We start from the raw sequence: 72,089 nt of genomic DNA on the forward strand, positions 1-72,089 counted from the left end.
GCTTCCGCTAGCGGCGTAACCGCCTTAACAGCGTGGTTGCACCATTTCACTTGTAAATTCTCCTGCTTTTGATAAATCAATGAAGAGCTCAATTTCTGCGTACATGATTTTTGTCAAAGAGTCTCTAAAAGATCCTAATGTTTCATCAAATGTAAATGGTAGGAATCAAGAAGAGTTAGAATTGTCTAATTTTCTAAAAGGATTCCAAGATTTTTTCATCGATGATATCCCTATGGACTTACCTCCAAAACGAGGGGATGATGACCATCGCATTGAGCTCCTTCCAAGAATCTCACCGCTTAACAAGCCTCCTTATCGAGTCTCACAAGCTCAACAAGAGGAGATCATGAGGCAAGTACAAAAATTGGTAGACAAAGGGATGGTGAGGCCTAGTTCCTCTCCCTTTTGTTCTCCAATCCTTTTAGTGCAAAAGAAAGATGGTACATACCGTATGTGTGTGGACTATCAAGCACTAAACCATATCACTATCAAATTTTTTTTTCCCGTGCCTCGGGTAGAAGATCTATTTGATAAGCTACAAGGCTCTACCTACTTCAGTAGAATTGACCTTAAAAGTGGCTATCATCAAATAAGGATAGTGGATGAAGATATCTTAAAGACCGCGTTTCGCACAATGTTTGGTCTTTATGAATATCTAGTCATGCCTTTTGGCTTGAATAAAGCACCAACTACATTCAATTGTCTAATGGAGAATTTTTTTAGATCTTATTGCAAAATCACTGGAGTGTTCTTTGATGATATCATCATCTACTCCAAGTCTTTGGAGGAACATAAGCAACATCTCCAAGTGATTTTTCAAGCCTTGAGGGAGAATAAGCTTTTTCTGAACCAAAAGAAAAGTGAATTTTTCCTTCAAGAGATTCAATACCTAGGTCATATTATCTCTCAAGATGGTATCCGTATGGATCCATCAAAGTTAGAGGTAATAAAAGCATGGCCTAACCCAAGGAATCTATATGATCTAAGAAGCTTTATTGGTATGTGTGTATACTATAGACGCTTCATAGCAAAATTCTCTCAAGTAGTAGGACCACTACATGACTTAACTAAGAAGAACGTTAAGTATGTATGGACTGCTAAGGAGCAAAATGCTTTTGACAAGCTCAAGGAGAAGCTTACTTCTCAACCAGTCCTCACGCTTCCCGATCTCGCAAAACCATTTGAGGTCCAATGTGATGCTTGTGGTGATTGCCTTGGAGCAGTTTTGCTTCAAGAAAGACATGCCATACATATGAGAGCCGAAGGCTCAATACTGATGAACAAGTCTTGGGCATTTATGAGAAAGAGATTTTAGTTGTTCTACATGCCTAAGACACACGGAAGCACTACTTATTGGGGACTCCATTCATTCTAAAAACCGATCACCAAAGTCTCAAGTATTTCATGATGATGCAAACCAAGCTCTTCGACAAACAAATGAGGTGGAAAATTTTCTTTGGAAATTTAATTTCCATATTGCTCATATTGCTGGTAAGCACAATCGAGTGGCCAATGTACTTTCACGATGACCAAAAGTTAATGCGGTGTCTATAGCCACTCACAATGATCTATCCTCTGTGATAGATGAGTATGCTACTGACCCTGGAGACATAATGTCAGCCCTTGCTTTGGGGAAGAAAGAGGAACCGTTCACCTTGCAGGATGGTTATCTTCTCCACGAAAATAGGCTATGTGTTACCCATTCCCTTCTTGAGAAAGTTATGTATGAATCCCATGCTCCTCCCTATGTGGGGTATAGAGGTATTCAACCTACTCTCCGCGGAGTAGAGATGTACTATCCTCACAATGATCTATCCTCTATGATAGATGAGTATGCTACTGACCCTGATTATAGCCACTCATAATGATCTATCCTCTATGATAGATGAGTATGCTACTGGCCCTGATTATAGAGACATAATGTCAGCCCTTGCTTTGGGAAAGAAAGAGGAACCGTTCACCTTGCAGGATGGTTATCTTCTCGATGAAAATAGGCTATGTGTTACCCATTCCCTTCTTGAGAAAGTTATGTATGAATCCCATGCTCCTCCCTATGTGGGGAGTAGAGGTATTCAACCTAATCTCCGCGGAGTAGAGACGTACTTCTATTGGCCTACCATGAAAGTGGACATACAAGAATATGTTTCAAAATGTGTAGTATGCCAAAAGACCAAATATGATAGAGGGAAGCAACTTGGATTACTCCATCCATTGCCTATCCCAAATTCACCATGGAAGAGTATATCCATGGATTGCATCTTTAGAATACCCAAGTCTATCCATGGGAATATGGGAATATGGAAAATAGTCGACAGGTTTAGAAAGCAAGCACACTTTATTCCTGTCAAAAAGACCATTAAGGCACACCAAATGGCAACTCTCTTCATATCTTAGTTTTCAAACACCATGGATTACCAACATCCATCGTGTCAGATAGAGATCCTAGAATGACCAGCAATTTTTGGAAAGGTCTCTTTGAAAATTAAAGAACAAGATTGAATTTCTCTCTGGCCTATCACCCACAAACGGATGGCCAAAATGAGATAGCCAATCTTGAGATACTCGATCTACTCAAAACTAATGTTACCAAAGTAGATCAACGCTCAAGATGGAAAAAGTACTTACCTCTTGTAGAGTATGCCTACAACAATACTGTGCATACTTCTATGAAAAAAACACCTTCTGAGATCATCGAGGGAAGACCTAAAGTCCCTTGCTACTCAAAGTACATGGGAAGATCTTTGCTGCCGATGAGTATAGCCGTGATCTACAAGAATATTTTCAAAAGATTAAGGAGGCTATATTCATATCTCAACAAAGTCAAAAAGCTCCTGCTAACAAGCACAAAAGTACCTTAACGTTCAAAGAAAATGATTGGGCCTTAATTAAGTTTCCTAAGGCTCGATTAAGGCAAACGACGGGCAAAAATCCTACGGGCCATCAAAAGTGTTGTGCTAAGTTAGCAAAAAGATACTATGGTCCTTTCCAAATCTTGAAGCCCATCAATGAGATGGCTTATCAACTCAAGTTGCCCAACCATTGGCTCATACACAATGCCTTTCATGTAAGCCTACTCAAGCCCTACAAAGGAGAGCCACCAAGTGAACACGACTCTCACCCATGCTCTCAATGCACCCAAAACCCGGGTTACAAGCAGCAAAATATATGCTTGAGGCTTGGCCTCTCACCATGAAAACTGCAAGAAAAGACTCCCATAACCAAGAAAATCCCCACACACACTCAAGAGATCAAGCTTTGGCTATAGGCACACAGAAAACCATCATCCCCATCATCCTCACTCTCTCCCTCACCTTCCATGGATATGGCAAGAAAGCACGCAGAGAAGAGAGAAGCAAGAGTTGTGCCAATGCAAGAGAGTTTGAAAGATCTGTGAGAGAGGTTGATAAAGGAAGAGAGAGGTTCCAACTTCCTCAACCACCCTTCACACGGCTCCTCTCGTTTCCCTTTTCTTTCTTGATATTCAAATTTTGAAATGAGTACAATATTGGCTAAGGTCTTTGACCTTTCATTTTGCACCTAAAAAAGAACTCCTAAAAGCCTTCAATTTTTGAGATACACATGTACATGTTGGACATGGCATTTTACACTTTGCGGACCCGCTAAATATGCCAAGCCAGTTTACATCACATTTTACAATGGAAAGATCAATTTTATGAATGGTTGTAGCCAAAATGCTAATCGTTTGTCGATGTAGTGTATAAAATTGTACCAAAGTGCACAAAATACTGGGCGTCATCATTTCTCCCACACTTGAATGCGAAGTGTCCTCACGAGCAAGCTTGATGAAGAATCCACTGTTCAGCTTCACTTTGTTGAACATCACTCAAACCCAAACTCACAGATCACTCATCTCCCACACTTAACTCAACGACACATCTCTTACTCACACTCTCACACAATAACTCACACTTCTTCTCTCACACCGTCTCTCACACTCACTTAAACTAACGCCCACAAAATGATAGGGTTCCCTCACCAACCCAACACACAAAAACACAGCACTCCCAAATGAGAAACGAATGAAACAACCCACATTGAAGCCCAAAAATTCCCAAAATAAAGATATTATAGTAAAGCTCACCCTCATAAATGATATTACTTAGAAGCACTCCACCCCAATATTTATAGTATATGTATCTCTCAAATAAAAGGATTATTATTGATTAAAGTGAAAATAAAACAAAAAGAACTTGGATTTTATTTAATTTTTTTACGTTTTCTGAAGGCAAAGCTTGACCTTGATTTTGTGTGTGGTAAGATACCTCAGCCATGGAAAATCTTGCTGTTGAAAATTTTGTCCTTGCTGTGGAAAAATATTAGGGCGTAAGGATTTGAAGCATCATCAAAACGCCAATGGGTGTGTGTAGTTGCTTCTGGTGGGAACAGCCAGCTGTGGGCCACTTATGAATTGTATAATTCGATAGAAAAAACTGAACCTTTCTGAAAAAGGGCTTTCAGTGCAGAGCCGATTTCTCTCTCTCTCTCTCTCTCTCATCTCTTTGTTTCGCACAGGTCTTCACGATCTCTGTGTAAGACTCCCTCAGTGCTATGCATCTATGCAGAAAACGGCCGCCTTAGTGAATCTTCAGCCTCCCTGCTTCACCCACCGCTCTACGACGTTGGGCTCATGAAACCCTTCTTCTTCTTCTTGCTCTTTCCCACTGTCTGCCCATCAAACCCTGCAGCGCTCGCGGCTCCAGCAGTCCTCGTTCACCATCTACTTGCCCCACAACAGCAACATGCCGCTCCTGTCAACCACTTCATCATGAAACTCCTGTATGCCTCCTTTCTCATCGACTCCAAGTCCTCTGCGTACTGCAGCGATACCTACGGCACAAGGCTTTCACAATCCCCCCATTATCGCCAAACTGGCCAAACCCTCAACCTTTCCCACTTTTGTGTCAATGCATGTTATTCGATCGAGACTGTAAAATCCCAGTTAGATTTTGAGCTTGCCTTTGAAGAAACGGGAAGTTTATACACGCTTTAGTCTAATTATCGGTAAAAGTTTCAATTTTGACTTACAGTTGCGAGATAAGGGGCTGCTCACTGTGGCTGAGAAGGAGTCAAGTAGAGAGAGAAATCCTTGCCAGGCGGTTTCGAGAGCAAGAGAGAGTGATAGTAAAGAGAGAATATGGGAGCACAAGAGAGGTGCATGTATGCTCCTGTAGTATGTGTGTGAGAATTAGTTAGAGAGATATAGAGAGAGAGGGTGCTATGGGAGCATGGTCTTAATTATTAAAAAAAACGTTTTTGTTTTGGTTGCATTTAGCTGGCACTCTGAACCGCCATGAGCCTCGAGGAGAGCGGGGTGGCGTGCTTGATCAGGAGGGCATGAGACGAAGGCGATGCTGCAGGCGAGCCCGAGAGGAAGCCGAGTGGGGGTGCTGAGAGGGCACTGTAGGCCGGGTCGTCGGAGAGAAGAGGCCAAGTGCAGGAGCCACTAGACGGGAGGAGTGCAAGAGAGAGCAGGAGTGGTCGCTAGAGTAAGTCGCCAGAGCATAGTTTGAAAGAGAGAGAGCCTGAGTCCGAGATGTAAACCGCAAGAAGTTGTGTGTGCAGGGTTGTGAGCATGAGAAGTTAGAGGAGAGAGAGGGTCGCAAGCAGTTCATGCAGAGAGAGCATGTGGGTGAGCAAACAGAGATAGAGAGAGAGATTCTCTCTGCAGCGTCGAAAAAAAGATGAGAGAGAGAGATTTTGTTCGCAGTTCTAGAGCAAGCTAGAGAGAGAGAACGGCCGTCAATGGTCTGCCAGCCAAGAGAGAGACAAAGAGAGAGACAATAGGGAGAGAGGGGGTTGCAGGGACGAGTGGAGAGTCGCGAGCAGAGGGGAGTTAGTTGGTTAGCATTTTCTTGCCAAGAAAAAGGGAGCCTGAAGGGGGCGCTCCAGAGAGGAGAAGGAGAGAGAGAGTATAGCGCTGGTTTTTCTTAGAGAGAGAAAGAAGGAGAGAGAGTGAGAGAGAGAGATTGCCGATTGCCTGCGTGTATTGAACAGCTTGAGAAGAGGCACCACAGGTTGCCAGAGAGGAGTGCTGAGTATGAGTGTGTAGGTTCTGTGTACTGAGAGAAGGAGAATAGCACTGGCCTATGTGCAGCGTTAGTGAGAGACCGAAAAGAGAGAGACTTTTGCTTTGAGGCGGTGAGCAAGCCAGGCTCTGTCGGGCAAGAATCAGAGAGATAGGGAATTACGCAGTTATCTGCAGCATAGAGGAGTAAGGAGGGCAAGTTGTTAGCACAGAGCCAAGAGAGACAGAGATCTGTGTGTGAGTGAAGAGAGAAGCCGAGAGGGCGCTACCCTCTAGCAAGGGAACTGAGAGCGAGGATGGAGACAAGCAGAGATTTTCTACTTGTGCAAAGATAGAGAGAGAATGAGGATGGTCGATTAGTAAAAAGAGCAGAGAGAGAAAGAGAGAATTGTTACCTGTGTGAACAATTGAGAGGAGAGAGAGTGATTACCTGCAAACCGAGGATTCTAGAGAGATAAAGAAGCAGAAAAGAGAGAGAAGAAGAATTGCTGTCAATTTCCATGCGATAGAGGAGAAAGGGAAACTAATTGAAGAATCCACACAATTGAAAAGGTATGCTATATTGCAATTTATTATTATTTTGCATGCTAGAGTGAATTATAAGCATAACTTAGAGAAAGAATCCTCATCTAAATGTCACCTATTGAAAGCATAAAAGATGGAAACTGATCACTGTTTGAGTAAAAAAGAATTGAGAATAGAGAGAATAGGATTGAAAATGAATGGTTTTGTCTGTGTGTATGGCAAATAAATCATATGTATGCTGAACTTTAGTGAATGTGTGAAAGAAAAATTGTCACAGAAGATTCTAGAGAGAGAAAGGATAGGAAATTTAAGCATAGAAGTTGGAAAGGATGACTGTATTCTTGAAAAGTGTATTCAAGTCATTTCATTGCATCATTGTGAGTGTCTGCTAGAAAGTCTTTCATATTAAAAGCATTTGGATGGGGAGAAGTGAACAGTTTGTCAAAAATAAACTAGTTTGAATGCAATTATTCCAATATTCATCTATTTGTGGTGTCAAAAAGTGAGTGCATAGGCAATTGAGAACCAGTTTGATTGTGCAAAATAACAAGATCTTATTATTTGTTAAGTTTATATGTCAATTTGAAAGTGAATCTGGGATCTGTAATTGTGATAAAGAAGTGTTTTTTGGAAATAAGTGAGTGTCAATAAGAAAGAAATGTTTGTAACAGTGAAATTTGAAATACATTATGGTGTATTGCACTGTTAGTTCTAGTAGATTCGAGAACGTAAAAGTGGGAAATTGATTTAAATCAGACATTGTTGGACTACGAAAATTTAATAGATTAACTAAAATACGAACGCATAATCAAGAATTAGCTAAAAGGAACTTGAGAGCCGCACAATTATGGCAAATTAGTGCAAGGCTAGGCTAGTTAGAGGACCGTTGGGTTACTTGAACGTTATTTAGAAGACTTGGAAGCCGGCGTTCATTTGGTGCGTCCGTCCTGGCAACGGAACCAAAATGAACACGACTCTCACCCATGCTCTCAATGCACCCAAAACCCGGGTTACAAGCAGCAAAATATATGCTTGAGGCTTGGCCTCTCACCATGAAAACTGCAAGAAAAGACTCCCATAACCAAGAAAATCCCCACACACACTCAAGAGATCAAGCTTTGGCTATAGGCACACAGAAAACCATCATCCCCATCATCCTCACTCTCTCCCTCACCTTCCATGGATATGGCAAGAAAGCACGCAGAGAAGAGAGAAGCAAGAGTTGTGCCAATGCAAGAGAGTTTGAAAGATCTGTGAGAGAGGTTGATAAAGGAAGAGAGAGGTTCCAACTTCCTCAACCACCCTTCACACGGCTCCTCTCGTTTCCCTTTTCTTTCTTGATATTCAAATTTTGAAATGAGTACAATATTGGCTAAGGTCTTTGACCTTTCATTTTGCACCTAAAAAAGAACTCCTAAAAGCCTTCAATTTTTGAGATACACATGTACATGTTGGACATGGCATTTTACACTTTGCGGAACCGCTAAATATGCCAAGCCAGTTTACATCACATTTTACAATGGAAAGATCAATTTTATGAATGGTTGTAGCCAAAATGCTAATCGTTTGTCGATGTAGTGTATAAAATTGTGCCAAAGTGCACAAAATACTGGGCGTCATCACCAAGTGAACCAATTATTGAAGACCCAAAGTTGACCCTCCCGAAGTTGAAGATCAAGAGGAGGTGCTACAATCCGAAGCTATCCTTCGGCATGAAGACAAGGTACTATGACATGGTAATATTATCCGACGGTATCTTATTAAGTTCAAAAATTATCCTTTTGAAGATGCTAGATGGATGCAAGGAATACAGCTTAAGGATAGTATGAACCTTGTCAATGCTTGCAATGCTACATTAGAATAAACAAATGTACAAATTTCTTTTAAATGACCAATGTTTTTGTTTTATAAGACTAGTTCTCTTTTTATTGTGCACAAATTTAAATAGTATGCATGCTTAGAATCATGTTTGTGATGACGGCGTCTCTCAAACACTAAGTAGAATTTGTCACTCTACTTTGGGAGAATGAAATGGACTAAAGAGTAGACATGCTTGCGGAAGCTATGTCTCCCAAGCACCAAATGGATTAGTCCTCCATCTTGGAAAGATGTCCTAGGGTAAAAAGGGATCCTCTACCCGCTAAGTAAGATTGACTAATGACTAAGGCTTTATCTCTTCTACCTCATAGTCGAAGACGATTATGATTTCAAGAAAGAGGTAATGTCATAAAATCTAATATCTAACTAACCTAGATGATTTTCCCATATTAAACTGATCACTTAATGTGGGAGAATAAACGGGAACAAGGGTTAAGATATAGACATGTGCTTATAGATCTATCTCAACATGAGGCCAATGGTAAAGGGGCCCCAATGAGAGATGGTCTATCAAAGAGCAAGGCTAACCAATGGAGCATTACGGTTAGCTTCATTGAAACCTCCAATAATGTGTGTTAAAGTCCTTTGACCTTAGGTAAGCTAGGGCTGTGCTTGAGGTGGGAACTTGACCCAAGCTCAAGGTGCTTGTCCTACTTGAGGTGCTTGTCATGCTTGAGGTACTTGTCATGCTTGATTAAGGTGCTTGTCTTGCTAGATGATTAAGGTGCTTGTCCTGCTGGATGACTAAGGTGTTTGAGGTGCTTTGTTGTGCTTTCTTGAGATCCTTGTGGGAACACCCCCAAGCTAGAAGTGCTTTGTCATGCTTGATGAGTAAGGTGCTTGAGCACCTAAAGTCAAAATGATCCCTACATAAGAGGGGGCAAGCCCATATTGTAGGAGCTAGTGAGAGAATACACATACACACTCAAAGGTAACCCCAAGCCTTAAGAGGCAGCAAGGACACATGTCAAGCTCCTACCCATGTTACCTTCATGAGGTGCTTGAATCCTATTGGCCAGGCTTAAAAGGGATCCAATGATAAATTACTTGAATTATCTAATTTTTTTTTGCATTTATCAAGTCCTCTCTCTCAAAGGGGAAAGGGGGACACTTGTCCCAAGACTACCCCTATTGCTAGAAGTAGCCCAAGCTTGTGAGTGGCTAGGCTTGGCATGAGCCAATGAGCTTCAAGCATGAACTAAAAGAAGGGGTCGACCAAAGCAAGAAGAGGCCTTGCTTAGGGGGTATACTCTCCCACACACACTCACACACACTCTCATTATGGATTGTGCAAAGTGCAAGAGCTCCCTCTCCTTCTCCAAGCAAGTAGAGGTTGAGAGCCTACACCAACACTCTTTGCTATGAAGTGCAAATCCAACGAAGAGCCATTCTTCAATGCTTAAGCTTTCCATCTTCTCCATCTTCATTACTATGCTATTATGTATGCTAGCAAGAAGAGTGATAAGTGAGGAACTAATTCTTTCTCCTATGAAATGTTTCTTCTTCCTCTTCCCTACCCTCATTCCCTGCTAGCTCTCTCCAACTTTGAAGGTATTTGAGGTCTTGGGACTGAGGCTTGGGATAGTTAAATATTTATGTTATGCTTGTGGTGCATGAAGCTTTCCATCTTCATTGCATCACCTATGTCACAAGGAACACAAAGATTGTATTGTAACAAGTCTCTCTTAATGGGAGAAATCATAATACAAATGCCTATTTGGAGGGGGGACCGGATTCACATAAATCCGGTCCTCAACTGATGTCATGTTCATTAAATTCTCTCTCTTGCGAAAGTATTGTTCATGCCAAGTTAACTAATTGTTATGATTATGTTGCTATCTTCAATTATGTTCACCCGCTATGCTCACAAAGTAATTTCTCAAAAGTACTCTCATTAATTTCCGCTACTCTCAAGTTAAATAGGCCAATTCCATTACAACATCTCTCACCTCATATCCACTAATAGGTTCTCTGGAGGGAGTACAATTAGTCACTCTCTCCCAGGTCTTATGTGTCTACACTCGGTTCTAGTGTCAAGAACCCTTGTGCTGAAGATCATGTCTAGAGCATCATTGCCCCGATGTGTGGTCATTGGAACCCTTGAACTCATGAATTCAAAGATCCCATCGATCTAGGTTTTGAAAAATGTGTTTGACTAAAAGAGTCCTCCACTCTTGTTCTCACAGGACTCACTCTAGTGGTTTTTGGCCATGTTTTAGAGACTTCTAGTCTATGAATGCTTGGGGTGACAGTACTGGTGGAATGGACCTCCAAAGTACGTATATCCCTCAATATCTTTATGATCCACTATTGAGTACTTCCGACCATACTTATCTAGTATGATCACCTGAGATATGTCTCCACTTTATACGTGAACACATACAAGAATTTTTGATTTGTTAGCTCTCTCACATTGGGTTCATCACATCTGTAATAGATCATTTGTTCTCCATTATCGTACTTATATAAACCCACATGCGTATTGTTGGTGTTAAGGCAAGTAGCCACATTCACCGCCTAAGCTTTGCATTGGGAATTTTCAGCTTTGGTGGTTTTTCCTCAGGCTCGACGTCAACTTTATCCTTGGTGCGTGTCAATTCTCACTTGTCCACAATATAAGGATTATGCACAACTAAATACATGTTTCCTTCCTCATCAAAGTATCAATCACCACGATAATCTATGAGCACTATGATCTTGAGCTCACTAGGTATCTCTTCTATTTTCACACAGTAACAATCCATACCATCTTTGTGAATTTGAGCAGTCTGTTCATTTTCAAATTGGCACTGCATGTTCAAAAGTTTCATGTTGTGTGTTGTTAGTGATGGTCCCACTCCTATTTTGGTTTTCTCCTTGAACCTCACACTCTTAAATCCCTCAGCCATATAGGTGTAAGACCTCTCTAATGAGGTGTTAGAAAGTGTTTCCTCTATAATGGGCTCTAAGGTTGGCAAAGTTCCTTGATTCTGTCGAGGCGTGACTTGATTGGTCTCAAACAACAACATTTCTATTCTAATATAGCTTGCCTAATCACAAATACATCAAGAAAATTACGCTTGCAAAACCTTGACTTGTTACCTTTTATGATGCATCCAATCTTTCAATGGAAGGCAACTAGAGCTGCAAACTTTGATTTCCACAACCTGTTCAAAAATCACTTGGTGGCTATAAGTCTACAACCGCTCTGTTAGTCAAAATTTTCTCTATTCAGAATCTTATCGCACTCAAAATCTTATTTTTCTTGCAATTTGCACAATTCAAATCCAAATTGAATTTTGAACAAACCATTATGCTTCTAGGGACTCAAGCTAGCTCTGGTATGAATCTCGGTTTAATCTGTGATGAGCAGGGGGACATGGATCATGATCCACGTACCCTTGTGTTAGATTGCACTGAAACTTGATACATAGGTTCTCTTAGTCCCATGATCCTTGCTTTATGGTTTTTATGTGATTTGGATCACTTTGGGTCCCCCAAAAGTTAAACCCTAAGTCTGTTTGGTGGTTTTTGGACTTGGAGTACTTTTGCTCTCTTTTGACTCACTTCTTGGAGGCTTTTTTGACTAATCTTCTTTTGGATATTTTGTTTGTCTAGGTCTCTGCCACAAGTCCATTTGGTCTCTATCCAAAAAATTAGAAAAGAGACATGGATCATGATCCATGTTCCATCAGATCTAGACCCAAAATTTGGCTTGATGATTACTTGCAGTATAAGTAGTCCACTCCACCACTTATTTTTGGATTTGGAGAACTTTTGTTGATCAAGAGAATTTTTTGTGTCTACCCTGCAAACTGGTCTTTTGATGATTTGGTCAACTTTTTGGAGTTTTTGGCTATGGTGCCCTTCGTAAAAGTTGTCCAAAATGTTGTCAGCTACTCACTACTCAAATCTCGGCTCGAGAAGATCAAAGGAGACATGGATCACGATCCATGTTTGACCACATCTGAACATGAAATTTGATCAGATGTATGCTTGCACTCTGTAGATGTTAGAGTTTCACTTATTTTTGGATTTGGATATGAAAAAGTAAAAAAGGTCCAAATTTTGGTCAATTTCCAAGGTTTTTGTTTCTTTTGCCCCAATTTCTTGATTTGAGTTAGTTTTTTTTTGTCAATTTCTCACTAAAAGTGTATATTCAATGATCTGGAACCACATTGGACCCGATGGTTTTAGTTTTTGGTCAAAAAATTACAAGAGAACATAAATCACGATCCATGTTCCTTCACCAAATTGCATGAAACTTTCTAGATTGACTCTTCCTGGTTTGTTTAACCCCATTTTGCACTTAATTTTGGATGTAGATCAGCTTTTGAGATTCGACCATCAAATTTCTAGAATTTGAGAGTTCATGGTCTGGCCTACCAAAATATGGTTTTGACAAATTTTCCCTTGAACTTTTCAATCCAATTTGATGGTTTTGGATGTTGCATAATCTACTCCAAAGTGCTAAAAAGAATTCTAGAACAAAAACAAACAAACGGTACAAAGTTGAAAGAAAAACAATGATGATGAAACAGTACTTTCAGAGCATCAGAAAAAATTCAGAATGAACAATTTTTTTGTAACAGTCTTGAGCTTGCTTAACATAGTTCTTATCAATTTGTAACATATCAAAATGTTCTTTTAAGAAACCAGAAGAGCAAGAAAGGACCCTAGAAGCTCCTGACATGGCAATTCATCAATTGGTGGGAGTTCAGACAATCCATCAATTTTTGAGGGCAAGTAGGAAGTTGAGGTTTAAACCACCCCAATTTCACTTACCCCCATTACCACAAGTCACTTTTCATTTATTAGGGGGGCAACCACCTCCTCAGCCACCAGTAATGGCTCAACCACCACCCAACCCTAAAGTAAGGGCAACATAATTTAGTGGGAAAGAATCTTAGGATGCTGAGAGTCATGTGGGGCAGTTTGAGACCAGGTGGTTTGCAAGTGGAAATGATGTGCTATACAATGATGCAATCAAGAAGGAGCATTTTGCAAGAACTTTGCATGGGAAGGCTATGACATGGTTCATGAAATATGGCAGTGCAACCTTGGCAGATTATGACAATTTGAAAAGAAGATTTCTAGCAAGATTCAAGGCAGAGAAGACACCTAAAAATGTCTTGAAGAAAATCAAGAAAATTAAAGGCAGAGAAAACACCTAAAGATGTCTTGAAGAAAATCAAGAAAATTAAACAAAAAGATTTATTGGTGAAAGACTATGCACAAGAGTTTAGGAACATGATGAATAGATTGCAGGCAAATCAAAGGCCATCCTGGGAGCAATTGGATGATTACTTCTATAGAGGGCTCAAGAAGCAACTTAAAAGTGTAGTTGCAAGGCATGCACCTCTCACCCAACCACATGAATTTGGGAATTTGGTAGATGTAGAAATGAGGGCTGAAAGAAGGTATGGGACAAGTGAACAAAAGAAGGGCAAGAAGAAGAAATCCAAGCAAGATTCAAATTCTGAAGAGGAAGATAAGATGAAGATGGTGATGAAGATTCAAAAACTGATTCAAAGGAAGAATCAAATATTGATGAGGATGAAGATGATACATGTACTGCAAAGAGGAAGAATAAGTCAAAGAAGAAGGAGGCCAAGTCAAAGAAGTAGAAGAACAAGGGAAAGAAGAAGAATGGGAAATCAGATCCTTAAAACTCTTCAAGCATTAATAGATTGATTTTGGTAAAGTTGAAAGACCTTCAACCTTTAGTATTACAAATCCTCCCAAGACACCATTTTGTCAGGTATGCCAAAGACATTGACATGATTATGATAACTGTTATTATAACCCGAATTTCAAGGGAAGCAGGTCAACACACATTCTTGCCAAGATGGAGTCAGGAGAAAATGTGGTGGCACCACAATCCTTGAGGCCTAAATTTCAAAATTCAGCCCAACCAAGGCCATTTCAGAAAGGAAAGTGGAAAAATATGCAAAGATACCAACAACCAAACAATCCAATGTAGCCATGTACTTATTGTGCCACCTTGAGACATAGGCAGGGACCTGCATGTGCACCAAATAGGGACCTGCATGTGAACTTTGGTGCAAACACATGAATGAGAGAGGAATTCCAATTGTGAATTACACCCCTACAAATGCAGGTGCAATGCTTTTGGAAGAAATATATTATTCAGTTGACCAGCAAGACAATTATGAAACATGCAAAAACTGGCATCAGTATACTGAACAGCCACAAGCAAAATTGACAAAAAAAAGGTGATCCTTTGCACTATTTTCATTGTTATTTGTTGGAATTAGGGTTGCAAGAAAACACACACAGCTTAGAGAAGACAAAGGAAGCTCAAGGCACACAACATAGAGTGTATTACTTAGTGTGCAATGGAAAGATAAGTTAGCTCTAGAGCGATGGGTTTATATTCAATGCATGGGGAAAAAACCTCCTAGTGAGGGAAAAAATGCCCCGGCGGTCCTAAGTGTGTTCACACACATCACTACCACATGTCTATGGTAACAAATCCCTCCTGGGAGTGATGCGGTGAACAAGAGCTAGCACATAGAGTATAGGGAAGTGGCATGCCATGAGGACATGATTAGTCCACAAAGGGGAGTAAAGCTTCAAACTTCTTACGAGACAATGCCTTTGTGAAAAGATCTACAAGGTTGTCCTATGTTGGCACATAAGCCAAGCCCATCTCTCCTGCTGAGAGCCTCTCGCTGACATAGTGGTAATGCATCTCAATGTGCTTTGTACAAGCATGGAAAACAATATCCACTTAAGCCTCATAGTGCTCTAAAGGCACTCAAGGATTGCCTGGCTGACTTGGTCAAAAATCTCCAACTCGAGTCATCAATTCACCAAGAATTGAGTGAGATCTTATCTTCCATTTTTACTACTCTTATCTCACAGCTTCCACACAAGTGGCTGCATGAAGAGGTCACATTGCTTACTCCTGACCTTGCTTCAGCATTTCATAGACTTAGAAGTAATTGGTTTATTGTCAGGTTAGACAAAGCCTCTAACACTGCATCTATAATTGCAAGAAATTGGCCTTTGATGCAGCAGAAGCCCGGCTAAATAGTAAGGAATTTCAGTACATAGGCAACCAACCTAATGTAATAATACAAAAAGTATGTGATGACTTGATTGAATTTGGATATCAAGTTATCAGTACAAAGCTACCTATTTTATTCCAACCTTTAAAAGTCATAAAGGAAGTTTCGATGGATCTTTAATGCCTTGAGATGCATATTTTCTGATATCACTAAAGATGTGACAGAAGAACTGTATCTAATTTGCGAAGAATTCAAACTTATTTGTGCATGAAAAAGAGAGGATTTGAAGCGGTTCTCTAACATTGACATTCAACCGTTTTGGCTAATTAACAACTCCACAGAAGTACTTTTGAATATCCCCCTTGCAGTATACTCTATCTTCATGGCTGACATAACACATTGTTATGAGAACATTCCACTGATAGGAGACTTTGGTCTCATAGATGTTTTAGAACGTTTAATCAACATGGCCTTCTCCAATAAAGCCAAAAGTGGCTTTTCTGCTCTTTCATTTGTCAAAAAAACCAAGTGGATTAAGAAAACCACCAAAGAAATCCCCCTTCACATCTCTTGTGTACAATTCCATAGTGCTGTCCACTGGGTACTTAGCCACTGCTATATACGTTTGGGAACAAAGTGCTTCCGCCAAAAGAGTGGAATCCCAATGGGTTTCTCTTGTTCACCTATTATGTGTAACCTTTACTTGTTGTATTTTGAATTCAAATGGATCACTAAGCATATAAGTCTGGTTGAGGACGTTCCTATGATCAAAAGATTCAACCATACATTCAGGTTTATGGATGATATTTTAAGCATCAATAACCCTGACTTTGTCAATCAAGTTGCTCAAATTTACCCACCTTGCTTAGATATTGAGTCAACTTTTTTAGAGCAAAACACCTTCAATGATATTATGTTCACTAGACGCACTAATTTCCTCTCTACTGAGATATCATTATCAAACCTCTCTAATGGACACTTCTCTGTGAGATTCTTTTGGAAATGAGATCACCTTAAACTCACAGTGGCTGAGTTTGTTTAAAAAAAGTGTAACATACCATTTAAGATGGCTATTAATACCAATCTAAGTATATGTGTTTGTTGACTTTGAAGAAGTAGAGGTTTTAATCAAGAAATTTCAGGCAAACGGTTTTAGTAAAAGAGCTTTACTTTCTACCATGATATCTCCCCTCGACAAGAGACAATGGCCGGGGGCTAGGTTTGACATACCTCTTCTCATTCTATTACTGAGGAAGTAGGCCCATATCTAATGGGCCTACTGACTTCGTTATGGTGCCTAGGAAAGGGTGGGCGCGCGCACACACACACACACACACACACACACACACACACACACACACACACACACACACACACACACACACACACACACACACACACACACACACACACACACACACACACACACACACACACACACACACACACACACACACACACACACACACACACACACACACTAAATTACTGGTCTATGCTCGCTTTAGTTCAAAGATCTCCCCCCACTTGGGTTTTTTTCATCCCCTATTGGGACTATAGAGCTTTTTTCGCTCTGCCATACTTTCCTTGTAATGGGGCTAGGCCCTTGCATAATCGAAGCGTGAAAAATTTGGTATGATTATAAGGGATAGGTGGCCTTGTCTACTCTCTTCCACTCTCTGAGTATGGACTTCCCAGGCAATGGCAATCGCGGGCCGAACGTGGGATTTGCACAGTATGGGGCGGCCTGGCGCATTCATCCCCACCTCTCTGGAAACGTGCACACCTACGTATTTAAACAGAGGTGAGGGCACACCTTGGACCTCACTTAACCTTGGATTAGGTTCTTTTCTCTCTCTGCTTTGTATTGTTACTGTCTGAACTTGTTGGAGCGATGGAGCTTGCTGCTCAAACATCTCAGGTGCCTTGTTTTACTTGCTTTACCTTTTTTTAGTTATGCATGGTTGGCTCCGAGTGAGAGCTGGTTGGTGTAAATACTGTTATGTGACCTCGAAATACTGTGCCGGACATGTTCAACTTGTACCTTGAGACCTCTTATGCATTAAAAAAAGGGGGAGGAGGATGAGTTGCTGTTGAAAACATGGGTGGATTGTTGGTTAAAACTAGTTTTTGTACTAGCTCTATTTCAAGCCATGGCAGGTTTATAGGTACTGGTTGTTATGGCTCTATTTTCAGCCACTGCAGGTTGAGCACTACTAGTTGTAAAATTGGCGCCTGTAAATAATCGGTTGTAATATTGGGGCTAATCATAAGTCTGTTGTGCATGTGGTCATACTTAAACCACTAAGGGTTGCTTGTTACATTTATTTAAAAATGATCTTCTTTAAAACAAACTACTGTGCATGACTGGCTGAGGTCTGACTGGGGTCTTGAGACCTCGTGTTGGTAACTGTTTCTGTTAAAAACACTGGCATGGACAGAGGTTCCTCTTACAAGTATGTATGGGCTCTGTGCTTGCAGCTAAGGGTTGTTGATTTCACTCATAACCACCTGGCAGTTTGCCGCTACAGGGGTTGCTCTGAACTGACTGATAAGGGCTGTGTGTTTTCAAAAAAACTGCGTTGAGCCATTGCATAGTTGGCTTGGGTCCTGACCTTGCTTTGCATATGGTAAAAGACCTCTGTCAAACACTGGCAAAGATTGAAAGTTTATAGCAGGATCTGTGCTAGCAGCTAAGGGTTATTTTTTTCAATAAAAGGTTATCTTACCTAGCTAATAAAATGTCGATACTAATGTGGTAGCTTATGGGTTGCCCTGGTCGTAACCTTTCTCTTGGATAGTCAATATTCAAGGGGGGAGGGAGCTTTTGACTGGCAGGATTCGAAAACTGTTGGTTTTTCTGGATAAAACTGGTTGCCACACTTGGGCTTATCACCGTTGGGATTTCATAGCAAATAAGGGGATGAAGTGGTTTTCTAAGTAACCATGACAGTTGAAACTTTAAGCATCATACTCTAATCGGGCTGGATACTATAGTCCGTGATAACTTAGCATTCTGAAGGTAAGTATACAGCTGATACTTTCGGCTTTGGGAAAAAAGCTATGGTTGGTAATCCATGAGTCTACTTAGTATAGATGGAGTTTTTTTGATACTTTGTTGATTGGTTATACTTGCATTTTTTGTTGCAAAAAGGGAGATGATACATTAACCTCTTTTTTGATACCATTGGGCATCTTAAACAGTTTAAGTTGTTCTTGACCTCTTGGTGCGTAAAAAGAACACCGATGACACCTTGAAATTGTTTCTAAGGAAGGTAAGTATATGGTTACTACTGCAAAGCATAGCTACCAAGCTATGGTGTAAAAAATAGATCTCACTATGATTAAATTGATATATGGATTCTTGGTGGGCTTCACAGCTCAATAAAAAAGGTAGAAGGTAACACTCATCTTTTGATGTAATAAGTAAAAGACTGCTATCATACAAGTTCTAACGAATAACCTAGCTTGTCTAAAGTAAATAAAATCAGTAAGATGGACATGTATAACAACTGATAGGGTCCATTGATACCTGTAAAACACATCCAAGGCTAACTGAATTGTTTTCTTGTTTGGATGGATGCAGGTAAGGACTCTATCCTATCTTGGAGTGTTTTCTTTTCTTTGGAAAGCAACCTTACTTAATGAAGCACTCACTGAAGAATGGGGAAGTTCTTTTACTACTGCTCTAACTGAAAGAGGATCTCTTTCCTATAATCATTGTACCTAAATAATTTAGATACTCAGTTATTTTTTTACTTATCTATCCATTATTCCTTGGCCAGTTGTCTTTTGAATGTAAAAATTCAATTATGTCTTTTTAGTTAAGATTTAAACAGCTACACACACACACACACACACACACACACACACACACACACACACACACACACACACACACACACACACACACACACACACACACACACACACACACACACACACACTCAACTCTCTCTCATACTTTGATTTCGGGACTCTAACTCACACCTCTGCTACTCCTACATTGGTTCCATATGGCAATGAACTTAGGGACCACACGTAGGACCCTAATTAGCTAAACTTGGTGGAAATACCTCATAAAAATTGGGTGTTTTTTCCAATTGCTTTCACATGGCATAAATATAACACATAATTGTGGGAATCTGGTCTTTGTAAGGATTTTTAGGACTATCAACCAGTCCTGCTTCTGGGAGTACTAATGCCCGTGGGAATTTGGCCTCTTATGCCTTAGACTAATATAACTAAGATTGGCCTTGCTGGCTTACCTACCGGAGTTATTCCTCTCAGGGACTGATGAGGGAGGCTCTGTGTGAGGTTTCATGGCTACCGCTGCCTACATACCTCCTCTCTTCCCTCTTCCCTCTTCTGGTCTTGACAATAGCTACAATAACCTGACCATGGCGGGCTCCAGGACATTCTCGCCTATCTGTGTTTGCTAGCTAAACTCTGACACTGGCGAGCCGCTGGACACTGTTGATGTGGGGCTCTCTCCATGTGCTACCCTCACCTAACCTCTACAGTCGGTGGATGGTTCTACCCCAACCTTCCTCCTATATAAAGGTGAGCAGTTTTGCTCACTTAGCATTGGTTCTTTTGTGGTTTGCTTGTGTCCTGCCAAGTGTGTATTGTACTCTTCCTGGTGTGTATTGTATTTGGTGTCATGGCAAAGGGGAAGGACAAGCAAATAGTCAAGCTAACTACACCGACTCATACTCAGGTGCTTGACCGAGATTTTATTCTAGGATGATTGTCTTTGGCATGTACTAGCATGTAGAGTCTGTACCTTGGGATGAGGATCCTTGTTTGGTACTAAAAGAAGAAGGCTAGGAGCCTATCTGTGCTTGGCATGAGTATTTGTATGAGAAACATATAAGAGGATGGGGTTTGAAAAAAATTCTGTTGCATCGTAGCATACTAGTATTCTTCTAGTAATAGCTAGTGAGTCCTACAACAATATGCTGACTTATGGCTTATAAAACTAATTGCTAGGAATGTATAGACCTAATTTAGCTGCCGAAAATGGCGGACTCTTTGTAGTAGATGACTGTCTATGTCTTGCCTCATGCTCTCTATATTGGTAATAATATACCATGGAATTATAAAGTATATTGGTTATGGCCGTACATCTGCAAGACATTGCACATCGATAGGGCTATATGTAAAATACATACACCCTTGCTGTTATTACTGGTTCTCTTGCAAGTTTTGAACATTTTTGTAAGGGTAGGTTTGTAAGCATCCGATTGTTGCATATAATCTCTGAATTGTTTATTTGGAATGATTTAACTGCCTCAGGTTTCAGCTCTCTGTATTTGGAATAATATACCATGAAATTATGTGATTATAGGGTTATTGGTTAAAGCCTTACTTCTACAATGGATGAACATTGATATGGCTATGATGATACTAACTCTCTTGCAGGTTTTTGATCATGTCTGTAAAGGTAGGGTAGTGAGCAGCAGATTATTGCTTAAAATCTCTGAACTGTTCATTTAACTTATGATTTTGGAATGAGTAAACTTCCTCGGTACGGGTTTCAGTGTTGTGGTATACTGATAGTTAGTTGAGTGACATCTATAACATGTGGGATACCCATGCATCACCTACATACAGAGCCAATGCTAACCAAATGTTGTGTTGTTTCTATGGGTGCAGGTGAGGGTTACCTTCTCAACTCTAGCTGCAAAATTTGAAAGTTTGGTGCCTTGAAGGATGCGGACGTGTATCTCTTCAGTCTTACTAAGAGGCTCTTAGACTCCTTGTACTCTGTATAAGCTCATTCTTATCTTTGAATGAATTTATATAAAACCTTCACTGACATAGTCTCTAGTGTCTTTTGTAATTTGTTTAAATTCATTGGTGTTTATGGTATATTGGTATAGAAACACACACACACACACACACACACACACACACACACACACACACACACACACACACACACACACACACACACACACACACACACACACACACACACACACACACACACACACACACACACACACACACACACACACACACACAATGGTGTATTTGTATCTCTCTCTATCATGTGTGTACGTGCTTGCACACCTTACATGTTGAGATTCTGGGCAGATGAACCTGAAGGCTCATATGGGAGTAGCTGTACAACCAAGAGGAAATTGGTTGTTTATTATCCGAGCCTATTACTGGCATCAGGTGTTCTTGAGATACACACAGAGCTACACACGAAGAATGAAACCTCTGGATATAATTTCAAACAAACTGGAGAATACGACACACAGGTAGGTGCATCGTCACCTCTTAGTAAATTTTGGTTTTGTAATAAACATTTATTACTGATATGTTATTTCCTTGAGCTGATCAGGCTCTTTACAATTGTATGTTGTAAACCTCTGAGCATGATATATTAGTGATTGAATGTATAACCTGGATAGATATTGACAAGCTCAGTAATATATTGGTAATGGTATTTTTGTCAATAAAACAAACATGATAGGAAAAATTATATTCCAGTCTCAACAGGAGGTATGCTTGCTTGTCCCTTTTGATATGTTGCCAACAATAAAACAAATGAGATGCTGAAGTCTTTATTCGAATCTAGCTCATCAGATGTTTTTTTGGAAAAAAAATTGCTTCTTTTTTGGAACCTGTATGTATGTGCATGAACATTATGTTTTATAATATAACCTACTGGCTGGATTTTGACTTCAAACCTTGGACATATCTTCACCAGCTCATGCTTGTGTAACAGCGGGATTTGCATACATGTAGGTGCTTGGGCACCTACTCTCAGGAGGTTTAGACTTTTTTACTTGAATATATATGAGAACTTTTTGGGCCACGGCTCCTAATCTATGAAGATTCTATGGATTATTTTGAATTACTATAGATTTGGAATTGTAGTTATGCACATGGAATAGGTTTGATGTGTTTACATTTGATAAAAGCAGTATATCAAACGTTCTTTAAGTTTCAAAAAGGATTCTATATCCTGTGAGTCCTTTTACACATAAAAATATGACATTACTGAGTGTCATCATTTAAAATGGTTTGGGGGTTGACACTCAGACGGTCATTTTGTGGTTGCTAATAAACATTATAGTTAATAATTGCTGAGAATAAACATACACACATCACAAAAATAAAAGGGTAATGGATGTCCTAATCTTATGTCGGAGACTGTGCTAGCTATGATATACTTTTGCATTGTCAATGTCTTGATTTGATACTGAAAACTTTGCTGGTTTTGTTATATTTTTGCATACCTATGAATAAGAGAACTGGCATGTTCACATTCGTAATACATACACCTTTTTATGGAATGGGGGATATATAGATACGAACTGTTCTTTACATTTGGCTAGGTATAAAATTTGGGTACATATATACATAGTCTCTATATATTACGAGCTATAGCAGTACATTGTCTCTTTTTCAATTTTTTTTGCAGGTAATATACTTCACATGGATTTCAAGTTGGGCTTTTATATGGTTTTGTTGGACGAATACGCCCTCCTTGCTCATGTCGTCCCCGACATGGCTGTTGAGCTGCTTCTTCATCTTATGGTTTCGCACATCTTGAGCAGTGACTCATATCTTGCATGTAAATCCAGTAGTGTTGGGCCGAATATATCAGCGTTTATGGTGAAGAAGCCGGTGTAGAACACTTCTTCAAAGGCTTGGAGGTGATAGGATGGCAGAAACATTATCCTTTGATACAATGCATGTATCACCTCCTTGGAAGGCTGACCAGATAGATCATACGCACACCTGTACGTATCTTGAAAGAAGAAGATACTGTCTGTCACCTGGCCCGCTTTGAACGTCTCAAAAACTGCCAAAAGGGATTTGCAGATCTTCCTCATCATTATGCAAGAAAGGTCAGATGATCCAGTGAACAATTTGATGGTGCCCGTTAGGGTTTTCACCATGTATTGAACACTTATTCTCTCGCCTGCCTTCAAGCCTGGCAGCTTCGGATAGTTCAGCCAAGTGGGTTGGCTTCTTTGTAGTATCTCCTGGGCCTTCCATGTCCGTATCCTTGGTAGAGGGCAGAAGCTTAGATTATCTCTGATGTGTTTGGGTCCCTCTACCAGATGGATTAGGTAATGTGGGTACTTTGTCAGCCATGCTTTTCTCCACCTAGGTTGGGAGTCGACTATTAACTTGGCCCCTTCAGGCTGGGAGATATCTGCTGTGTAGAGTGGCACTGTTGGCTCTTCTCTAATCCTCTTGTTGATGGCGGCGGCTTCATATTTTAGCAAAGGATATGGGAGAGAGGGCTGTAGCCATTCACGTCAGAGGTTGCTGGCATCGATCTTCTGAATGGTCATGGATTTAAAAACCCTCTGCTCCCATTCCAAGGCTTCCTTGGCCGTTTCTCTGATTTCTGCCTCTATGGCCTTGCGCAGCTTCTCTTCCTCTTCTTGTGTCAGATCTTGTGGCTCTTGAGAGGGTCCTACTAGGATTTCCTCTTGCATGGGTGTGTCCACAGGATCTGCCACATTCTCTAGGTCTATGCCTTCCATGGCTGCCGGCCCTGTGCTTGCCTGCTCTTCTGCCTGCTGTCCTCTCAGCTCTTCTATCTGTTTTAGGAGTGTTTATTTCTCTGCTTTAGCTTCTTCTCCCATGTTCATGAGGAGGTCATTCAATTTGGCGATTACCTTTTCCGCCTCCTCGAGCTTTATCTTCATAATTTCTAGCTCATCTTGCATTGCTTTTTGCTCTTCTTCCATGCGTGTTTGCATAACCATGGACCCTTCCGCCATCATCAACCTTTGCTTTTTCTCTAAAGTTAACTCTTTCTGAAGCTCTTTCATTTGTTCTTCATAGATCTAGCTTTCTTTAGTGGTGTGAGTCGAGCTAGTATCTCTGACTCTGGCAGGAGATGCCCATAGCCGCTGGATGGTTTGATCTTTAACTTTAAGCTAGTCCTTGAGATCAAGGACCTTATCCTGGATAGCCTCCTGGTCTATTTCTGCCTTTTCCTTGGCATTTCTCATGGCATCTACTTCCTTGGACTCCTCAACAAGTTATAGGGTTAGGTTATCCCTTTCCCTCTTTGCATCTGTCAATGACTTGCTGAGTTGTCTATACTCCGCTTCGGCTCCTTGCAGTCTTTGGGCTGCTGCCTGATTTTCTCTTTCCATTTCTTGGCATCTTTGCAATGCCCTTGCCAGACTGGCTTGCAGCTCTGCTTCTCTCTCTATCTGCCTTTGGCTTTGCTTTTGTAAAGTGTCAACCAACTTCCAGCTTTATCTGCACCTTAGTGGCTTTGAGAGTTGCCATTTCACTTTCTGAGGCCATTGAATGGGCTCTTATCTCGGTTAGCTTTGTCATCACCACATCCCAATCATTGGTGGGCGGGTGCAGGTCCACTGTATGAGTGGCCATCTCCTTTAGCTCTACTAGCCGTATGCTTTGCATTTGCTCTTTGTTCCCCGTGCTTGCCAAGTCGAATGCGACTGTGGCAGCCTCTTCTTTTGTGTATCCGGCCGCTAGCAGGTCTAGAAATGCGTTATATGACTCATTTGGCTCTGGTTGCCCACTTTTAGGCTTAGCCTTTTCCTTTGGTTCCTGCTCCTGGCTTTGATCTTGCTTGGCCTCTTCTTGTTCTTCTGGTCGGCTTTTTCTTGAAATCTCTGTCCGCCTTGGTCTTCCTTTCTCTCTCTTGGCCCTCCTGCTCTTCTAGCAATTTCTGGCGGACTTGCTCCACTTCCTCTTCTGTAAAGGGCACATATGGGATATTCTCTGCTGTGGCATCAAGAATCTCAAAATTCTTGATGTAATCATCAAATTTGTCTCTGTGCACCCTTCGGGATGATCTCGACATTGCTTCTTGAGACGGCTTCCATAGCTCGTCTAAATCTCCTTTGAGGGCTCTTTCTGCCCTGAAGCTTTCCATCAGCTGCTCTAGTCGTGCAGCTTTCTGTGATTTTGTCTCTTTTGCTGGCACTTGGGCAGATTCTTTCTTTCCTTTGTTCTGCTCTGGCTGCTCTTCTTGCACGGTTTCTAACCGACGTTTCAAACGGGTTGCCACCCTTGGTGCTTTTGGTTGCTTGTCTTCTTTATCTTCTTTGAGCCTCAGCCAGTCGTTTTGTGATGGAGGGTCGGGCCATCTTCCCTTGGCGTGCAATGCCCCATAAATCACTTTCGTGATTAGCTCACCCGGCACGATGTATGTGGGGTTCTTGTTGCCCATCTTCACCAAATTATCATGTACATAAGCTGCATAATTGATGATCTTCGGCTTGCTTTTTTGCATTTCCCAGGTGAATGTTGTGGCAATTGCTGCAGGTGGCATCCTGTACTTTTGTGGCCGCTTTGTACACATATGGAAATATTGATTGTACATCTGGCTCATGATTGCCACTTTGGGGTTGGCAATATCTTCAAAGGTATAGTTGGCTTTCTTTTCAGTGTACACCTTTACTTCGTCTCTTCTTTTAGTTACACTATCCCCCTTATTGGAGAGGTCTAGTGCCACTGCCACCACTCTTTCTATGATTAGAATCTCGCTACCTGCCTTGCCCTGCAGATCTGTTACTCTAGCCACTCCATCTTCTTTTATTGTTGTCACAAATTCCCAGACTCTTTTTATGTCAATACCTGTTAGCACCGCTTCAAAGTAATTGTGGAGATCAATCTTCTCCAGATACTCTGTCATCTTGCTTCTGACGAACTCATTGAGTTCCCTCTGTAACATTGGTAGCTCTATTGCGTTTCCTTTGGTGTCTTTGAACACGCCTTGGTAAATCTTTAGATCATTGGACTCCAAAAGATCTTCTTGGATCCATGTGCTTGTTGGGTTTAGAGTTCCTTTTGGTATGACGAAGGGCTCTACCTCTTCTAGATAATCTTTTACGGTCATTCTTTTCTTCTTTGCCGATGACTTTGCGGCTGCCATAGATCCTGTTGCACTCAGTAGTCCGAAGTTAGCGTTTTTTCCATATTAGCTGAGAAACTAAGTTTTATCTAATGACTTGAAAATTGAAAATAAAGCTTAAAAGGAACTTGTGAAACTATGCATGTGCTCACAGTGCAATTCTGGCCAAAAATTTCCATTTAGACATCCTATGCGTAGGATGTCTTTTTCATCAGAATTGGGTGATACTTGACATGCTGGTAGTCCTTGGCCTGTGGAACGTGGCTATGTGCTTGGATTTGGATTTGGGCATAAAAAACTTGATTTTTGGGCTGATTAAGGCTTTAGGTCACAAATTGGGTAGAAAGTCCATAACAGGTAGCAAGTGATGTCCAAATGGGTTGAAAATTGATATATGGGCTCATTGCACCATGGTATTGGCTCCCATGATGTCACTCTTTGCATAGAAGGTCTAAATTATGCTGGAGACATCCTACGTGTAGGATGTCTTTTTCATCAAAATGGCATGGGATTTGTTCTGTGGGTAGTCCTTGGCATATGGAACATGTCCATGCTCTTGGATTTTGATTTGGACAAGAATTGATGCTGGTAAGAACTTGTGTAGTGTTTTTGGGCTCAAAAAGTGTATCTTGAAGGTGTTGGGGGTAAAAAATGATTAGAATGGCTTCAAACTTGGTATATGAGCTCTTCAAGATGATGTGATTAGATCTGGAATGGACAAACACCCTATGTAGGCCAAAAATGTCAAATAGACATCCTACGCATAGGATGTCTACTTCATCAATTTTTGCTTCTGACCACACAGATTGGTTGGTTATGTGCTTGTGAATGTGTTGTGCAAGTTTCATGTGATTTGGACAAGTTTTGGTAGGTCTATGGCCCATTATTGCCTCTATACCCTAACTTTGCGTTTTTCATGCATATGAGGTCAATTTTGGTCCAAATGTGATGAAACTTGGTGGCTAGCATGTCAAGGTCATTCAGAAAATGTGTGTGATGAGAAATGTTGGGATCTATGCCCAGAAATGCCCTTGAGACATCCTATGCGTAGGATGTCTTCTAATGATTTTTTCATGGAATTTGTCACTAGTTCCTGCCCTTAGTCCCCCTGAGTCCCTTTTAAGCCTAATTTCAACAAAAAAGTCAAATGGATAGAAAGTAGCTCCCTCTGTGGATTTCAGACCCTCCGAGTCATTTTCTGACTTTTGGAGTGCTTTTTGGCGGGATGAAATTTCTTGATGTTGGTCTCCATAGCTTCCCGATCCCTTGGGGATCCTTGCTGTATGGTTTTTGTCGACTTTGGCTTCACCGGAGCTTTATTTGGCAATTTGTCGCTCTAGAGCCACCCGTGGTTGCGTTTACATGTCTTCAATGATTTGTGGTGGTCTATAGGACTTGGTTGTCGGTGGTCTAGGAAAGCCGCTCGTGAAGTTTGGTGGAAAACGGACATGCGGTTTGGCCGCGAGAGCTATTTGACGCTTTGTGTGTCTGATGCCGTTTCTGAAGTTTAGTGCCGCTTTGGGTCACCTTTTGGTCATGTGGGCTACATAGACTTGTCGAGCATGTCGAGACGCTCCTACCCATGAATTTTGGTAGCATTTGGGCGCCTTTTCGTCGATTTCCCATTTGGTGGCCTCTTGCGGGATTCTAGGAATTAGGGTTTTTCCCGATGGTTTTCTACTGCCTTAGGACATCCAAGATTGGTCTCCTATGCTAGGGTAAGCTGCTGATGAAGTCTCGTTGCTTTTGGGTTAGCCGTTAGGTGGCCGCTTCTACTTGGAGGTCTCTACTGCCCGCTTTGTGTGTGAACCCTACGCTAGTTTTCGTGACAAAACGACAAACATGCGCGAAAATATCAAGGTGGTGAGCCTACCTCTCATGTTTGAAGCCCGTCGGGTAGTCGTGCGCATCGTAGAAGCTGCTGGAAGTTCCGCTCGCTCTAGGTGACAGAAGCTCTCTCTCAAATGTCAATAGTGAAAATGAGCTAAAAATGAGGTGAAAATTTCTTATAATGGAGGTCCCTGAACCACTTTTCATGAAATTTGACATGTGCTCCCAACTTCTTGCGAGATGCGGTTTAGGATCAAAAATTTCTTGATTTGGACTCCATTTGCTCTGTTTACCAGAAATTTGGCATTTCGGTCAAAATCTGGCCAAAATACACTTTCCGCTCCAGTCTCATAATTGCACCCCTACCGTACCATAGGTTTTCCTATAGTCACTGATCATCCCCATATTTTTTGTTTTTCATTACGACCGTTTTTCACATGCCTTTAGTATTTTTGAAGTTTTTCTGCCAAAAATTAACAAAACTAAAAAGAAAAATAGCAATTCAAACCCAGGAAATCCCCAAAAATCATAATAAATCACAAACATCAATGCAAAACATTATATACACTCACATGAAATTTTTATGGCCAGAATTTCTCTGTTTTACCAATATTTTGCCCGAAAAATGGCTATTTCTACTTATATATATATACACACACACACACACACACACACACCTAGGGGCTTGATTTGGCGTTTGGCCCCATATACCTATAGATACATGCTGTATAAGGGCATATGTACTGTGGTTAGTCCGAAAAATTTCACAATCAAACAACAACCCTTAAAATAGTCGAAAATCATGCCCTTTTTTGCTCTTCCCGCTATTGGTTCCGCATTTGAGAATGCCTCCCCCCTCCTAGTCGGAGTCCTCCCGGATGACCAGGTATCGCCTCGGACTATGTGCCGTGTGCATAGGTTGAAAAATTTATGCTAATGCTTGGCCGATTAATGTGGCTCTAATTTATGCATACTCGGTCAATGCATGAAAAAATGAATGCTGTGCAAGAGAAGGGTATAAGCAAGATGCTTATTGGCATTTGTCGTCGAGGTTTCCTGTTTTCTTTGCAAGTAACAACTGTAACTCTACTGCTCTCTGTTTAATTGTCTTTCTTGCAAAAGGCAGTGTCTTTGCCGCTACTGTTGATATAGCCATAGTTGTTTCTGTGGAGAGGATTGGCTTGGCCGGAATGGCCGTGGACCGTATTTCTTTTGCTTTCCATTGGTATCTTGTTTTTGCCGGTTTTTGTAGGTGTTTTTCTACTTCCTGTGTTGCCACTGTTTTGTTGCTGATTGGCATCCACATAAGTCGGTTGTCCTTTTGAAAATGCTATTGTCTGCCGTGCGATGTCGATTGTACTGAAGGGAGTTCCTTTTGCTTTTGTTTTGGTAGCCAAAGGCGAGTAACATTTGGGTTATTGTTGAGCATTTTCTTTGAGATCCATATCTGTTTTATGCCCTTGATTTTTGGTTGACTATCTGCTTCGGTTGAATTCTTTCGTTACATTGTTTTTGGTTTGCCATGTCATTTCTATCCTTCCGCATCCATACTTGTTCCCCTTGTTTTGGTAACCTAAATCTTTGCATTGCGGTTGGTGACTTCGTATGTATGTAGTTAGCATGGTTGGCTTTTACTTGTTTGTTAGCCTTGTGTATCATGTTGTTCTTTGGTGGCACTCCTGCTTTGGCTCTGTTTCCTGTGATTGCATTGCTGGCAGCTGATTATTCCGGTATTGCTAAGCAAAGGCTATTACCTGTTGTTCTTGTGCATGCTGAATTTTGACTGCATTCGCATTCCAATCTATCTGCACATTGTACTCTTTTTGCCAAGGTTGTCCCAACAACAGTGGGTGTTGTGTGCTTTCATCCTCGACTACATAAAAGTTGTGTGGGTAAATATATTGATGTACTTGTACATGCAATATAGTCAAGCCCAATGTTTTCAACGAGTGTGATGTACTACTTTCCAGCATTTGAGGAGTAGGATGAAGTTGACCTGTGGACTTGAGCTGTTGGTATAATCCATAAGAGATCAAATTTGCTTGAGCTCCAGAATCAAGCAATGCCGTCGATTCAACTTGATTGCTCCCCACTTTGACTGCAATTATGGGCTCCACTGTGTCTTCATCCAACGTCGTTAGTCAAATTACATTGATTCGCAATGGTGCTTCACCTTGTTGTTGTAGTAGAAGTCTTCGTTTTGCAATGCGTTCTTTTGCTTCCGCTTGAGCTTCTTCTCGTACTCTCTGTTTCTCCTTCATTCATTGTTTTCCTTGATGGATTTGTTGAAGCATCTCCTGTGTGAGTGGTAAATGATATTTCTTCAATCGACATCCACTAATCCAATTGGGCATTTCTTCACCTGCTAATGTAGTAAGCTTGACAGCTCCGCTTTGTGATAGATCACTAATCACAAAGGGTCCCATCCCTCGCTTTTTAAGTTTCTTGGCATGTTGCTTCAAAGTATAAACAAGTACATAATCACCTGTTTGAACTCTTTCGTGCGCACATGATTGTCAAAAAACTTTTTGTGTCTTCTCTTTTTAGCATAGATCGAAGCTACAGCTCTCAAACGGAGTTCATCTAGCTTTTCAAGATCATCTATTCTTGAAGAGAGCTCATGCCCTGTCCATTCTAAACGTTTTGCTACCTGTAGAGTTGGAATTAAAAACTCTATGGGTAGTATAGCATTTAGGCCAAACACCATGTTGTACGGTGTTGTTCCTATCGATGTTTTGTAAGCTACCCTGCATGCCCATAGTGTTGAGTGTAGCTGCTGATCCCAATCTGTTCTTGTCTCTGACACAATTTTAGTGAGAACCGTGCATAATGTTTTATTTATGGCCTCAGCTTGTCCATTTGCTTGTGGATGGTATGGAGCAGATTTCCTATGTATGACCATGAATTCCTCTAGCAGATATTCAATGACTTCATTAAGAAAATGTGTTCCCCGATCACTGACAATTTCTATTGGTAAACCGTATCGTACAAAATATTCTCATACAAAAATTGTACAGTGGTTCGTGCATCTGCTTTTTGCGTTGCCTTGGCTTCCGCCCATTTTGTGAGATAGTCCGTAGCCACAATGATATAGTGGGTATGGGTGCGATATGCAGGGGGTGAGATAGGTCCCACAAAATCAATGCCCCATTTTGAAAATTCCCTTGCTCCCATCATTGGGCGTAGTGGCATCTCATCTCTCTTTATTAGCACCTCGGTGCGCTGACATGCGTCACAACGCTTTACAAACTCATCAGCATCCATATGCAATGTAGGCCACCATATTCCTGCGGCGGTTAAGACAAATTTTTCCGTCTTATTGCTCGAAAAATGGCCTCCACTTATTCCGCTATGTGCATGTTCTAGAATCAGCAGGTATTCACTTTCACTTGCACAGATTTTAAGTTGATTGTCCTTTCCTCGCTTATAGAGTTGGTTCCCAATTAACTGAAAGTCGTGAGCTTCCAGCTCTATAGCCCTTTTCCATGCTCTTGTTATGTTCTCAGGAAACGTCCAGGTGGTTAAGAAATCAATGATATATTGACTCCATGCAGGTGCAATGTTTACCTGAAACAATGTCGCGTGATCCACTGGTCGTTTGGCACTACATATAGTACAATTGGTAACATAAGAATGTGTGTCCGCATACATAGTTGGCCAATAAACCCCTAACTGTTTTAGTCTCTGGTGTGTTTTCACTGTTGAACAATGAAATGCATAATCCTAGACATGTGCTTCTTCAAGGTAACACTCGAATTCTTCTGGATTTATACATAATCGTAGGATTTGGTCCGATCCTAGATGATACAGCCGTCTTGCTATCAACTGGAAGTTTTTTGTTTATCAAATTGTTTGTTGTCTGGATCTGTATTCCATATTATCAAACCTACTGCCTAAGGCAAGAATGCTAACAATTTCCTGACACCATTTGGGTATCATTTCAATATTGAAAAGATAAGCATCTGGTATGTTATCATCTACTCCTTCAGGAGCTTCCCCGTTGTGTATCCTTGAAAGATGATCCACTCGTAGATGGGTTTTACCCTTTTTGACCACCACTGTGAAATCAAACTCTAGAAATATAATAAACCAGCGTACAATTCTCCCTGTATTGCATGGTTTATTTACCAGATACAAAAGAGCTTGATGATCTGTGAAGAACACAAATTTGTTTGCGAGCAAATAATGCCGAAATTTCTTTACAACATAAATCATTCCTAATCCTTCTCGTTCGGTGGTTGTGTAGTTCTTTTCCGCATTGTTTAACTGTCGGCTTGCATAAAAAACTGGAAAATCCATTGTTTCGTCTCCAGGTTGAGCCAAAAATACTCCTGATTGCATATGCAGAAGCATCAATGTGAACATGGAATATCTTTTTTTAATCTGGTGCTTTAAGTACAGGTGCTGATACAAGGTTTTCCTTCAGTTTTTGGAATGAAGTTTCACACTCCTCGGTCCAATCGAAATTGATTAGCAAACGATACAGAGGTTGTACGATGACCGCATACATGTATATGAATCTTCGATAATATCCGCAGTGTCCCATGAAGGATTGCACTTGTTTCGCATTAGTAGGTCTGGGTAGGTCTACTATGACTTTGAATTTGTCTAGGTCAGTGGTTATGCCATTTCTTGAGACAATGTGTCCTAAGATGCGGCCTTGCTTAACCATAAAAATACACTTTTCCGGGTTAAGACAGATTCGATATGTCCTGCATTTTTCAAATACCTTTGGCAAATGGTCAATATGTTTCTCTCGTAGAAGAGAGTGTACACAAAGATCATCCATGTATATTTCTAAGAATATTCTAAGGTATTCTTTGAACACGTGTTTCACTAACCTTTGGAAGGTAGCTGGGGCATTAGTTAAGCCAAACGGCATAACTCGATATGCATAAATTTCCCATTCTGTGGAAAATGTTGTTTTGTGTTGATCCTCCCTTGCAATTGCCAGTTCGTTGTATCCTGAAAACCCGTCCAGAAAGGAATAAGCCCGTTTCCCGGCCACCCGCTCAAGGACATGTTCTGTGATTGACAAGGGATAATTATCCCTTATGGTGGTTGCATTTACCTTTTTGAGGTTTACACACACTCGTAGTTTTTCGTTCTTTTTGGGAACTACCACAATGGGTGACACCCAATCTGTATGTTCAATTTCATAGATGAATTCAGCTTCCATCAGCTTGTCAATCTCCTCTTTGATTCGTTTAGCAAATGTATCATTGTATGTATAAGGACGTTGTTTGCTAGGTTTTGCATCCGATTTCAAAGGAATTGTATGTTGGCATATCGATGGATCAACTCCTTTGAGGTCTTTGTAAGACCATGCAAACACATCTTTATACTTCTTGAGAAGTTGTGTTAGCCGTTCTTCTTCTTCAGGCTCTAAATTGTTTGCTATATAGACCGGATGAGGCTTTTCACCAGGTTCCGTGAGGTCTATTCTTTTTGAATTTTCAGGTCCATCGTAAGATTTTTGGTTGGTTCTTTCCCCGATTGGTGGTGTCATGATGATTTTTCTATCTTGGATGGTAAATTTCCGATAGTGTGATGGTACATTCATGTTTCCCTTCTCTGACTCCCCTTTACGATCACTATCTTCTTCAATAGTCCATATCTCACGTAAAGACCGTTTCAGTTCTTGGTATTTCTGTTAACGCTTCAATTTGGTCCACTCTTGGTCTTTTGTTGTTTCTTTGTTTGATTTTTGAGATTTTGTTTCTGTTTTAGCTTTTTGTACTTTTTTTATTTCCTCTCATGTTCTTTCCCTTCGATCTTTTGAGAATCTTCCTGATATTTGATCTCTTACACAATCCTCTGCTTTTACAAGCATCAAATAGTGAGTTTTACCGTTTATCCTGGGCATCAGGTTCTCTCTCGCTTTGTTTCCTGCTCGTTTCCTCCTATAGCGTTCCTGGCGCCTAGGGTGCTGATTAGCAAAATCATAAAACTTGCTATTCTCTGTTTTCCCCCCACGCTCACTTGAGTTGTCTGAACACTCATTATCTGCATCATTATTTACTTCCAGATGTTCAGAGGAGTTATAAAACTCTTCTCTGTCCGGTGGTTCTATCGTCTCATCTTCTCCTGGTATAATGATTACCATGTATTAGGGTAGCACATCATAGCCATCCTTATCGCAAAATTTTGTTGTTGGACTATCTGTAATGGTACAGACATCCAATGCTTACCATGTAGTAGGGTAGCACATCATAGCCATCCTTATCGCAAAATTTTGTTGTTGGACTATCCATAATGGTACAGACATCCAATGTTGCTAGTATGTGTTCCCATTCTAGAGGTTCCAAGGCATCTTCAGGGAAAGGTTCCGGAATATACTCCTTGTCCTCAATCCCTCTTTCTAAGACGCATTCCTCTCTTCTTAAGCTTCCACAATGTGAAGCACCGCACATCCATAGCTCTTTTTGTTGCCCTAACCATGCTGGGAGTTTCGATCCTGCTACTGTAGCTGGATCAAACTCTTCCACAGGTGTTTGGTTCACATCCTTATAACTATGGTCTTTCAGGTGTATTTAAGTTGTTGTCTCGCCATGTATGAGGTGTATGTGGTCGTAACCCCAATCTTGGACCATCTTCAATTGTCTCATGAATGGTCTTCCCAAGATGATCTCATAATTGTTCTTTTTGTCGAAATCGACTATTGCAAATGTATGATCATACTCGATTCCACACGAAGTGACAATTAATTTTTCTAAGAGTCCTAGAGGCTTCTCCATGAACCCATCTGCCAATTGCAATTTCATTATGGTAGCTCTTAAAGCTGGTTTTCCCCATTTTTTCCAGATTTCCTTGGTGGCGATAGTAACTCCCGCTCCACTATCAAGAATAGCTTTGGAAACTACTCCTTGGAATTCTACTGGTAGCGTGGTGTTTCCATCTTCTCCCTCGCAATACTCTCCAACCTTGTTTAATGGTACTGGCCTAGTGTTTAGTTGAGGCTTGTCCAATTCTCTGATCCCTTCCTGAAGCTTCGAGGTTGGATCTTTTACTCCAAATTTTTCTAGGCATTTACCTACTGTGGTCCACATGTTTGGTCATAACCTTAGGAGTTCGGCTAATGTGATTGTGCATGCCACCGGGGTGGACAATAACTCAATCAATCCTTGTGAATCCATCACTTTGTTAGAAGAAAGTCTTTGAGATGGGATTGCTCTCACTTCAGACTTGGCTTCATACTCTCTTAGGTAAGAGGGTAAAGTTTTCAGCGAGTCTGGTTGGCTGTGCCCCAAACTAATTGATCCCTGGTCTCCCCCTTGTGAATGTATCTCAAAGTTCATTTGTGACCTTGCCTCAAATTCTTCAATAGGAGGTAAGATCACATTCTTCTCTTTTCTCGTACTATTCATGTGGTTACTCATCCTGTTAGCCTCGTTGGCCTCACGGATTTGCTTCCACAGATCATCTAGACCGTTACAATCCTTACCCATTTCTGTCACTATTTTAGGCTGGAACCTGTCACTTGCCTCATCTGTTGTATTTGGCACTATGATAGGCTCTCCTCTGGACTCATAGGTATTCGTGAGTCTTTCCTTCGTTTCTACTTGTTCCTCTAAAGTTGGTTGGATAGGGGTTGGAGCTGGTACTTCATGCCAATTTGCAGGTTTACCCAGCGGGTCTTCCATCAATGATTAAGCTGTTTCAATCACCTTTCTACACATTTCCAACCTTTGTTTTTGCTATTTCAGCATATGGATAAGTCATCCACCTTTGCTCGTGGGTTTGGTTCTTTTTGAGTTTGGCTTCATAAGCTTTTAGAAGTGTATCCAACTGCTCATTTACCTTGTCCTTCCAGTACAGATCCTCCTGATCTTGCACTTTTGGGCTTTGCTATTTCCTTGGGTGCTATGGTTGCTGTGGTGTGTGAGCTTAAGCTAGCTAGATCCTCTAACCGCTCTAATCTATCCTTTGTATGTTTTAACTCCTCGGATAGAGCTATTTGCTCTCGTTCTTTCCTGGCTTTCATACGTGCCTTTCTAGCTTTCCAAGTGCTTCTCTGATTTTTCATTTCTGAACTTTGGGACTCTTCAATTATGGATTCGTTCGTCAGCTTGGGCTCGTGTCACCGCCTGAATAGGTATGATTGTTTCATTTTCTGACCCTCCACTGGAAGGTACTGTTTCTAGCATGTTCAAAGTGGTTTTTGCTCCTTTGCTTGGGTTTTTAGGGCAATCGGGAATCAGATGAGTAACTCCACACTCGGTGCAATATGCGTTGACTCTAATGATTTCATCATGAGGACAGTCTCTTAGTCAATGGTCTCCACCACACTTGTAGCAGGGTCCCTTGGGTTGTTGAGGTGCTCCTTGAGCTCCCCTTTGTTGGTATGCATGTCTCTGTCCTCCCATGCCTCCATTGGCTATGAACAACAATGTTCGTTCAACTAAGCTATATCTTTCATCTCCTGCTGCCTGTGCAGCTGTTGGTGGTCCTGTACTTCCTATCATGCTCCATGGTTCTGGTGTCGAGGGTTCTTCCGGTGGATAATAGACAGAGTTTGCCGCATATCCATTCGGATCTTCATAATATGCATGCATAGGCACCAAAGCCTTCTCCTCTGATTCAGTTACGGTTGGTGTGTATCTTATACCGACTGGTCGTAATCCTGGTAGGGGTGGTTGTTGCCCCAACACCGGTTGTGGTCTTTCTACACCTACAGGTCCTGGTAGGTTGCCTACTTGATACCTAGGCATCGGTGGAACTTGAGGAGAAGCTACCTAAGCTTGGGGAGCGTAAGGTCTCTCTCTCACATATCCCTTGTTATAATAACATTCCTCTGTCCCATAGTTTGTCCATTTTTGTTCAATAGCACACCACTTGGGCTGTTTAGCCTGGGGTTTGGCGTACAAGTTAATCTTTTTTAGCACTTCATCTACAAGAAGCTCTTGGTTTACAGCTACTTCTCCTTTCGGTGTTGTCTTAGAAGACTTGCTTCCACTTTGTTGCGAAGATGAATCGTCGTCAAGGTCCTTGAACTCCCCCTCTTTGTAGACTGCACAATTGTCTACAAGGTAAAGAGCCTCCTTGGTCAACTCATTCAACGCCGTGATCCTCTTCATATGTAAGTCTTTTTAGAGATCTGCATTCCTTAGTCCTTGGATGAATATAAGCATAAGTCTGGACTGAGTTGGCAGTTCTTCCACATGACAGAACTTAACATATCTTTTTAGTCTTAGGGCTGATTTTGTACAGATTACCCATCTTTCTGTTTGAATTTATGGATTTGTGAGACGGTATTATGAGCTATCCCCCTTTGTGAGAATTCCTCGATAAACTCTTCAAACACTTCCTCCATAGACTCAAAGTCTCTACGTTCTACAGAGTCAAACCAAGTAGCAGCGTCATCCTCTAGGGTTAGTCCAAACCCTGCAAATTGGGTAGGGAAGTCTAACACCTCTTCAGCTCTAATTATACGCACAAAGGCTCCTACATGATCTCTTGGATCTCTGTTTCCTGTGTATTTCTTGTTTACCCATTTTTGCACTTGAGAAGGTCTAATTCTATGATGGTCTACAAACCTCATCATTGGATATCCACGTCCTAATCGATATACCTCCTCAGGTCTTCTGTAGTAGGCTGGTTCCTCTCCCAGTGGTGCTCCTAAGCCATAATTTATAACAGTTCTTGCCAGAGATGGTTCATCTCTTCGAACTCGTTCTATGGGTGGTTCTCCAGGCTTTGTTGACCCTTGAGTCTTTGGCTTACTCTCTCCTTGATACCTTGAATAGATTAGTGGTTCTTGCAAATCCCTTAGCCCTCGTGCGGCTTGATAACCATCTCGGTTTTGGTCTTGTTCCAATGTTGTACTCTGTCGAAGCCATGCTTGTAATGATGGCTGAGTTGCTGGTTGGTTTTGATTGTTGAATGTCTGCGGTCGGGTAGAATGTGAGGTAGCGTCATAATCTTCTGAAAAGGGATTCGTCGACTTGCTAGGGGTGTAGGTGGCTCTTGGCACTTCGTCTGCGGCATATGTTGATGCTCTTAGAACAGTCGCCTTTTCTACCTCCTCTGGGAGAATACGTTGGTATTCTCACCCGTATCTATCAACAAAAACTATACCCTTCCCCATAGCAGTTTCATAAGAGAATAAGTAAAGAACCTTGTCCTTGCTTAACTCGTTTAAGTATGATTCTTTGCTGCAAAAGTAAGCGACTATTCCCTCACTCTCATGCTTGTAGATTACCACATTCTCATTATTAGTTGAAACCCTGTTTGTTTTCTTATCATACATAAAAATTGCTCCAGGTCGATCAATGTTTGGTGGCGGTTCTTGAGTTTCTGAAACCATTTTCCCTTTCGCCATGTTATCTCCATATCTGTTGTAATCTTTAGGATTACTGACTATCAAATAGTGGTTCCCTTTTTCGTCTCGGAATCTATCTCCATCATCATAGAATCGAATTATCTCCAATCTCTGAGCCAGCCTTTGTTCAATACAAATGCACTTGCGTCCTCGATAGTCAGAATAGACTAGAGGGCTCCCCTCGAGTTTGTTCCCTCTAAGAAGATCACAGTGAGCTTGGAATCATTCAAAGGATTTAGGGAGGTGCTTCCTCCTGGCATTGGTCCGTCATAGGTGAAATCTCCTGGCTATTGACTACCCATCATGAAGAAAGATTTGTTTGACGAAGTGTCAGTATCACTACCTTCCTCAATAATCGGTGCTAGTGGATCTAGCATTGCTTGAGTTACACTCTCCTCGGTGGACACTAAGCTAACTTGGTCATCTGCCACCTTCTGGTCTCTAAAAATGTATCTTCCTTATCTTAAATTCATCAAACTTATCAATGCAATTTACCACAAATCCAACCACTCACCTGGCAATGGATCAGTCTCCGCACAACTTCTTGCTTTGCTGCTGCTGAATATACATGTACACAAGCGTTTTAATTTCGGCAATCGAATCAAAGCATTTATCTGCTAGAGGTTATCTTAGTAATGATTGGTAAAACTGGAGAGTTAATCTCAACCACTAATGTATTTTATACACTGCTGATGTTCTGGATTAGGTTTGCTGATCTGGAACTGTACTCCCCTCGGATGTTGGTCAATTTTCGTGAAAAAGTTTGAATTCAGTCTTTGCTCTGTCAAATGGACAAACAAGGTCCAAATTCACTTCTGAAAGAAGTTCTGGAACCCTTAAGCCAAATGGAATCTCACTGACTAAGCCCAGTCAAATTTTCTCTTCAGTAGGCCCCAGTAGACATCCTATGCGTAGGATGTCTCCTGCTCTGTTTTGCCTGGATTTTTGCACTATGAATTCCCCTTGATGTACTGAGTCCACAACTGTTTTTACTTTTTGATTTGGACACCTATAAGCTGGTCAATGGATCAGAAATCTATTCCGACAGCCTGTTGCTGATCTTGATCAGTCTAATCAACTCCAATTTGGACCAAAATTGACTAGGAGGCTTGCCTCAGGCTATACAACACCTTGCTATGCCCACTGTCAGTATCTGGCTTCAATTTCTTGCTCTAGACATCCTACGCGTAGGATGTCTTTTTCATCAAAATGGCTTCAATTTCAAAGAACAGACTCCCCTTTAGTTGCTGATCACTTTGGTATGCTCAAATCTGGATTTGGAGTGTAAAATCACACAAAAGACATACTACGCGTAGGATGTCTTTTTGGTCTGTTTTGAAGGAGTACGAGCGGAAGTGCGACGCAAGAGAGAGAGTACGAGAAGAAGAGCACGACGATATGGTGAACTCTCTCTACTGTAATGTGTAGAGCATAGTGAGTTCTTATTAGGTTTTTACAAAAGAATATGTGTACATACCTGGCGGCCCGCCCACTTACCTGGGCGACCACATTGGGCTTTATACCCCAACAATCTCCCACTTAAAGTCCAATGTGGTACTTTAAGTGTGAGAGAAGCTACTATACAAGCTAATATACAAGAGATGTAGAGAAGTGATGTACTACCCTACACCTAACTGCTTGCGAAAATGCGCAAATATCTCTGAGGGAAGTCCTTTTGTAAGTAGATCAGCAGGATTTTCTATGGTGTGAACTTTGACAAGCTGAAGTTGCTTATCCTCGAGCATTTCCCTAATGAAATGATACTTCACATCCGCATGCTTTGTCTTTGAGTGATAAACTGGATTGCGAGCCAATTGTATAGCACTTTGACTATCACAATATAACATAGGCATCTCTTCTTTGATTCCCAAATCTGTTACTAGTCGATTAAGCCAAATTGATTCTTTGCATGCCTCTGATGCTGCAACATATTCAGCCTCTGTAGTAGACTGAGTAACACAATCTTGTAATCTAGAACGCCATGATACTGCTCCACCAGCCAATGTAAAGACATACCCTGACGTAGACCTTCGGTTGTCTAAGTCACTTGCATAATCTGAGTCTGTAAAACCCTTTACACTTAGTTCCTGACTCCCATAGCATATACGCATACTCTTTGTAGCTTTCAGGTATCTCAATATTTCTTTCACTGCCTCCCAATGTTTCTTGCCTGGGTTTGACATGTATCGACTTACTACTCCCACTGCAAATGCAATGTCTGGGCGAGTAGCAATCATTGCATACATCAAACTACCCACTGCAGACGCATATGGAATCTTATCCATTTTAGCCTGTTCTTCCTCAAACACAGGACAATCTTGTTTGCTAAGTTTCACATATGGTGGCAATGGAACACTCAATGCCTTTCCCTTCTCCATATTGAAACGTTACAAAACCTTGTCAATATACTCTGTTTGAGATAACCAAATCAACTTCTTTGATCTGTCTCTCTCAATGCGCATACCAAGTATATGACTTGCCTCACCCATGTCTTTCATGTCAAACGATTTTGCCATCTTTGACTTCAAAGTTTAAATTTCTTCCAAGTGCTTGCCAGCAATCAACATGTCATCCACATACAAAATAAGGATCAGCCAACTGCCATCCTTAGCCTTCTTTGTATATAGACGGTGATCGAACTCACTATGTTTGTAGCCTTGAGAAAGCATAAACTTGTGGAATTTATGGTACCATGCCCTCGGTGATTGTTTTAAGCCATAAAGACTCTTTAACAACTGGCATACCCAATCTTCCTTGCCTTTCTCAACAAACCCTTTTGGATGCTGCATGTAAATTTCCACATCTAAATCACCATGCAAGAACGCTGTCTTGACATCCATTTGGTGCAACACCAAATCTAATATGGCAACCAATGCAAGAAAGCATCTCAATGTAGTCATCTTGACCACCGGAGAGAAGACTTCATCAAAGTCAATGCCTTGTTCTTGCTTAAAGCCCTTGGCAACAAGCCTTGCTTTGTACTTTGGCTGACTGTCATGAGCGGTGATCTTATACCTGTAAACCCATTTACAAGGTAGAGCCTTTTTGCCCTGTGGTAATTTAACTAGCTTCCATGTCTTGTTTTTATGCAGAGATGTCATCTCTGACTGCATGGCCAATTGCCAATTCCCGGATTCCTTCATTTGCAATGCTTCCTTGTAACATGAAGGCTCATTGCAATCAGTCAACATGACATAGTTCAAAGATGGAACAAACCTATCAGGAGGTCGCGTGACACGTCCAGATCTATGCACAATAGGTGGCTCAGGCTCAGCCACAACCTGTGGTTCCACTCTATCCTGTCCTTGCTCCTCTTGAGCCCTGACATTTTGTCTTGCACGTGCAGGTCCATCTTCTTGGAAGACAACTCTTCTAATCTCCTCAACCCTCTCTGGTTTAGAATGATATTTGGATTCATTAAAGTGAACATCATTGCTGCGGACAACCTTTCTGGATTCGGGATCCCAAAGTCTGTACCCCATCTCACCAGAATTACCATAGCCTAGAAAGATGCACTTTCTACTCTTTGGCTCAAGTTTGTTCCTAAATTCCTTTGGAACGTGAGTATATGCCTCACAGCCAAAGACTCTGAGATGCTTGTATGAGGGAATTTTGCTTGACCATACCATCTCTGGCACTGAATCCTTCTGCAAAACCTTGCTAGGAGATCTATTTACAAGATGAACAGCTGTTGATACAGCTTCAGCCCAAAACCCATTTGGCAGCTGTGCATTAGACAACATACTTCTGACCTTCTCTTGTATGGTCCTGTTCATCCTCTCAGCAACACCATTTTGAGGAGGATTGTAAGGAGCAGTAAGTTCACGTTTTATACCTTTTGACTCACAAAAGTCCTGAAAGGCCTTTGAAACATACTCTCCACCATTGTCAGTGCGTAAGCATTTAAGCTTCTTGCCACTCTGATTCTCCACAAGTGTCACAAACGTTTTGAAAACACTAAACGCTTCATCCTTGTGCTTGAGAAAGTAAACCCATACTTTGCTCGAGCAATCATCTATAAATGTCATAAAGTAAGAAGCTCCCCCTAGAGATAGGTTAGGCATAGGTCCACACAAATCACTATGAACAAGTGCCAACTGTGTATCTTTTCTACTGCTTCTATGCTTATGTGGATGCTGTGTTTGCTTACCATACAGACAATGTTCACAGAATTCAAAATCATTAAATGAAAAGCCAGGCAAATAACCAGAACGAGACAAGATTTCCATTCCCTTCTTGGACATATGTCCTAACCGGCTATGCCACAAAGAAACATTCGGCTGCTCGGTTACATTGATTACATTTTTAGAGACATTTGATACATAAATCATGTAAAGTCCTCCAGACTTTACTCCATGTGCTACTGTCATAGAACCCTTGTATATCTTCCACATGTTCTGTCCAAAAGTGGTGACTTAGCCAGCATCATCAAGTAAACCTGTGCTGATCAAGCTCTTTGTAATTGCGGGAACATGTCTCACATTCTTCAGCGTGAAAGAAGAGCCATTCTGAAACTTCAATTGAACATCTCCAACACCTAAGATCTCACATGTCTGCCCATTGCCTAGCCGAACATGATCTTTAGTGGTCACATAAGAGGTAAACCACTCCTTGTTTGGAGACACATGAAGTGATGCCCCTGAGTCTATAATCCAGTCACTCAGTGCATTTCCATCGGATGCTATAAGAAGAGCTGAGTCCATTGTATTCTTCAAGAAGTAGATGTCTCCTGACACTAGACTGTCATCCTCTGCAACAGTGTTTGTCACATTTATTTCTTGAATCTTCAGTGAGGACTTGTTCTTCTCACCATGGTCTTCAGCTTTCTCTTTGCCTTTTTCTGCTTTCCATTCTCTGCAGTCTCTTTTCATGTGACCCTTCTTGCCACAATGGTAGCATTCTATGTCACTCTTGCCTTTAGCACTGCGGGACTTGCTACGAGACTGATTCCTCTTTCCACCTTTGTACTTTTCTTTGGTCCTTCCCTTGACAACTAAGGTTGTTCCTTTGCCTTTGTCCATTGTCTTTCTATTGGTTTCTTCAGTAAGCAGACTTCCTTCTACACCTGCTATGTTCAAACCATCTGGAGGTGCAGAATTACTCAAAGCTGTGCGAAAAGTGTCCCAACTTTCCGGAAATATGATCAACAGGAACATAGCTCTAACAGGTTCATCAAACATGACACCTTGAGCTGACAACTGACTATAGATTGTGTTGAATTCATTCAGATGATTGGACATAGGTGTCCCTTCTTTCATCTTCAAGTCAACAAGCTTCTTAAGCCAGTATACCTGTGAAGCTGCACTCTGCTTCTCATAAAGATCACTCAGCTTTAACCATGCTTGATAAGCCGACATCTCGTCTGCTACATTGAAGTAAACGCTTTCTGCCAAAGTCAGCATAATGGTAGAAAGTGCCAATTCATCCATTTCGCTCCATTCATCTTCGTCCATATCTTCTGGTTTTATCCCCTTGAGCTTTATAGGTTTTATCTGCTTCTTTTGTACCAACACGTGCCAAATATGCTGCTTCCACAATGGGAAATTGGTTCCATCCAGCTTCTTGATATTGTAAAGAGTAGTGTCCTGTGATCCAGCCATAGCTACGATTCACAGTAGTTTACTTTCCTGGGAAAAATTCGGCAGAGTTTTCCCTGTAAACTGACCTCTGAACCAATATCAACCTGTCAAATGAACCAAGAAAGCTTCAGATTTTGCAAAAAATTTTGGCAGAGTCTCCTTTGTAAAATGGCTCTGGTGTACAAAAAACAGCTCAAAAAACCACTGTCTCTCTAACACTGTAAGCTGTGGGTAAACCTGTCCTGCACCTGTACTGTCTCTGATTGTCCTGTCACTGTTCTGTAAGCATAAACTGCGACAATGCCTCAACGGCAGTAAAGCAAAGATGCAATCCCTACTGTCTAACTCAAAGTCAATACATCCTAGCTGCCTATCTAAGGGTGCTCGAGGGATCGCTCCAAGACCTGTATCACCAAAAGGATCTCAACATTCGAGAATCCCCCAGCTCAATAAAACCTCACTCGACCCTCAACAAAGGCTGCAGTAAATCTGACAGTACATAGACTTCCCACAAAGTCATACATCCACAAATTTCCCACTGTATGTTGTAACCGCTGCGGCGGTTGTTTGCTGCGTGACTCACAGCCAGCAAACCCTCAACAGACATACATCATCTCTGACAATAATTCCATGTGGAAGTACCTGCAATGTCAGGATGAAATCTGGAATATCAAGCTGCAAACACAAGCTACCTGATGAACTAGTGGATGTCGCCTACAGTCTGTGTGTAGATGCGCCCGTGTCGTATGTGACACGCCTCCAAGAACTGTGAGCCGTCCTTCGATGTGTAGACAACCACAAATCAACACTCTGGGAGTGTCGATATCCTCAGCACCTGCAGTCGTAGGCCGAAAACCCCAAATTTGTAGAGTCGGATATGCACCCGTCGAGACCACGTAGTCGAAAATGGCCTGCGCAGACCTTTGTCGAAGCCGAACGGTGGCCGAGATGACCTCAGAATGAAATTCTGACAACACCGAGCCCTACATACCTGGCGGCCCGCCCACTTACCTGGGCGACCACATTGGGCTTTATACCCCAACATGTTTGACCCCAGACTTGACCCACAGCTTCCCCTTGATGTCAGAAACTCAGTGGTATGATTAGATTCTGGTTTGGATTTCAAAAGTCCCCAATTTTAGCTGTTCTTGCCTTTTTCAGTCAAAAGTGCTAAAGTCAGCTTTGAACCCAATTTTCTCAACCAAATGAGATGAAACCCCTCTCAGTCACTCAATATATCATGCAGATCATGCTCATACAGCCATCATATGGTTTTGGTCTTAAAATAATGCTTTGGCACAATTTGGGTGGGATGTCTGGCAATTTCAGTCTATCTGGCTCTATCCCGTCAAGATATGGTCAAATTTCCACTTTCCAGTTGAAATAGGGTAAATCCCACCTTCTTAACACACTCGTCAACTCAAAATCCCAAAATTCCCACCAGATTAGCCTGTAGACATCCTACGCGTAGGATGTCTTCTGGCTTGAAATTAAATTTTGTCATGACAGAAATGCTTCTGATGCTCTACAACTCTATCAGAAACACTCACAATAACTTTTGGACTTCACTTCAGCTTTCAAACACACTTTTGCGTCTTTTTGCGTCTTTTACAAACTTGTGATGAATTTACCAAGCAAGTATACATGCATGAAGTGCTCTAGATCCTGAATCATGATGTCTTACTTACTCTACTCCTACTCATCATGTGAAATGGTGATAATGGTGTTTTGGTTGCTTTCTGGCCTCTCCGGACTCTCAAGCTCTACTCTCATCGCTTCTACCACTCCAACTCCTACTCAAGAACTCAACTAATACCTAAAACTATCTCAGTCTACCTAAATCTACCTAAGTTGAAGGATCTAGGCCAGACACACGCTTTCTAGACTCCCTCTAAGACCTCTAGAGAGTCCTCCACCCTTTGGTCCTATCTAAATGAAAAACGAGACTCTTGGCAAGCCGAAAATCCCTATCCTCAAGGACTAGTCCGTCACCTACCTAAGGTTTTCGTCCTCGGCAGCAGTGCCAATATTGGACGGATACGCCGTGACGGATGTCAGGACAACGAGAAGTCACCTAACAAGATTTGTCAGCTAAGGACGAAGCTCGACCCACAGGCGCCTGGAAGCAAGCATAAGGTGTCAACCTACACTCGACCGACTCCTAGCTAATTCCTACAGAGGTCTCTACCCAATGTCTAAGTCACAGCCTTCAAGAGTGCATAAGAGGAAACTTCCTACAATGCTTTCTAGAGCCGAACACCCATCAATCAATCTTGAAACACCACAAAACTCAAAGGAGACCCTACTAACACCAATAGGTCGCTCTCCCTAAGGTCTATGAACCAAAACCGCGACCCAAAACACTTGGTGCAAAATCACGTAGGATGTCTGGCCAAAATTTGCAGGTCTATGTATATATAGAGACTATGTATATATAGAGACTATGTATATATGTAGCCAGATTTTATACCCAGCCAAATATAAAGAATAGTTCGTAGCTATGTATCCCCCGATTCCATAAAAAGGTGTATGTATTACAAATGCGAACATGTAAATTCTCTTATCCATAGGTATGTAACAATATATCAGAACCAACAAAGTTTTCAGTATCAAATCAAGACATTGACAATGCAAAAGGATATCATAGCTAGCACAGTCTCCGACATAAGATTAGGACGTCCATTACCCTTTTGTTTTTGTGATGTGTGTATGTTTATTCTCAACAATTAGTAACTATAATTTTTATCAGCAACCACAAAATGACCATCTGAGTGTCAACCCCCAAACCATTTTAAATGATGACACTCAGTAATGTCATATATTTATGTGTAAAAGGACTCAGAGGATATAGAATCCTTTCTGACACTTAAAGAACGTTTGATATACTACTTATCAGATGTAAACACACCCAACCTATTTCTTGTGCATAACCACAATTCCACATCTATAGTAATTCAAAATAATCAATAGAATCTTCATAGTTTAGGAGCCGTGGCCCAAAAAGGTCTCATGTATATTCAAGTAAAAGAGTCTAAATCTCTTGAGTAGGTGCCCAAGCACCTACATGTATGCAAATCCAGATGCTACACAAGCACGATGTGGTGAAGATATGTCCAAGGTTTGAAGTCAAAATCCAGCTGGTAGGATATATTATAAAACATAATGTTGATGCACATACATATAGGTGCCAAAAAGAAGCAAAATTTTTTCAAAAAACCAATTGATGAGCTAGATTCCAAAAAGACTTTGGCATCTTGCTTTTTTTATTTTGACAAATTTCAAAAGGGACCAACAAGCATACCTCATGCTTGAGGCTGGAATATAATCTTTCCTATCACGTTTGTTTTACTGACAAAAAGACGAGTACCAATATATTACTGAGCCTGTCAGTATCTATCTAGGCTATACATTCAATCATAGTAATATATTGCTCAGAGGTTTATGGCATACAAATGTAAAGAGCATGATCATCTCAAGGAAATAACATATCAGTAATAAACATTTATTACCAAACCAGAATTTACTTAGTAGGTGACGAAGCACCTACCTATGTGTCGTATTCTCCAGTTTGTTTAAAATTATATCCAAAGGTTGCATTCTTCTTGTGTAGCTCTGTGTGTATCTCAAGAACACCAAATGCTAGTAATAGGCTCGGAAAATAAACAACCGATTTCCTCTTGGTTGTAAAACTACTCCGATATGAGCCTTTAGATTCATCTGCCCAGAATCTCTACATGTAAGGTGTGCAAGCACATACACACACAATGAGAGGGATCCAAATACACCATTTTACATGTGTGTGCGCGTGTAATAGAGAGAGAAAAAAATACAAAAAATGAATCGAATGTGTCTGTGAGACAGGGACTGCGAGAAAGAAAGAAAGAAAGCTAGTTCAAGATACACATGGGTGGGTTGAGCAGAGATGGGCGACACATGAAAACCGATATGCAGTGAGGAAGGTCAAAAGTTATGAGGGCAGAACTTGCAAGGAGGGATCATGTATGTAGTGAGTCAAGACGATGGGCCAACGGGTCGATTAGAATCCTGACTAAGGGTGAGAAAAAATAGTAACCCAAAAATGAATCTGACCTTGTTTTTGCAGGAGAGAGGGAGTAAGGTAGCACCAACATCTATATGTGGGTAGTGGCAGAGAGGACAAAAATTTATACAATAAATAAGCCAACATGTGTGTGGGTGGGAAATCCCGTAGGTCAACAATGTGGCACTAGCAATTGCATGTGACTAGGAGCATGACTATTTAAAGGCGATCATGTGTGAGTTTATGTGGGTATACCTTATTTTCTTTTAAAGAGTGTTTAGTGCTGCAAACATTTGCAAGACGGAAAGGAATTCACATAAAATATGTGAGTTCAACCTACTATTTCAAGAGCTAGGGGTTATCACACCTAAAGAATAACAAGTCCGATGTGAGAGGGGATATCCATAGGGGCTATGGGTAGGTGCCATTGTCACTTAATTGTTCTATTAGTAAGCCAGAGTCATTGGTTGTGCGAGGGTAGGAATAGAGTAGTAATCAACATAGAGGGTGAGAATAGATTGTTTCTTGTACACCTAAGAGTGTGTGTGTGTAGCATTCCTCCTTCCTGAGGAGAGGTCCATCCTCTAGAATAGGGACAATCATAGAATATGAGAAAAAGTGTACATATTTAAGTGTGTGTGTGTGTGTGTGTGTGTGTGTGTGGCCCTCCCCCATCCGTGAAGAAAGGATCCACATGGTGGGAGGTAGGTCCCACCATGTGGAACCCTATCCCCAACCAAATATGAATAGTTTAGCAACAAAAATATCCAAATAATGGTTATGAAGTGTCCATAGAGGCATTTATCATATGGAAAAAGGTTACCATATTGGTAAAGTGTTGCCAATAGCCCTAAATTTTATATGCATCCCATCCTAAAAAAACCATCTGATTACGTATACTTTGTCAAATACCGAATCAAAGAGAATCTGCCAGTCTAAGGTAATAGAACTATACAAAATATGTGCTTGACGAGATTAGGAGCCATGGCCCCAACCCATCCCTTTGGATTAGGTGGGTCAAGTCAAAAATAGTTATAGCAGGTCTAGGCCCATTGTATGGTGCTAACCCGCCGACCAAAGGCTAGCTAGAAACAAGTGTGTGTGTTTAAGAAAGATCATCTAACAATAGTTTGATTTCACAAACTATTGAACCATACAATGGGACTAGAGACCACTCAACGGGTGAAAAACCAAATCTTATGCATACATTAGACAACAAGTAGATAAAATTAAGATTATAATTGACATTTAAACTTGATATTGACATTTAATGTATTACATGTTATTATTAAACAATCATATACAAGGGTCATTTATCACTAATACAAATAACCGAACAATGGATGATCTTCTGTTATTGTTGTAGTTGTCGTTGTAATCCCAAGGAAATAATCTCTTACCTATCACCATCCAAAAAACACAAGCACATCAAAATTGGCAGTACCTGGGAAGACAGGTGTCAACGACTCCCTCCCCTTGTTATTGGTGTCAAAAATTACAACAAAAACTAACATCATAACATAGATCATATATTAATTTTAAAGAATGAGAAATTTATTTACGATAATGCTTGTATCATTTAATTTCAAAAAACATTGGACAGCATCTCCTTTGTAATTTGAACCAATTTCAAAATTCCAATACAATTCCATATCATCCGAGACCCTCACGTGAGGATTAAGGCTCTTAAAAACCTTGGAGTATGTTCAAAGTAAACCACTAACATTAATTTCAAAAATTATGCATCTATTCCACAAAAAGAAAAGTGATGTAAAACAGTATTGAATTTTCTAAACTGAATATACTCAACTACAGCTATACAACTATATTCCTACACCTACAATGTTGAAGTCAATCTATCAGGCCATCATAAAAATCAAGTCAAAAAAGTTAGTAAAAAAAGGTTAGCTACATCCTAGTCGAGATCTAACATCCATCAACATGTTGCTCAATATGTCTAATAAATCCAAAGAACCAACATATCATAATATTATTATACGATAGCCAAGGTTTCATCTCCAAAGTGGCTTTGTAATCTTAACCCCCCAAAAAACCATATAAAATCCCAACTTGAAATTGATGTGAAGTATATTACCTAGGGAAAATTGAAAACTAGACAATGTACTGCTATTGCTCGCAATAAACAGAGACTATGTATATACGTACCCATATTTTATACCCAGCCAAATGTAAAGAACAGTTTGTGGCTATGTATACCCCCATTCCATAAAAAGGTGTATGAATTACGAATGCGAACATGTCAATTCTCTTTATCCATAGGTATGCAACAATATATCAGAACCAGCAAAGTTTCTAGTATCCAATCAAGACATTGACAATGCAAAGTCTTCGGCATAAGATTAGGGCGTCCATTACCCTTTTTTTCTGTGATATGTTTATGTTTATTCTCAGCAATTTATTTACTATAATGTTTATTAGCAACCACAAAATGACCGCATGAGTGTCAACCCCCAAACCATTTTGAATGATGATACTCAGTAATGTCATATTTTTATGTGTAAAGGGACTCAAAGGATATAGAATCCTTTCTGAAACTTAAAGAATGTTTGATATACTGTTTATCAGATGTAAACACACCAAACCTGTTTCCTGTGCATAACTACAATTCCAAATCTATAGTAATTCAAAATAATCAATAGAATCTTCATAGATTAGGAGTTGTGGCCCAAAAAGTTCTCATATATATTCAAGTTAAAAAGTCTAAACCTCCTGAGTAGGTGCCCAAGTACCTACATGTATGCAAATCCCGACGACACAAGTATGATCTGGTGAAGATATGTCCAAGGTTTGAAGTCAAAATCCAGCTAGTAGGTTATATTATAAATCATAATGTTCATGCACATACATACATGTGCCCAAAAAGAAGCAAAATTTTTCCAAAAAACCAACTGATGAGCTAGATTCTAAAAAAGAATTCGGCATCTCGTTTGATTTATTGACAACATGTCAAAAGGGACCAACAAGCATACCTCCTGCTTGAGACTGGAATATAATTTTTCTTGTCATGTTTGTTACCAGTATATTACTGAGCCTATTAGTATCTATCCAGGTTATAAATTCAATCACTAATATATCATGCTCAGAGGTTTAGAGCATACAAATGTAAAGAGCCTGATCAGATCAAGGAAATAACATATCAATACTAAACATTTATTGCAAAACCAGAATTTATTGAGTAGGTGAAAATGAACCTATCTGTGTGTCATATTCTCTAGTTTGTTTTGAAATTATATCCAAAAGTTGCATTCTTCTTGTGTAGCTCTATGTGTATCTTAAGAACACCCGATGCCAGTAATAGGCTTGGAAAATAAATAACCAAATTTCCTACTGGTTGTACAACTACTCCCATATGAGCCTTCAGATCCATTTGGAAAGAATCTCTACATATAAGGTATGAAAGTACATATACACGCAATAGAGAGAGAGATCCAAATACACCATCTTGTACGTGTGTGGTTGTGTGTGTGTGTGTGTCTGTGCGATAGAGAGAGAAAGAAATACAAAAAATGAATCGTATGTGTCTGTGAGACACAGACTGAGAGAAAGAGAGAAAGAAAGCTAGTTCAAGATACCCATGGGCGGGTTGAGCAGAGATGGGCGACACATGAAAATTGATATGCAATGAGGCAGGTTGAATGTTATGAGGGTAGAACCTACAAGGAGGGATTATGTATGTAGCGAGCCAAGACAATGGGCCAGTGGGTCAATTAGAATCCCGACTAAGGGTGATAAAAAATAGTAACCCAAAAATGAATGTGATCTCGTTGGTAGAAGAGAGTGTTGAGAGAGGGAGTAAGGTAGCACCAACATCTATATGTGGGTAGTGGCGGCGGAGAGGACAACAACTTATACAATAAATAAGCCAACATGTGCGTGGGTGGGAAATCCCGTAGGTCAACAATGTGGCTCTAGCAATTGCATGTGATCACTAATCACTAGGAGCATGACTATTTAAAGGCGAGCATGTGTGAGTGTATGTGGGTATACATGATTTCATTTTAAAGAGTGTTTAGTGCTGCAAACATTTGCAAGACGGAAAGGAATTCACCTAAAATATGTGAGTTCAACCTACTATTTCAAGAGCTAGGGGTTATCACACATAAAGAATAGCAAAGTCCAATGTGAGAGGGGATATCCATATGGGCTATGGGTAGGTCCCATTATCACTTAATTGTTCTATCAATAAGCCACAGTCATTGGTTGTGTGAGGGTAGGATATAGAGTAGTAACCAACATAGAGGGTGAGAATAGATTGTGTCTTGTACACCTAAGAGTGTGTGTGTAGCATTCCCCCTTCCTGAGGAGAGGTCAATTCTCTAGAGATAGAAGGAATATGAGAGAAAGTGTACATATTTAAGTGTGTGTGTGTGTGTGTGTGGCCCTCCCGCATCCTTGAAGAAATGATGAACATGGTGGGAGGTAGGGCCCTGGAACCCACCAGATATGAATAATTTAGCGACAAAAATATCCAAATAATCGTTATGAAGTGTCCATAGCGGCATTCATCATATGGAAAAAGATTACCATATTGGTAAAATGTTGCCAATAGGGCTAAATTATATATGCATCCCATCCTAAAAAAAACCAACTGATTACATATACTTTGTCAAATACCGAGTCAAAGAGAATCTGGCAGTGTAAGGTAATAGACCTATACAAAATATGTGCTTGACGAGATTAGGAGCCATGGCCCCAACCCATCCCTTTGGATTAGATGGTTCAAGTCAAAAATAATTATAGCAGGTCTAGGCCCATTGTATGGTGCTAACCCGCCTGACCAAAGGCTAGCTAGAAACAAGTGTGTGTGTGTGTGTGTGTGTGTGTGTGTGTGTGTGTGTGTGTGTGTTTAAGAAAGATCATCTAACGATAGTTTGATTTCACAAACTATTGAATCATACAATGGGACTAGAGAACAGTCAACGTGTGAAAAACCAAATCTTATGCATACATTAGATAACAAGTAGATAAAATTAAGAGTATAATTTCCATTTAAACTTGATATTGACATACAATGTATTACATGTTATTATTAAACAATCATATACAAGGGTCATTTATCACTAATACAAATAACCGAACAGTGGATGATCTTTTGTTATTGTTGCAGTTGTTGTTGTAATCCCAAGGAAATAATCTCTTACTTGTGACCATCCAAGAAACACAAGCACATCAAAACTGGCAGTACTTTGGAAGACAGGCGTCAACGACTCTCTCCCATTTTTATTGGTGTCAAAAACTACAACAAAAATTAACATCATAACATAGATCATATATTAATTTTAAAGAATGAGCAATTTACTTACGATAATGCTGATATCATTTAATTCCAAAAAACATTGGACAACATCTCCTTTGTAATTTAAATCAATTTTCAAAAGTCCAGTACAATGCCATCTCATCCGAGACCCTCACGTGAGGGTAAGGCTCTTAAAAACCTTGGAGTATGTTCAAAGTAAATCACTAACATTAATTCCAAAAATTATGCATCTATTCCACAAAGAGAAAAGTGTTGTAAAACAATATTGAATTTTCTAGAGTGAATATACTCAACTACAACTATACAGCTATAGTCATACACCTACAATGTTGAAGTCAATATATTAGGCCATCATAAAAATCAAGTCAAAAAAGTTAGTCAAAAAAGGTTAGCTACATCCTAGTGGAGATCTAACATCCATCAACATGTTGCTCAATATGTCTAATAAATCCAAAGAACCAACATATCATAATATTATTATTCGATAGCCGAGGTTTCATATCCAAAGTGGCTTTGTAATCTCAATCCCAAAAACACCATATAAAAGCCCAACTTGAAATTGATGTGAAGTATATTACCTAGGGAAAATTGAAAAATAGACAATGTATTGCTAGTTCTCGCAATATACAGAGATAATGTATATACGTACCCAGATTTTATACCCAGCCAAATGTAAAGAACAGTGTGTGGCTATGTATCCCCCCATTCCATAAAAAGGTGTATGTATGACAAATGCGAACAGGTGTGCAAGCACATACACATGCGATAGAGAGAGATCCAAATACACCATCATACGTGTGTGTGTGTGTGTGTGTGTGTGTGTGTGTGTGTGTGTGTGTGTGTGTGTGTGTGTCCGCATGCGATAGAGAGAAAGAAATACAAAAAATGAATTGAATGTGTCTGTGAGACACAGACTGAGTGTTGAAAGAGAGAAAGAAAGCTAGTTCAAGATACCCATGGGCGTGTTGAGCAGAGATGGGCGACACATGAAAATTGATATGCAATGGGGCAGGTTGAAAGTTATGAGGGTAGAACCTACGAGGAGGGATTATGTATGTAGTGAGGCAAGACGATGGGCCAGTGGGTCGATTAGAATCCCGACTAAGGGTGAGAAAAAATAGTAACCCAAAAATGAATGTGACCTTGTTTTTTTAGGAGAGAGTGTTGAGAGAGGGAGTAAGGTAGCACCAACATCTATATGTGGGTAGTGGCCGAGAGAACAACAACTTATACAATAAATAAGCCAGCATGTGTGTGGGTGGGAAATCTCGTAGGTCAACAATGTGGCACTAGCAATTGCATGTGATCATTAATAACTAGAAGCACGACTTGCTTAAAGGCAAGCATGTGTGGGTGTATGTGGGTATCATGATTTTCTTTTAAAGAGTGTTTATCGCTACAAACATTGGCAAGAAGGAAAGGAATTCACATAAAATATGTCAGTTCAACCTACTATTCCCAGAGCTAGGGGTTATTACACCTAAAGAATAGCAAAGTCCAATGTGAGAGGGGATATCTATAGGGGCTATGGGTAGGTGCCATTATCACTTAATTGTTCTATCATTAAACTAGAGTCATTGGTTGTGCGAGGCTAGGATATATAGTAGTAGCCAACATAGAGGGTGAGAATAGATTGTGTCTTGTACACCTAAGAGTGTGTGTGTGTAGTAGCATTCCCCCTTCCTGAGGAGAGGTTCATTCTCTTGAGATAGAGACAATTAGAGAATGAGAGAGAAAGTGTACATATTTAAGTGTATGTGTGTGTGTGGCCCTCCCCCATCCTTGATAAAAGGATCCACATGGTGGGAGATAGGGCCCACCATGTGGAACCCTACCCCCAACCAAATATAAATAATTTAGCGACAAAAATATCCAAGTAATCATTATGAAGTGTCCATAGAGGCATTTATTATATGGAAAAAGGTTACCATATTGGTAAAGTGGTGCCAGTAGGGCTAAATCATATACACATCCCATCCTAAAAAAACCGATTGATTACTTATACTTTGTCAAATATCGAGCCAAAGAGAATCTGCCAGTCTAAGGTAATAGACCTATACAAAATATGTGCTTGACCAGATTAGGAGCCATGGCCCCTACCCATCCCTTTGGATTAGGTGGGTCAAGTAAAAAATAATTACAGCAGGTCTAGGCCCATTGTATGTTGCTGACCCGACCAAAGAATAGCTAGAAACAAGTGTGTGTATGTGTTTAAGAAAGATTATGTAACAATTATTTGATTTCACAAACTATTGAACCATACAATGGGACTAGAGACCAATCAACGTGTGAAAAACCAAATCTTATGCATACATTAGATAACAAGTAGATAAAATTAATATTACAATTGACATTTAAACTTGATATTGACATATAGTGTATTACATGCTATTATTAAAGAATCATATACCAGGGTCATTTATCACTAATAAAAATAACCGAACAGTGAATGATCTTCTGTTATTGTTGCAGTTGTCGTTGTAATCCCAAGGAAATAATCTCTTACCTATCACCATCCAAGAAACACAAGCACGTCAAAACTGACATTACTTGAGAAGACATGTGTCAACGACTCCCTCCCCTTGTTATGGTGTCAAAAACTGCATCAAAAACTAAAATTATAACATAGATCATATATTAATCTTAAAGAATGAGCAATTTACTTACGATAATGTTTATATCATTTAATTCCAAAAAATATTGGACAACATCTTCTTTGTAATTTGAATCAATTTTCAAAAGTTCAGTACAATGCCATCTCATCTAAGACCCTCAGTGAGGATTAAGGCTCTTAAAAACCTTGGAGTATGAAAGTGTTGTAGAGCAGTATTGAATTTACTAAAGTGAATATATTCTACATCTAGAGTCATACACCTACAATGTTGAATTCAATCTATCAGACCATCGTAAAAATCAAGTCAAAAAAGTTAGTCAAAAAAGGTTAGCTACATGCTAGTCGAGATCTAACATCCATCAACATGTTGCTCAATATGCCTAATAAATCCAAAGAACCAACATATCATAATATTATTATCCAATAGCCATAATATTTTTGTAATCTCAACCCCAAAAAAAACCATATAAAAATATAAAAGCCCAACTTGAAATCCATGTGAAGTATATTACCCAAAAAAATTGAAAAAGAGACAATGTACTACTATTGCTCGAGATATATAGAGACTATGTATATAAGTACCTAATTTTATACCCAGCCAAATGTAAAGAACAGTTTGTAGCTATGTATGCTGGAGCTTTCTGAGAAGCATATGTATATGTTGGGTGTATCAAAATGGGTGTATGCAGGTGATTATGTGTTGGTTTTGAAGGTGAAAACTAATGGTTAGGGATGATGTGTTTATCCTAGGCTATAAATGTTAAGAGATAGAGAAGGAGAGAGATTGAGATCTTGCACGCGCGCGCACGCACGCACACACACACACACACACACACACACACACACACACACACACACACACACACACACACACACACACACACACACACACACACACACACACACACACACACACACACAAAGATGGAAGCAAAAGGCTGAAATTCTTCTTCTTCACTAACTCAAGATAAGTGGTATACAAAACATAAGGGAAAAATAAAACTTAAAAGGGGAACTAGTACAACGGTCTAGTATGAACCGCTAGTGAGTGAGGTGAATAGATAAGTGTGTCATCACTCCGGTAGGTAGACTAGCTCGCTATAATACAATTGTACTATCATGGGAAAAGATATGTAATCCAACAAGGCATGCTAGTGATGATGATTGTCAATGGTAGTCGTCCAAGACTTGTACATCTTGAGCTTGACATTTCAACACTCCCCCTCAAGCTCAATGCCATCTCTTGTATGCCAAGCATCACTCAAAACCGTCGTAGCTTTGCCGCTCCAAGGGACTTCATGAAGATATCTGCAACTTGCTCATCCGTTGCTATGTACTCTAGGTTGATGTCACCTACTAAGACCCTCTCTTTGATAAAGTGGTAGTGCACCTCAATGTGCTTTGTCCTAGCATGAAACACTGGGTTTGTGCCAACTTTATGCTACTGAGGTTCTCACAATTGATGATGATCGGTCTCTCTACCTATATTCCAAAGTCATGAAGTAGCAATCCCAGCCATTCTACCTCACATGCCACCACTGTAGCACCCATGTACTCTACCTCTATACTCAAAAGAGAAATCATATCTTTCTTCTTGCTACTCCATGTAATAGCAACACTCCCAAGTGAGAACATGAATCCGCTGGTAGACCTGCGATCGTATGTACTACAAGCCCAATCTGCATCTGTGTAGGTCTTGTAGTGAAATTTGTGGATGACAGATGTACAATACATGATCTCAATTTCGGTGATAAAATTGTTGCATCTGGCATTCTATGCCGTGGGTTGTATAAGCTCACTTTGTATGATAAGTGTGGGAAGAATTTTGCAAATGCAGTTGTGGATTCAAAGGCTATTTCAGATGCAAAACTTTGGCATACACGTATTGGTCATTTGAATTTTGCCAATTTGCTGCGTTTGCAAAAATATGATATGGTTGCTTCTTTGCCACCTCTTGAAGCACCTGTCAAACATGTTTGTGAAGGCTGTATTTTGGGTAAGATGCAACGTTCTAAGTTTCAAAAGGATGGTTCAGTTAGGGCCACATGCAAGTTGCAGCTTGTGCATAGTGATGTTTGTGGACCCATGCAAACTCCATCCTTGGAGAATTACCTTTACTTTGTGACTTTCATTGATGATTACTCCAAGCATGCATGGGTATTTCCGCTTAAACCGAAGTCCGAAGTTTTTGTGTGCTTCAAACATTTTTTGGCTATGGCTAAAAATATCTCAAAATGTACTATGTACACCCTCCGTTCTGATTGAGGGGGGTAGTACATGTCTCATGAATTTAATGCATTTCTAGCTAGTCATGGGATGAAACACCAATGTACAGTGCCTTATACACCTCAACAACATGGTATTACTGAGAGAAAAAACAGGTCACTTACAAAAATGGCACGATGTATGGTCAAAAGTCAAGCTTTGCCGCATTCTTTTTGGCTTGAGGCCATCATGTGTGCCACTTATGTACTTAATTGGTGTCCTATAAAAGATTTTCAGTCTATTACTCCATAAGAAGCATGGCATGATAGAAAGCCTTCTATTGGGAACATGCGTGTTTTTGGTTGTTTGGCATATGCTTTGGTGCCACAAACACAACGCAAAAAATTGGATGATAAAGCTGTCAAATGTATTTTTGTTGGTTATAGTGTTGAAAGCAAAGGTTACATGTTGTATCATCTGCAAACTAAGTGTATCTTGGTCTCACAAGATGTTGTGTTTGTGGAAGATTCCATTTAGCCCTTACTGTCATGTATTAGAGATAGTAATGTCAGCTCACAGGACATTTATGACACTTTGTTGCCTCTTTTCAGTGGTGGAAGTTTGAATGTAAATTCCAATGAGGCAAATGTACAGCCTATGGGGGTTTCTAAAAATGTTACAGATCAGCCTATTACTGATGTAGATGTACATGATGTACGTGATGAGGAAAGGGTTGAAAATGAGCAGGCTAGAGGTATGCCAAAATGGCTGGTGCATACATTGCGTAACAATAAATTCGATGCACCTTTGTCTAGTTGTACTCGTTCACGCTCTTGTTGTGAGGTCCCCACCCCACCGTATCCAATGGCGGATCTGATGGTGAACCCGGTGGCCACTAGATCTATTGCGGAAGCAAACAAAATGGTTCAGGGTTCGACTAGCGGACGATCTCTCATCACAAAGTGAGTCGAGTTCGAGCCTACTAGCAGGGAGATCTAACTCCACCTTGCAGGGGAAGCGTACTTAAACTATCTAGCAATCCTAAGACCCACTTTCCAAGAGGAGAGAAACCCCGAGTGCCTTTTTCCCCATGTTTCAGAGGCACGTACCCTCGAGGTTTCACCGCTCTAGGGGCAATGAGTAATTACTAATATTGAGTAAGCACTATGGGGACAGAGAGTTCCCGACCAATCGGGACCACCCATCTCCTAGGCATTGGCAACCCGAGCCAAGCCCCCACTTTCCACCCCCACACTCACACTTCCTTGTGTGACCTAACTACTACCACAAAGGTTGTTCAACATAAACATTCCTTGTTTAATTCCGAATCACATTGTTCGTTAAGACAGCCCTTCAACCAGTATTGTAAACAACACCCAGACAGAATTCTAGTAAAAATTCTACTCAACTTATTCAAAAAAATTCCAATGTTCTGGAGGTACAACATCCCCCCTCCAGCGAGAGTTCACTCCTCCCGTTGTCGCCTAGCTGCCCATACAACTAGGTATGTCCACCGCATAGAAAGCACGTCATGGACCTCCCACCACATAGAAAGCAAGACGTGGGTTCCCACCGCATAGAAAGCAAGTCGTGGGTATCCACCGCATAGAAAGCAAATCGTGGATTGAAGAGACCTTAACGAGGAACTCTGCCCCCTGTGATCAGCAGGGGGGTCAGGACTGATTCAACATTGGAAATAAAATGAACATGACGAGCTAAATTTTCCCTAGCAGACATTCTTTCCTCTTTCAAATAGCATACCCATCAAGCATTACCTTCCTACTTAAAAACTTAATGTACAATGAATTCTATGCCGAGGTTTCCATCGAATTTCTCCAACATGTTTGGGAATATGTTCATTCCTAACTAACGTGTGCAATGTTAACTTAAACAGCTTGAATGAATTTATGAACTACCTCTTCCATTTCTTCATCGATGGCCCGTGAGATGGCCGGTATTTGTTCCTCCATGGGAGCTTTCCCCTTCCCGTTGACATTGCTGGTTCCCGCCTTGCGGTCATGGGCACCACCGAAGCGTGTTCTCTTAACCGGAGCCATTTGTCTCACTACTTTAATTAATTAGCTTGGAGAAAGAGCTAAGGTTCGCAAGTGTCATAACAATTCAATAGGTAGATTAGCAACATAAATTAATCCCTCCTATATGCGAGGTTTAGGGTTTTCCATACAGTAATCATTATGAATGACACATAATCCTATGGGAACCGGCTCTAAAGATAATTATTAGGCTTACATGATTAAGAATAATTAGGATTTCACTAATGGAATTATCATAGAGATGAAATAAGTATAATTAATCTCTCTCCTAGCAATTAGATGATGCAGATTTACCTTATGCATATGTGTGAGGAAAGTCAACTCTTAGAGACTCAATGACAGATTAATTTTTTCCTTAATTACACTTTAATGCATAAAGGAAATGAATTTATTTTGTTACAATATTAATGAGTGATAGAAAGAGTGATTCTCATCAATCTACACAATTACTAGCTTACCGATTAATTACTATGCTACCTAGAGAGAGAAAATTCTAATAATTATACACTAATCATTAATCGAGAATGATGAATGGCTGATAATTCAGTTATGGAATGATGATTACATAATAGAATATGGTTAAAGAGAATTTAGAGAGTAATTATAGAGAATTACGACTAGGAATAAGCATAATAGACGAGGAATTTAGATGGTAGAGAAAGGAATTTACTGATGGCATTAACTAGTTACCGTGATTAAGGGCTAATAATCTTCTTGATTTTCTGATCTAATCGAGCTTCTTGAGACGAGAATTCGGCAACACCTTCCTCCTTGCTTCTCCTTCAAAAGGTGTGTGAACCGGCAACACCTTCCCAGTGTGTGTAGGTGTGTGTGTGTGTGTGTGTGTGTGTGTGTGTGTGTGTGTGTGTGTGTGTGTGTGTGTGTGTGTGTGTGTGTGTGTGTGTATGAGCATAAGTGTGTGTGGGTGTGTGTGCAGTCTTTAAATAGGCTCCTACAGGCTGAAAATTGACCAGCCTTGCTAAATGCATCTGCAGGAGCACTCAGTCTCTGCATTGGCAAGTTCAGTTGTCAGGTTGGCTTGGTTAACTGACTCTGAGACCTAGTTACTGGCTTGGCAGCTTTCCCAGGACTCCCACAAGGCAAGAGGGTGCCCCCTAGCTGCTAAAGCTGATCTAGAGTGGGCTGGAACCTGTTCCCACACAGCCTCGGGCCCCCGGTACCTCCCTGTACAATTTTGAGAAAATTTGATTCTAGGCTAAAACGGGTCATACGAGTCGGATTTTGATGCCGAAAATTGCTATAGAAAGCTCTAACTAAGGCGTACTGGCCCGAGTACCTGCCATATTTAGCAGCTCCCGGGGTCCGAAAATGCATTTTTTCAAATTCGGGGTACGGGTGCAAATTTTCGAGACGATCAAAACTGGACGGGTCGGGTGACCAAAAACTTACTATTTTTGGAAATTTTTTACAAAAATTATTTTAATTCACATTTCGAAGCTTTAAAACATTCTAAACATCATGGCACTGACAGAATTTGAAAAACTGCTAAAAATAGTAACTTTTTCCATTATGTTCATTTCATGGTACAAGGGTGCTCTTTTTTGATCGGGGTCAGAGACCTTACAACCTCCCCAACGTGAAAATTTTGAGATGTCCTCATTTCAATAATGTGTTTGGGTAGTCTTTTATGAGCGTTGGTTCGTCCTCCCAAGTTGCATCTTCTTCAGGGTAATCCTTCCACTTCACCAGATGCTCCGTGATAGTTCTGTTGCGTAACTTTCTTTCCTTTGTTTCCAGTACGTAGTCAGGCTGGAGCTCGAGAAATCCTTGTGCTAGCATGACTATCTGGTCTGAGTCCAAGAATTGATCAGGGTTAGGAATATAGGGTTTTAGTAAGCTGACGTGGAACACATCATGAACCTTCAAGTTTGCAGGTAACTTTAGCTTGTAGGCTTGGTCACTCACAACCTTAACAATCTCAAATGGTCCACAGTACCTTGGGTTGAGCTTCTTATATCTGCCTAGTGCTAAGTTGCTTTTCTTTGGTTGGACTCGCAGAAAAACTTTATCCCCTTCCTTGAAAGTTCTTTCTGAACGGTTCTTATCTGCATAGTGCTTTTGTCTATCCTGAGCGGCCTGAATGTCCTGGCAAATAGCTCTAGTTTGTGTTTCCATATCTTCTAACATCTTCCTAGATGCTTCTACCCTGATGGTTGGATCTGAGAAGTTCAGTGGTGCTAAACAGTCTTGTCCATAAAGAGCTTTGAAAGGCGACATTCCAATGCTTCTGTGTTTGGAAGAGTTGTAAGCATACTCCACCAAAGGTAGATATTGTAACCACTTCTTTGGCTCTTGTGAACAATAGGCTCTGAGAATATCCTAGATGACTTGATTAACTCTTTCAGTTTGCCCATCTGTCTGCGGATGATATGTTGTACTGAAAGCTAATTGTGACCCAATAGATTGGAAAAGAGAAGTCCAAAATTTTGATGTAAACTTGGCATCTCTATCACTGACGATACGCTTGGGCAGACCATGTAACCTAAAAATCTCCTTGATGAATACCCGGCTAACATCTGAAGCAGTAAAGGTTGTCTTTACGGATATTAGATGGGCCACTTTTGTAAGTATATCAACAACCAAGAAAACAGAATCATAACCTCCTGTAGAAGGTAATCCTGTAACAAAACCCATACTGATACATTCCCATCTCATCTGGGGTATGTCAAGAGGTTGAAGTTGCCCTGGTAGCTTGATCCTTTTGGCCTTTATCCGCTGACAAGAAAGACATTGCCTCACATAGCGAAGTATGTCTCCTTTCATTCCAGACCAAAAATAACTCCTCCTGACAGCATGAAGAGTCTTAGCATAGCCTGGATGTCCGGATGTAGGGCTATCGTGTGCTTCATACAAAATGGATTTCTTTAAGGCTGGATCTCTGGGTACACAGAGTCTATGTCTGTAGTAAAGACATCCTCCCATAAGAGAGTAATCTTTAGCTTCAGGCATCTTATTCTGCTGGACTAGTGATACTATACGTTGGTACTCTGGATCTACCAAGGATGCTTCTTTGATTCTATCCCAGATAGGGTTATTTGGAATAGAGATAGCTATGAGAAAGGATTTTCGGCTAAGACCATCTGCAACTGCATTTTCCTTCCCCGGTCTATACTTTATGTCAAGGTCATATTCCTGTAATAGCTCTATCCATCGTCGTTGTCGCATATTGAGAATAGGTTGAGTAAAAATCCATTTTAAGCTCTTGTGGTCTGTAACCAGCTGAAACTTGCGCCCAAGAAGATAATGTCTCCATAACTTCAGCGCATGAATAACTGCTAAAAGTTCCAAATCATGAGTAGGATAATTCTTCTCATGATCTCTCAGCTTTCGCGAAGTATATGCCACTGGTCTTCTTTCTTGAGTAAGAACTCCGCCTAGAGCAAATTTGCTAGCATCGGTTGCTATTTCAAATTCCGTACTGAAATTTGGAAGCTTTAAAATAGGAGCCGAGACCAAGAATTCTTTTAGTTTAGCAAAGCTAGACTCGTGCTCGGTCTTCCATACGATCCTCATCCCTTTCTTTAGGAGTTCCGTCAAAGGTGCAGCAATACGTGCATAGTCCTTGACAAAAATCCTGTACCATCCCGTTATTCCAAGAAATCCTCTTACTTCACTGACGGTGGATGGTTGAGGCCAATCAACAATGTCCTTGACCTTGTCTGGGTCCACTGAAATCCCCTCAGCCGATATGACAAATCCAAGATAGTTGACCTTTGGTGAGCAAAAAGTGCACTTGCTCTCTTTAGCGTAAAGTTGGTGTTCCCGAAGAAGATCAAGTACTTTGCGAACATGTTCTTCGTGATCTGCCTCGTTCTTAGAATAGATCAGAATGTCATCAAAGAAAACCAAGACAAAATCATCCAGGTAAGGTCTGAAAATATCCTGCATAAGTTGATTGAAGCTTGCAGGAGCATTTGTTAGACCAAAAGACATTACTGTGAACTCGTAGTGCCCATACCCAGTATTGAAAGCTGTCTTTGGAATATCTGATTCATTGATCCTGATTGGGTAATATCCTGACCTTAGATCAATCTTTGTAAACATTTTGGCACCGTGGAGCCTGTCCAAGAGTTCGTCAATCCTTGGAATTGGATACTTGTTCTTGACAGTTACCTGGTTCAGTCCACGGTAATCTATGCATAGCCTTAAGTTCCATCTTTCTTCTTCTGAAAAAGAACTGGAGCACCCCAAGGAGAAGTAATGGGTCGAATGAATCCTTGCTCAATGAGTTGCCTAAGTTGTTCCTTGAGTTTGATGGCCTCTGGAAGTGACATTTTATAAGGTCTTTTTGAGATAGGTTCACATCCAGGGATAGTCTCAATCTCATGATCTACCTCTCTACGTGGCGGAAGATTCGTAAGGTCTTCAGGGAATACATCATCATACTCTCTCAACTAGTTTGGTCGAAGCAAGGTATCTGATTGGTCCACCTTGTTTAGTTTTACTGCATAAATTTGCTGACCCTTCCTTAGTCCCTTCAAAAGTCTGCTGGCCTTAACTAGAGTAGCCCTAGGTCTCCCATTTTCCCCCTGGATTAAGGCTTCATTACCCAAGTTATCAGTAAAGGTAAAATTCCCTTGTGCACAATGTATGTGGGCCCTATTTTGCTTTAGCCAGTCCATCCCTAGTATCCCATCAAAGAATCCTAAGGGTAAGGTTCAAAATTGGGCAGAAGTTGGGTGTCCCCCTAAATCAAAGTCGATTTCTTCTGCAGAATGCTGAGATACTACCTCCTTGCCGTTTGCTAACTCTACAACTAGCTTGCTTGTTGGATACTTATCTAGCTTTAGCTTCCTCATGCATCTGGGTGAAAGAAATGAAAGAGTACTACCACAATCTATAAGGAAGTTAACTTGTTCACCTCTAAGAGATCCTGGCGTATGAATGACTGCGTATTGCTCGCAACCATTGGGATTGTCAATTGCAGCATGTAGGGTTGCTCTCTCCACTGCTTCGTCACCCACAGTTGGTTGTACCACTGTGGCATTCACTCTGGCGGTAGCTCCACGCCCTCGCCCTCTGTTCATCCTTCCTCGTCCTCCTCTTCCATTAGCTTGGCCACGCCCATGGGTATTTAAGGGTATAGCATTGGCATTGGTTGCCTGAATGTTCCTGGGGCAATTGGATCTGTAATGTCCATGCTCGCGGCAGCCATAGCATCGGACATCAGGGAACTCCATGGTTGTGGTGGTAGCCACAATAGGGCACTGGTTATACGCTTGACTGGCTGGTCTGTTATCCCAAGCAGTGGTCCTTGCCCTCTTTGCCCAATGATTCCTCCTGTTCTGATTAGCCTTTTGTACTTCCAGAGCTAGAGGTTTGGCCCTCAACAAGGCATCCTGTAGTGTTGTCGGCCTGAGAGCTTCCAACCGAGTATTCAAAGGATCGATTAGTCCTTGGTAGAACCTCGCCACCTGTTGTTCCAAGGTCATCTTAGGAGCATATCTCCGAAGAGTGAAAAACTTTGCATAATATTCTTCGACAGATGAATTCAGCTGCCGAAGTGAAAAGAATTCATTCATCCTCAAGGTTCTATAGGCAGGCGGTAAATATCGCCCCATTATTGCAGCTTTGATGTCTTCCTAAGACTTGGAAGATCCCTTAATAACCATGCTGCAATGTTGCTTCCACCATATCTTGGCATCGCCAGTCAAGCGAAACATCGCAAGTCAAGCGGAACATCGTAAGCATGGTCTGATTTACGGGTTGGGTCCCCGCAGCGTCAAAGTAATCGTCCATGGCTTCCATCCATACTTCCACATCTCTCTCCGCATTTTCCCCCTCGCCCTTAAAGATCGGAGGTTGGGCTTGCTTAAGGAGGAGCTTTTTCTCTTGCGCGGCCGAGTACAGAGCAACAGGCGGTACCTACATGGATTATACGAATTCTTGATACATTACTTGGATTTCAAAATAGACACGAGACTTTAAATAAAATTCAAGATTCTACTTTATCAAGAGACAGAGATTCAGAGACAAAAAGCACTTTATTGATGAAAATTTATTACAATTGAAACCCCTCAAGGTTTAGGATAATTGATGATCAGCTTATTACATGGCTTTATGGATTGCGTATAACATACGCCTAGAAGATGGCATTGACGTGATGCACTACTTCATTCGTGTAATAGTTTCTATACTCATTCTTGAGTGGATAATAAACTAAGATATCAAGCCGGAGTTCCGCTTTCAGTAATCCAAAGGTTTTGACTCGGTTCGCTGGGATCACATTGGTGACCTTCTCCAAGAGCCAGTCGTTGATGGTTTGATTGGAGTTGTCTGAAACAGTCTGGTCCAATCGTGTAGGCACCAAGTAGAATATCTCTATTACTCTCAACTATTCTCCCCAATGTATCTTCTTCAAGTCGGTAGCCAGGCATCCTAGCTTCCTAGCGTTGATGTAGTAAACCCCTCCTGGAAATGTCCAATCAAGTTCCCATCCTCTATCAATGCGAGTGGAGTGTGGCGTATAAGCCTTCATCAGTATCTCCATGACATCTTGACTGAACTGGTAAACTGGGGATCTTCGAGCTTGCTCATAAATAAACTCAAACACTTGGAACTTCCGATATTCAAGCACGGGGTCTTCCTGCAACACCAATGCAAGGAATTTGGATCAGCTACCTATATACTTTCAGTTCCTTTTAAATGTGCAAACAATACGACTTTATTTCCCAGCCTAACATAGGCTTTGATACCAGGTGTGAGGTCCCCACCCCGCCGTATCCAATGGCAGATCTGATGGTGAACCCGATGGCCACTAGATCTATTGCGGAAGCAAACAAAATGGTTCAGGGTTCGACTAGCGAACGATCTCTCATCACAAAGTGAGTCGAGTTCGAGCCTACTAGCAGGGAGATCTAGCTCCACCTCGCAGGGGAAGCGTACTTAAACTATCTAGCGATCCTAAGACCGACTTTCCAAGAGGAGAGAAACCCCGAGTTTCTTTTTCCCCATGTTTCAGAGGCACATACCCTCGAGGTTTCACCGCTCTAAAGGCAATGAGTAATTACTAATATCGAGTAAGCACTATGGGGACAGAGAGTTCCCGACCAATCGGGACCACCCATCTCCTAGGCATTGGCAACCCGAGCCAAGCCCCCACTTTCCACCCCCACACTCACACTTCCTTGTGTGACCTAATTACTACCACAAAGGTTGTTCAACATAAACATTCCTTGTTTAATTCCGAATCACATTGTTCGTTAAGACAACCCTTCAACCAGTATTGCAAACAACACCAAGACAGAATTCTAGTAAAAATTCTACTCAACTTATTCATAAAAATTCCAATGTTCTAGAGGTACAACATCCCCCCTCCAGCGAGAGCTCACTCCTCCCGTTGTCGCCTAGCTGCCCATACAACTAGGTATGTCCACCGCATAGAAATCACGTCATGGACCTCCCACCGCATAGAAAGCAAGATGTGGGTTCCCACTGCATAGAAAGCAAGTCGTGGGTATCCACCACATAGAAAGCAAGTCGTGGATTCAAGAGCCCTTAACAAGGAACTATGCCCCTGTGATCAGCAGGGGGGTCAGGACTGATTCAACATTGGAAATAAAATGAACATGTCGAGCTAAATTTTCCCGAGCAGACATTCTTTCCTCTTTCAAATAGCATACGCATCAAGCATTACCTTCCTACTTAAAAACTTAATGTACAATGAATTCTATGCCGAGGTTTCCGTCGGATTTCTCCAACATGTTTGGGAATATGTTCATTCCTAACTAACGTGTGCAATGTTAACTTAAACAGCTTGAATGAATTTATGACCTACCTCTTCCATTTCTTCATCGATGGCCCGTGAGATGGCCGGTATTTGTTCCTCCATGGGAGCTTTCCCCTTCCCGTTGACATTGCTGGTTCCCGCCTTGCGGTCATGGGCACCACCGAAGCGTGTTCTCTTAACCGGAGCCATTTGTCTCACTACTTTAATTAATTAGCTTGGAGAAAGAGCTAAGGTTCGCAAGTGTCATAACAATTCAATAGGTAGATTAGCAACATAAATTAATCCCTCCTATATGCGAGGTTTAGGGTTTTCCATATAGTAATCATTATGAATGACACATAATCCTATGGGAACCGGCTCTAAAGATAATTATTCGGCTTACATGATTAAGAATAATTAGGATTTCACTAATGGAATTACCAGAGAGATGAAATAAGTATAATTAATCTCTCTCCTAGCAATTAGATGATGCAGATTTACCTTATGCATATGTGTGAGGAAAGTCAACTCTTAGAGAATTAATGACAGATTAAGTTTTTCCTTAATTACACCTTAATGCATAAAGGAAATGAATTTAATTTAGTTATAATATTAATGAGTGATAGAAAGAGTGATTCTCATCAATCTACACAATTACTAGCTTACCGATTAATTACTATGCTACCTAGAGAGAGAAAATTCTAATAATTATACACTAATCATTAATCGAGAATGATGAATGGCTGATAATTCAGTTATGGAATGATGATTACATAATAGAATTTACAGATGGCATTAATTGAACCGTGGTTACCGTGATTAAGGGCTGATAATCTTCTCGATTTTCTGATCTAATCGAGCTTCTTGAGACGAGAATTCGGCAACACCTTCCTCCTTGCTTCTCCTTCAAAAGGTGTGTGAACCGGCAACACCTTCCCAGTGTGTGTAGGTGTGTGTGTATGCACTGTGTGTGTGTGTGTATGAGCATAAGTGTGTGTGGGTGTGTGTGCAGTCTTTAAATAGGCTCCAACAGGCTGAAAATTGACCAGCCTTGCTAAATGCATCTGCAGGAGCACTCAGTCTCTGTATTGGCAAGTTCAGTTCCCCTACCCACCAAGTGTCAGGTTGGCTTGGTTAACTGACTCTGAGACCTAGTTACTGGTTTGGCAGCTTTCCCAGGACTCCCACAAGGCAAGAGGGTGCCCCCTAGCTGCTAAAGCTGATCTGGAGTGGGCTGGAACGTGTTCCCACACAGCCTCGGGCCCCCGGTACCTCCCCGGACAATTTTGAGAAAATTTGATTCTAGGCTAAAACGGGTCATACGAGTCGGATTTTGATGCCGAAAATTGCTATAGCAAGCTCTAACTAAGGCGTACTGGCCCGAGTACCTGTCATATTTAGCAGCCCCCGGGGTCCGAAAATGCATTTTTTTCAAATTCGGGGTACGAGTGCAGATTTTCGAGACGATCAAAACTGGACGGGTCGGGTGACCAAAAACTTACTATTTTTGGAAATTTTTTACAAAAATTATTTTAATTCACATTTCAAAGCTTTAAAACATTCTAAACATCATGGCACTGACAATATTTGGAAAACTGCTAAAAATAGAAACTTTTTCCATTATGTTCATTTCATGGTACAAGGGTGCTCTTTTTTTATCGGGGTCAGAGACCTTACACTTGCCATGCATCTTATGCATCAGACTATTATGCTTTGGATGTGTCTAGCTTACATGATGTTGAGGATTCTCTGTCTTTTGATGAAGTACAAAATTCAAAAAATTGGATGGCTGCCATGCAATCAAAATATGATGCACTGATAGAAAATGACACATGGAATTTATGTGATTCGCCTCTTGGCACAAAGGCCATTGGTACAAAGGGGGTTCACAAGTTGAAACGCAAGCCGGATGGTGAGATTGATCGCTATAAGGCTCGCTTGTTGCAAAGGGTTATGCACAACAAAAAGGCATAGACTATGAAGAGACTTTTGCTCTAGCTTGTCAAATGACTACTATGCATTTTTTATGTACATTGGTAGCTCATTTTGGTTGGGATGTACATCAGCCAGAAATTGTTCCTGCTTTCTTGAATGGTGACATATTTGAGGAAGTTTATGTAATGCAGCCTCGTGGTTTTGTCAAGAAAGGACAAGAGGATCATGTGTGCAAATGTAAGAAAGCTTTGTATGGGTTGAAGCAATCTCCTTGTGCTTGGTATGAGAAGGTTGACACTCATTTGGTCAAACAAGGCTTTTGTAACAATCCAATAGAAAGCACATTATATGTAAAGCGTGAGGGTGATGTACTTCTCATTGTGGTTCTTTATGTTGATGATTTGCTGATCACTGGACCAAACATGAGACATATTTCTGAATTTAAGTCTGATTTGAATGCTACTTTCAAGATGAAAGATCTGGGGTTGTTGCTGTTAAAGTTTTGGCATCTCAAGTGAACTGCCCATTGTGATCCCATTATTTAGTTTGGCTTTTAGGTATTTATTCTACTTATCTGTCAAAGTCTTAGGTAGGGAAATTTACTAGGATTCCTATATAAGCAACCCCTTGCCTCCATTGTATATAGATTTAGTTATTCATTACCAAGGCTAATTGGTTCAAGAGACTCTCTCTCTCTCTCTCTCTCTCTCTCTCTCTCTCTCTCTCTCTCTCTCTCTCTCTCTCTCTCTCTCTCTCTCACGCTCACTCCCCTTGGTCTCTACACTTCTGCATCATCGACTTTGACATGGTATCAGAGCTGTGTGCTCCTTGAAGGCCTTAGCATGGAGGAGAAGTCACACAGAGCTTGAGAAGAGAACTGCATCTTGTGTTGGTTGCCGGGATCCTTTTAAAGGCCACAACATATTAAAACAGTGGGCGTTTTTGGCTCTTTCATCGACATTTGAAAGTTTTGAGCGTTTTTTGGCTTTGCTTGTTGTCATAGCATTTTAAAATGCTGGCAACAGAGGCACCAACTCCCCCAGCATCCGTTGGCAGCACCCCCTCCCGTTCGTGTTTTGAGACGCGCCAGGCATTCACCACCCCATGCTAAAGTGCCTTCCCCCTGTGCATTTTGAGATGCCAGTAACAACGTCCCCCTCCCAGTCTACCGGTGCATCACCGTTTTGGAATAACTTTTTAAAATGCCAACCTACGTGCTTCCCAAATAGCCATAGAGCCCCTTCCCCTTGATGCTTTGAAATACAACAACTCGAGGGTGTCTTGGTGTGGCTGTCACTTGGGTTATTTTGTGGAGCTATGGTAGGTTTGCAAGGTAAAGTGGCAGATTGTGGAGCGACTTGGGCCGAAGAGCTTTGGAGTGGCTCAAAAAAGAACGAGGAGATTGGAGCTCAAGAGAGAGTGTGGAGCGGCTTGGTAGTACCGATGAGGGTGGAATTGCTTGGAAGTTTGATGCGGCTTGGTGGACTTGTATGGCCCTTGGAGTACGAGGAGTACCAGTTTTGAGATCTTGCAACTTCAAAATGGCCTCCCCTTGCTTGGTGCCCGCGATGACATCGACCAAAGACAACCAAAATCTATGGATAAAGGATCGTCAACCATCCATTTAGTGGCCTATGCATCGGCACAGTTCTCAAGGAACCTGTTGGATCGAGTTTGTGAAGTCAAAAGAAAATGGATAATTTCGCTAGAGGACAGCAGCAATAACGGTCAGCTAAACAAGGATGGCAATACCAGTACTTAGCTAGCTACCTTGGTACCAGTGAGGTACGACCACAATCATGATTTTGATTTGACGCTTTCTTTGGCTCAAGAGTTTGAAGCCAAAGGCAAAAGCAGGAAATCACAGATAGACAAGGACAAAGGCAAGCTAGGCAGAGATTATGGTAATAAAATTTTGACAGTGGAGATCGGCATGGCACTCGTGGCAGTGGCCATAGTGGCCTCGACGTCAGATTTCTAGTCAAATGATATGTGTCACCACTAGCTTCAACCAAAGAGAGGCTTGTGAGTGGCAAAGAGGGGCAATCCATGCTCCCTATAGTTAATTTGGACCTTGTGATGGGGTTCAAGTTGTTGGTGTTTGGACCTGTAGGTCGAGTTCAATGCACATGCATCTGGCAGTAGAAGGGAACCAATCAGACGTCTA

The sequence above is a fragment of the Adiantum capillus-veneris genome, chromosome 26, assembly GCF_014529385.1.
Source record: "Adiantum capillus-veneris isolate H3 chromosome 26, ASM1452938v2, whole genome shotgun sequence".
Taxonomy (NCBI): Eukaryota; Viridiplantae; Streptophyta; class Polypodiopsida; order Polypodiales; family Pteridaceae; genus Adiantum; species Adiantum capillus-veneris.